Source organism: Panthera uncia, assembly GCF_023721935.1.
Source record: "Panthera uncia isolate 11264 chromosome B3 unlocalized genomic scaffold, Puncia_PCG_1.0 HiC_scaffold_1, whole genome shotgun sequence".
Classification (NCBI taxonomy): domain Eukaryota; kingdom Metazoa; phylum Chordata; class Mammalia; order Carnivora; family Felidae; genus Panthera; species Panthera uncia.
In genome coordinates, this window is record NW_026057582.1 from 81,036,839 (window position 1) to 81,096,980 (window position 60,142).

The following is a 60,142-nucleotide window of genomic DNA, read 5'->3' on the forward strand; positions in this document are numbered from 1 at the left end:
CTGAGTTGTTAATGTTAGCCATTCTGACAGGTGTCAGGTGGTATCTCCTTGTGGTTTTGATTTGTATTTCCCTGATGATGAGTGATGTTAAGCATTTTTTCATGTGTCGGTTGGCCATCTGGATGTCTTCTTTGGAGAAGTGTCCATTTCTTCACTGGATTGTTTTTTGGGTGTTGAGTTTGATAAGTTCTTGATAGATTTTGGATACTAACCCTTTATCTGATATGTCCTTTGCAAATATCATCTCCCATTCTGTCAGTTGCCTTTTAGTTTTGCTGATTGTTTCCTTTGCTGTGCAGCAGCTTTTTATTTTGATGAGGTCCCAGTAGTTCATTTTTGCCCTTGTCTCCAGAGATGTGTTGAGTAAGAAGTTGCTGCAGGCAAGATCAAAGAGGTTTTTGCCTGCTTTCTCCTTGAGGATTTTGATGGCTTCCTGTCTTACATTGAAGTCTTTCATCCATGTTGAGTTTATTTTAGTGTGTGGTGTAAGAAAGTGGTCCAGGTTCATTCTTCTGCATGTCGCTGTCCAGTGTTCCCAGCACCACTTGCTGAAGAGACTGTCTCTATTCCATTGGATATTCTTTCCTGCTTTGTCAAAGATGAGTTGGCCATACGTTTGCGGGTCCATTTCTGGATTCTGTTCCATTGATCTGAGGGTCTGTTCTTGTGCCAGTTCCATACTGTCTTGCTGATTACAGCTTTGTAATACAGCTTGAAGTCTGGGGTTGGGATGCCTGCAGCTTTGGTTTTCTTTTTCAAGATTACTTTGGTTATTTGGGGTCTTTTCTGGTTCCATACAAATTTTAGGATAGTTTTTTCTAGCTCTGTAAAGAATGCTGCTGTTATTTTGATAGGGATTGCATTGGATATGTAGATTGCTTGGGTACTTTTGACACTTTAACAATATTTGTTCTTCATATCCAGGAGCATAGAACATCTTTCCATTTTTTTTGTGTCTTCCTCAGTTTCTTTCATAAGATTTTATAGTTTTCAGTGTATAGATTTTTTACTTCTTTGGTTAGATTTATTCCTAGGTATTTTATGGTTTTTGTGCAACTGTAAATGGGATCGATTCCTTGATTTGTCTTTCTGTCACTTCATGGTTGGTGTATAGGAATGCAAGTGATTTCTGTGCATTGATTTTATATCATGCAACTTTGTTGAATTCATGAATTCTAGCAGTTTTTTGGTGGAATCTTTTGGGTTTTCCATATAGAGTATCATGTTATCTGTGAAGAGTGAAAGTTTGACCTCTTCCTGGCTGATTTGGATGCCTTTTATTTTTTTTTTTTTGTGTTGTCTGATTGCAGAGGCTAAGACTTCCAATACTATGTTGAATAATAGTGGCGAGAGTGGACATGCCTGTCTTGTTCCCTAACTTATGGGGAAAGCTCTCAGTTTTTCCCCATTGAGGATGATATTAGCATTGGGTCATTTCTATATGGCTTTTATGATCTCGAGGTATGCTCCTTCTATCCCTACTTTCTTGAGGATTTTTATCAAGAAAGGGTGCTGTATTTTGTCAAATGTTTTCTCTGCATCTATTGAGAGGATCATATGGTTCTTGTCCTTTATTTTATTGATGTGATGAATCACATTAATTGTTTTGTGGATATTGAACCAGCCCTGCATCCCAGGTATAAATCCCGCTTGGTCGTGATGAATAATTTTTTTAATGTATTGTTCGATCCGGTTGGCTAATATCTTGTTGAGGATTTTTGCCTCCATGTTCATCAGGGAAATTGGTCTATAGTTCTCCTTTTTAGTGGGGTCTCTGCCTGGTTTTGGAATCAAGGTAATGCTGGCTTCATAGATAGAGTTTGGAAGTTTTCCTTCCATTTCTATTTTTTGGAAGAGCTTCAAGAGAATAGGTGTTAACTCTTCCTCAAATGTTTGGTAGAATCCCCTGGAAAGCCATCTGGCCTTGGACTCTTGTTTTTTGGAAGATTTTTGATTACTAATTCAATTTCTTACTGGTTATGGGTCTATTCAAATTTTCTATTTCTTCCTATTTCAGTTTTGGTAGTGTATATGTTTCTAAGAATTTGTCCTTTTATTCCAGATTGCACATTTTATTGGCATATAATTGCTCATAATATTCTCTTATTATTGTTTTTATTTCAGCTGGGTTGGTTGTGATCTCTCCCCTTTCATTCTTGATTTTATTTATTTGGGTCCTTTCCTTTTTCTTTTTGATCCAACTGGCTAATGGTTTATCAATTTTGTTAATTCTTTAAAAGAACCAGCTTCTGGTTTCATTGATCTGTTCTGTTTTTGTTTTTGTTTTTTTTTTTGTTTTGATAGCATTAATTTTGGCTCTAATCTTTATTATTTCTTGTCTTCTGCTGGTTATGAGTTTTATTTGCTCTTCTTTTTCCAGCTCCTTAAGGCGTAAGGTTAGGTTGTGTATCTGAGATCTTTCTTCCTTCTTTAGGAAGGCCTGGATTGCTATATACTTTCCTCTTATGACTGCCTTTGCTGTGTCCCAGAGATTTTGGGTTGTGGTGTTACCATTTTCATTGACCTCTATATGCTGTTTAATTTGCTCTTTAACTTCTTGGTTAGCTCATTCATTCTTTAGTAGGATGTTCTTCAGTATCCAAGTATTTGTTACCTTTCCAAATTTTTTCTTGTGGTTGATTTCGAGTTTCATAGTGTTGTGGTCTGAAAATATGCACGGTATGATCTTGATCTTTTTGTACTTACTTAGGGCTGATTTGTGTCCCAGTATATGATCTATTTTGGAGAACGTTCCATGTGCACTGGAGAAGAATGTATATTCTGCTGCTTTAGGATGAAATGTTCTGAATATATCTGTTAAGTCCATCAGGTCCAGTGTGTCATTCAAAGCCATTGTTTCCTTATTGATTTTTTGATTAGATGACCTGTCCATTGCTGTGAGTGGGGTGTTTAAGTCTCCTACTATTATGGTATTACTATCGATGAGTTTCTTTATGTTTGTGATGAATTGATTTATATATTTGGGCGCTTTCACATTTGGCGCATGAATGTTTACAATTGTTAGGTCTTTTTGGTGGATAGACCCCTTGATTATGATATAATGCCCTTCTGCCTCTCTTGATATAGTCTTTATTTTAAAGTTTAGGGGGTGCCTTAGTGGCTCAGTCAGTTAAGCGTCTGACTTCAGCTCAGGTCATGATCTCAAAGTCCGTGAGTTCAAGCCCCACGTTGGGCTATGTGCTCACAGCTCAGAACCTGGAGCCTGCTTCGAATTCTCTGTCTCCCTCTCTCTCTGACCCTCCCCCGTTCATGCTCTGTCTCTCTCTGTCTCAAAACTAAATAAACATTAAAAAATAAAAAAAAAATAAAGTCTAGATTGTCTGATGTAAGTATGACTACTCTTTCTTTTGTTGACCATTAGCATGATAGATGGTTCTCCATCCCCTTATTTTCAATATGAAGGTGTCTTTAGGTCTAAAGTGGGTCTCTTGTAAACAGCAAATAGATGGATCTTGTTTTATCCATTCTGTTACCCTATATCTTTTGATTGGAGCATTGAGTCCATTGGCATTTAGAGTGAATACTGAAAGATATTAATTTATTGCCATTATGATGCTTGTAGAGTTGGAGTTTCTGGTGGTGTTCTCTGGTCCTTTCTAATCTTTGTTTCCTTTGGTATTTATATATGTATATGTGTGTGTGTGTGTGTGTGTGTGTGTGTATTTTTTTATCTTTTCTCCCCTCAGAGAGTCCCCCTTAAAATTTCTTGCAGGGCTGGTTTAGTGGTCACAAACTCCTTTAATTTTTGTTTGTCTGGGAAACTTTTTATCTCTCCTTATATTTTGAATGACAGCCTTGCTGGATAAAGAATTCTTAGCTGCATATTTTTCTGATTCAGCACACTGAATATATCCTGCCATTCCTTTCTGGCCTGCCAAGTTTCTGTGGATAGGTCTGCTGCAAATCTGATCTGTCTTCCCTTGTAGGTTCGGGACTTTTTTTCCCTTGCTGCTTTCATGATTCTCTCCTTGCCTGGGTATTTTGTGAATTTTACTATGATATTCCTTGTTGATGGTCAGTTTTTGTTGAATCTAATGGAGGTCCCCTGTGCTTCCTGGATTTTGATGTCTGCATCTTTCCCCAGGTTAGGAACATTTTCCACTATGATTTGCTCACCTAACCCTTTTACCCCTATTTCTCTCTCTTCCTCTTCTGGGACCCCTATGATTCTGATCTTGTTCCTTTTTAATGAGTCACTGATTTCTCTAATTCTTAAATCGTGCTCTTTTGCCTTAATCTCCCTCTTTTTTTCTGCCTCATTATTCTCTATAAGTTTGTCCTCTATATTGCTAATTCTCTGTTCTGCCTCATCCATCCTTGCTGCCGTGGCATCCATTAGAGATTGCAGCTTAGTTATAGCATTTTTAATTTCATTCTATTTTTTACTTCTTTTATCTCTGCATAAAGGGATTCTAATTTATTTTCAACTCCAGCTAGTATTCTTCTTATCATGATTCTAAATTCTCATTCAGACATCTTGCTTGTGTCTGTGTTGGTTAAATCCCTGGCTTTCATTTCTTCATGCTCTTTCTTTTGGGGTGAATTCCTTCATTTCGTCATTTTGAAGGGAGAAAGGGAATTAATGAGGTAGAAAAATTAAAATTAAAAAAATATTAAAATTAAAAACTTACACACACGCACACACACACACAAAATCTAATAAATGATGCTAGATCCTAGGTGTTTTTTGGTCTGGGTGTTGAAAGTGGTTTGACAGATTAGAGAAAAAAGGGAGGGGGGAGGAAATTGTTTGAGAATTTGGAAAAATGAATACACTGAAGTAGACTAAAATGAGATGATGGGAGTAAAATAGAATCTGAAAAAATTTACACAAAAGTAAAGAATATAGTAGCAAAAAAATTAATGAAAAATATTTTTAATAAAAATTAAAAATAAAAATGAATTTTTTTCTCTTTCTGTATTCAAGAAAAAGAAATGAAAAGAAGAGAAAAAATCCGAAATTGTTTGAAAATTTGAGAAAGTGAATACACTGTAGTAGACTAAATAAAATGATGGAAGTAAAATAGAATTTGAAAAAATTTACATAAAAGCAAAGAAAATGTATAGTAAAAAAAATTAAAGAAGAATATTTTTAATAGAAATTGAAAGTAAAAGTGAAGTTTTTCACTTTCTGCATTCTATAAAAAGAAAAGAAACGAAAATGAGAAAAAAAAGAAAAAAGAAAAGCAAATTGTTTGAAAATTTGAAAAGGTGAATACATTGAAGTAGACTAAGATAGAATGATGGAAGATAGAGTTTGAAAAAATTTACACAAAAGTAAAAATAGAGTAAAAAAATTAAAGAAAAATATTTTTAATAAAAATTGAAAATAAAAATGAATTTTTTCTCTTTCTGTAGTCAAGAAAAAGAATAGTGTAAAAGAGAAAAAAAAAAGAAATAAAATGGAATAGATGGACCTGCTAACAGATTGAAATAGGACTGAAATTACTTCATTTTTCCTTAGAAGTCAGACTATATAGCGCTTCATAGTTCATAAACTAGGCGGTGAGACTTGTGTTCTTGAAGAGCGAGGTTGGGCCATTTGGGCAGGGCTCAGTGTAATGGCTCCATTCTCCACTAGATGGTGCTGCTAGCCTACCGGGGTGGATTGTTGCGGGGCTCATAGGTGCGTATACGCATGCGGGGGAGCGGTGAAAATGGCGCCACCCAGCTACCCAGTCTCTAGTATGGGAACTTTGTTCTCTCTGATCAGCAATCAAACACCCATCCTCTGTCTTCAGCTTTGTCCACTCCCCGCTTTTTCACTGTCCGGGACTAAGCCCCAGGTAGTACCTCTCTCCCGCGTTTTGTCTCAGATGCGGCTGTTTTCCCTGGTCCCTAACTTCTGAGGGACTGTGGTTTTGACCTGTTCTGCTCCTCTACAGAGGGTCTCACTGAGAAATGGAGCAATGGCTGAATGCCAGCTGCACCCAGGAAAGTTCATGAGACCGTGCTGCTGCCGGTGCCCCGAGACTGCGGCCAGGTGCCAGCCTGCCCCAGAAAAAGCATTTCAGGGATTGTGGAAAATCACAACACACATCTGGCACCAGGCTTCACCCTTAATGTACTTGTTCCAGCACCAGCGAATGTGGCTGTTCTCTGGGGTCTGTTGGGACCAGGTGGCCTCAACAGTTTCTACCAAATGTCCTTCCAGCAGTGGAACCGCTTTTCCCCGTGTGGCCCGGGAGAACCTCCTGGACCCCACTCTGTCCCTGGGGGTTCGCCCTTCCCACCAGAGCATCGCCAGGTATCGAGCTGCGGAGTTGCAGACTTTGCGCTCCCCTTGTTTACAGTATTAATGGCATTTAAACCCTCTCCTTTCTCTTTTCTCCCTTTTTAGTTAGTCCCTGCGGCTGTTTCCAGTTTTCCACTTTCTCTCCAGCTTCTTTTGGGGAGGGGTGCTTTTCCCATAATCTCCCCTGCCCCCATCTCCGTCCTCTCACTGCCTGCAAAGGTTGTTCCCTGCCCACCCCCAGCTTCTCTCTCCCCAAGTTCACCTCTCCACGCCACATACCTGCTGAATTCTGTGGTTCAGGTTGTGTGGATTGTTGTGCTAATCCTCCAGTCAGCTTTCTAGGTGTGTAGGATGGTTTAGTGTTGGTCTGGCTGTATTTCATGGACGTGAGACAAAACAAAAAACTTCCATGCTGTCCCACCATCTTAGCTCCTCCCTCATATTCTTTATTCACTCATCCAACAATGGACACTTAAGATGTTTTCATGTTTTGACTATTGCTAAGTAATGCTCAACAAAAAGGGGAGTGTAGCTATCTTTTGAGTTAGTATTTTTGCTTCCTTTGGATAAATTCTTAGAATTTGACTTGCTGGGTCATATAATAGTTCTATTTTTAATTTTTTAAGGAACATCCATACTATTTTCTATAGGGACTGCATCAATTTACATTCCCATTAGCAGTGCACAAGAATTCTCTTTTCTCCACATCTTTGTCAACATTTGTTATCTCTTGTCCTTTTTCTTTTAAGTTTGTTTGTTTGTTTATTTTGAGAGAGAAACAGCACAAGTAGGGAATGGGAAGAGAGAGGGAAAGAGAGAGAATCGCAAGCAGGCTCCACACTGCCAGTGCAGAGCCTGAGGTAGGGCTCGAACCCACAAAGCCATGAAATCATGACCTAAGCCAAAACCAAGAGTCAGACACTTAATCAATTGAGCCACCTGTGTGCCCCTCTTGTCTTTTAATAAAGCCGTTCTAATAGGTCTGAGGTGTTATCTCATTGTGTTTTGCATTTGAATTTCCCTGATGATGAGTAATGTTGAATATCTTTTAATGTGCCTGTTTGCCATCTGTATGTCTTCTTTGGAAAAAAAAGTCTATTCAGTCTGTGTCCATTTTTAAATTGTTTTTTTTTTTTCATTTTTAAATTGTTTATTGGCATTGAGTTGAATGAGTTCTTTATATATTTTGGGTATGAACCCCTTATCACAAATATCATTTGCCGATATCTTCTCCTGTTCAGTACATTGCCTTTCATTTTGTTGATGATTTCCTTCACTGTGCAAAGCTTTTTAGTTTGATGTAGGCCCACTTGTTTATTTTTGTTTTTGTTGCCCTTTTCTGGGGAGACAGATCCAGAAAAAATATAGCTAAGACCAATGTCAAAGACTTTACTGCCTATGTTTCTTTTAGGCGTTTTATAATTTCAGGTCTTACATTTAGGTCTTCAATCCATTTTGGGTTTATTTTTGTATACAGTGTAAGAAAGTGGTCCAAATTCATTCTTGTGCATGTAGGTGTCCAGTTTTTCCAGAACCATTTATTAAAGAGACTGCTTCTCTCCATTTTCTTGTCTTCTTAGTCATAGGATAATTGACCGTGTATGTGTGGGTTTATTTTGGGGCTATTATGTTCTATCAATCTGTGTGCCTGTTTTTGTGCCAGTGCCATACTATTTTGATCACTATAGCATTGTGTACAGTTTAAAATAATGGAGCATGATATGTCCAGCTTTATTCTTCTTTGTCAAGATTTCTTTTGCTATTTGGGATCTTTCTTGGTTCCTTACAAATGTTAGGATTATTGCTCTATTTCTGTGAAAAAGGTCATTGGAATTTTGGTAGGGATTACATTGAATCTGTAGATTGCTTTGAGTAGTGTGGACATTTAACATTAATTCTTCCAGTTCACGAGCATGGTGTATCTTTCAATTTATTTGTGTCTTCTTCAATATCTTTCATCATTGCCTTATATTTTTCAGGGAGTAGTTGTATTTTTATTTTTCACTTCCTTGGGTAAATTTATTTCTAGGTATCTTATTCTTTTTGAGAAATTATAAATAGAATTGTTTTGTTAATATCTCTTTCTGATAGTTCATTTTTTAGTGTACAGAAACACAACCAATTTCTGTATATTAATTTGTATTCTGCAACTTTACTGAATTCATGCATTCATTCTAATAGCTTTTTGGTAGAGTCCTTGGGGCTTTATTTTTTATTTTTTATTTAAAAAAATTTTTTTTAACATTTATTCATTTTTGAGACAGAGAGAGACAGAGCATGAACGGGGGAGGGGCAGAGAGAGAGACACACACAGAATCGGAAGCAGGCTCCAGGCTCTGAGCCATCAGCCCAGAGCCTGACGCGGGCTCGAACTCACGGACCGCGAGATCGTGACCTGAGCCGAAGTCGGACGCTCAACCAACTGAGCCACCCAGGCGCCCCAAGTCCTTGGGGCTTTATATATGGCATCATGTCATCTGCACATAGTGACAGTTTTATTTCTTCCTTGCCAATTTGGATGGTTTTTATTTCTTTTTCTTCTCTGATCCCTATAGCTAGGATTTTGAATAGTCTGTTGAATAAAGGTGGCAAGAGTGGCATCCTTGTCTTATATCTGATTTTGGAAGAAAAGCTTTCAGCTTTTTATTATTGAATATGATGTTAATTGTGGGCTTGTTATCTATGGCCTTTATTATGTGGGGTTGTTCCCATTATATCCACTATGTAAGAATTTTTATCATGAATAGATGTGGAATTTTGTCAGATACTTTTATCTGCATCTGTTGAGGTGATCATATGATGAGCCTTCATTTTCTTAACATGGAGTATCAGGTTGACTGATTAGTGGTTGATTGATTGGTTACTGAACCATTCTTTCATCCTTGGAATAAATCCCACTTGATCATGGTGTGTGATTCTTTTAATGTATTGTTGAATTAGTTTTGCTAATATTTTGTTGGGGATTTTTCCATCTATGTTCTTCAGGAATATTAGCCTGTAATACTCTCTTTTTGTAGTGCCTTTGTCTGGTTTTGGTTTCAGGGTAATGCTGGCCTTGTGGAATGAGTTTGGAAGCATTTCTTCCCCTTCAGTTTTTTGGAACTGTTTAAGAGGGATAGGTATTAATTCTTTAAATGTTTGGTGGAATTCACCTGTGAAGCTGTCTGGTCTTGGACTTTTGTTGGTTGTGAGTATTTTGATTACAGATTCAATTTCATTACTACTAATTGTTCTGTTCGGATTTTCTACTGCTTCCTGATTCAGTTTTGGAAGACTGCATGTTTCTAGGAATTTATCCATTGTCCAATGTTCATTGTCCAATTTGTTGGTGTATAATTGTTAATAGTCTCTTATAATCCTTTTCATTTCTGTGGTGCTGGTTCTACTTCTCTTTCAGTTCTGATTTTATTTACTTGGGACCTCTTGCTTTTTTTGATGAGTCTGGCAAAGATTTATCGATTTTGTTTAACTTTTCAAAGAAACAACTCTTAGTTTCATTAATCTTTTGTACTTTTTTTTCCCTCTGTATTTCATTTATTTCTGCTCTGATCTTTATTTAGTCCTTCCTTCTACTAATTTTTTGTTTTGTTTTATTTTGTTCTTCTTTTTCTATTGCCTTTCATGTAAGGTTAGATAGTTTACTTGAGACTTTCCTTATTTCATGAGATAGACCTGTATTGCTATAAACTTCCCTCTTAGAACTGATTTTGCTGCATGCCATAAATTTTGGAACATTGTATTTCCATTTTCATTTGTCTCAAGGTATTTTTTGATGTCCTCTGATTTTTACATTCAACTCATTGGTTGTTTATTAGCATGATGTTTATCCTCCATGTGATTGTGTTTTTTTCCAGTTTTTTTTTTTTGTGATTGATTTCTAGTTTCATACTGTTGTAATAAGATAAAATGCTTGATATGATTTCTATCGTCTTAAATTTACGGAGACATATTTTGTGGCCTAACATGATCTATCCTGGAGAATATTTCATTTGGTTTGCTAATATTTTAATGAGTATTTTTGCATCTATGTTCATCAGGAATATTGGCCTACAATTTTGTTTTCTTGTGGTGTATTTGTCCAGTTTCAGCATCAGGCCAATGTTGGTCTCATAAAGGGAGTTTGGAAGTGTTTCCCTCCTCTTCTATTTTTTGAAATATTTTGAGAAGCATTGGTATTAACTTTCCTTCCTTCCTTCCTTCCTTCCTTCCTTCCTTCCTTCCTTCCCTCCTTCTTTCCTTCCTTCATTGTTTTTTTTATTTAAATTCAAGCTAGTTAACATATGGTGCAGTATTGGTTTCAGGAGTAGAATTTAGTGATTCATCACTTGCTTATAACACCCGTTGCTCTTCCCAATAAGCGCCCTCCTTAATGTGCATCACCCATTTAGCCCACCCCTCCAGCAACCCTTGGTTTGTTCTCTGTATCTAAGAGTCTTTTATGGTTTGCTTTCTTCTCTGTTTCTATCTTATTTTGTTTTTCTTTCCCTTCCCTATGTTAATCTGTTGTATTTCTTAAATTCCACATATCAGTGAAATCATATGGTATTTTTCTTTCTCTGACTGACTTACCTCGTTTTGCATAATAAACTCTAGAGTCATCCATGTTGTTGCAAATGGCAAGATTTCATTTTTTTTATTGCTGAGTAATAATATTCCATTGTGTATATATATATATACACACACACACACCACATCTTTAGCCATTCATCAGTTGATGGACATTTAGCCTCTTTCCATAGTTTGGCTACTGTTGATAGCACTACAATAAACATTGGGGTGCATGTGCCTTTTCAAATCAGCATTTTTGTATCCTTTGGATAAATTCCTAGTAGTGCTGAATTTTACGGTAGTTTTACTTTTAATTTTTTGAGGAACCTCCATACTGCTTTCCAGAGTGGCAGCACCAATTTGCATTCCCATCAACAGTGCAAAAGTGTTCCTATTTCTCCACATGCTTGCCAACATCTGTTGTTTCCTGAGTTGTTAATTTTAGCCATTTTGATAGGTGTGAGGTGGTATCTCATTGTGGTTTTTATTTGTATTTCCCTGAAGATTAGTGATGAGCATCTTTACATGTGTCTGTTTTCCATCTAGATGTCTTCTTTGGAAAAGTATCTATTTATGTCATCTATCCACTTCTTCACTGGATTGTTTGTTTTTTGGGTGTTGAGTTTGGTTAAGTTCTTTACAGATTTTGTCTACTAGCCCTTTATCCTATATGTCATTTGCAAATCTCTTGTCCCATTCCATCAGTTGTCTTTTAGTTTTATTGATTGTTTTCCTCACTGTGTAGAAGCTTTTCATCTTGATAAGGTCCCAATAGTTCATTTTTTCTTTTGTCTCCCTTGCCTCTGGAAACATGTCTAGTACGAAGTTGTTGCACCAAGGTCAGAGAAGTTGCTGCCTGTTTCCTCCTGTAGGATTTTGATGGTTTCCTGTTTTACATTTCGTCTTTCATACATTTTGAATTTATTTTTGTGTACAGTGTAAGAAAGTGCTCTAGTTTCATTCTTCTGCATGTTGCTGTCCAATTTTCCCTGCATAATTTGCTGAAGACACTGTCTTTTTTCCACTGGATATTCTTTCCTGCTTTGTCAAAGATTAGTTGGCCATACATTTGTTGGCCTATTTCTGGGTTCTCTATTCTGTTCCACTGATTTATTAGTGTCTGTTTTTGTGCTAGTACCATACTGTCTTGATGATAACAGTTTTGTAATACAGCTTGAAGTCCAGAATTGTGATGCCTCCAGCTTTGGTTTTCTTTTTCAACATTACTTTGGCAATTTGGTGTCTTTCCTGGTTCCATACACATTTTAGAATATTTGTTCTGCTCTGTGAAGAATGCTGATGTTATTTTGATAGGGATTGTATTGGATGTGCAAATCGCATTGGGTAGTATAGACATTTTAACAGTATTTGTTATTCTAGCCCATGAGCATAGAATGGTTTTCCACTTCTTTGTATCTTCTTCAATTTCTTTCATAAGCTTTCTATAGTTTTCAGCACACAGATCTTTTATCTCTTTGGTTAGGTTTATTCCTAGTATCTTATGCTTTTTGGTGTAATTGTAAGTGGGATCAATTCCTTGATTTCTCTTTCTGCTGCTTCATTGTTGGTGTATAGCAATGCAACCAATTTCTGTATGTTGATTTTATATCCTGAAACTTTGCTACATTTATGTATCTGTAATAGCAGTTTCTTGGTGAAGTCTTTCAGGTTTTCCACATAGAGTATCATGTTGTCTGTGAAGAATGGAAGTTTACCTTCTTCCTTGCCAATTTGTATGCCTTTTATTTCTTTTTGTTGTCTAACTGCTGAGGATAGGACTTCCAGTATGATGTTGAACAACAGTGGTGAGAGTGGACATTCCTGTGGTGTTCCTGATCTCAGGGGGAAAGCTCTCAGTTTTTCCCCATTGAGGATGATATTAGCTCTGGGTCTTTGATATATGGCCTTTATGATGTTGAGGTATGTTCCTTCTATCCTTACCCTCTTGAGGGTTTTTATCAAGAAAGGATGCTGTATTTTGTCAAATGCTTTCTGCTATGGTTAACTTTAAATGTTTGGTAGAATTCACCAGTGAAGCCATCTGATTCTTGACTTTTGTTTTTTTGAATCAGTAATTAAAAACCTCCAATCTCCTTAGTAGTAATTATTCTGTTCATATTTTTTATTTCTTCATGATTCATTTTTGGTAGATTGTATGTTTCTGGGACTGTATCCATTTCTTCTACATTGTCCAATTTGTTGGTGTGTATTTGTTCATAGTTTCTTTTATCCTTTGTATTATTGTGGAATCATTTATACCATCTTTTTTTCCGTCTTATTATTTATTTGAGTCCTGTCTTTTTTTTCTTGGTGAGTCTAGCTAAAGGTTGGTCAGTTTTGTTTTTTGTTTCAAAAACCAGCTCTTAGTTTCATTGTTATTGTTTTTTTTTGGTTTTTTGTCATTTAGTCCCTGTTTCATTTATTTTTATTTTTTGCTTAATCATTTTATTTTATTTTTTATTTTTTTAAAATTTACATTCAAATTAGTTAACATATAGTGGAACAGTGATTTCAGGAGTAGATTCCTTAGTGCCCCTTACCCAGGTAGCCCATACCCCCTCCCACAACCCCTCCAGTAATCCTCATTTTGTTCTCCATATTTATGAGTCTCTTCTGTTTTGTCCCCCCTCCCTGTTTTTATATTATTTTTGTTTCTCTTCCCTTAGGTTCATCTTTTTTGTCTCTTAAAGTCCTCATGTGCATGAAGTCATATGATTTTTGTCTTTCTCTGACTAATTTCACTTAGCATAATACCCTCTAGTTCCATCCACGTAGTTGTAAATAGCAAGATTTCATTCTTTTTGATTGCCAGGTAATACTCCACTGTATATATATACCACATCTTCTTTATCCATTCATCTATCGATGGACATTTGGGCTCTTTCCATATTTTGGCTATTGTTGATAGTGCTGCTATAAATATGCGGGTGCATGTGCCCCTTTGAAACAGCACACCTGTATCCCGTGGATAAATGCCTAGTAGTGCAATTGCTGGGTCGTAGGGTAGTTCTATTTTTAGTTTTTTGAGGAACCTCCTTACTGTTTTCCAGAGTGGCTGCACCAGCCTGCATTCCTACTGTTTCATTTATTTTTGACCTAATCTTTGTTAATTCCTTCTTTCTACTAACTTCAGGCTTTGTTTTTCTTATTTTAGTTCCTTGAAGTGTAAAGTTAGGTTATTTGAGAATTTTCTTGTTTTTTTTTTAATTTTTTTTAACGTTTATTCATTTTTGAGAGACAGAGACAGAGTGCTAGTGGGGGAGGGGCAGAGAGAGAGAGGGAGACACAGAATCTGAAGCAGGCTCCAGGCTCTGAGCTGTCAGCACAGAGTCTGACGCGGGGCTCGAACTCATGATGCGAGATCATGACCTGAGCCGAAGTTGGATGCCTAACCCACTGAGCCACCCAGGAGCCCCGAGAACTTTCTTGTTTCTTAATATAGGCATTTATTGCAATGAACTTCCCTCTTTGGACTACTTTTGCAGCATCCCATAAGTTTTGGTATGTTTCATTTCCATTTTTATTTATCTCAAGGTAGTTTTCAATTTCTAATTTGATATCTTCTTTAACCCCTTGGTTGTTCACTAGCATACTGTTCAATGCCCACATATTTGTGAGTTTTCCAGTTTTCTTCATCTAATTGGTTTCTAGTTTCATACCATTGTGGTTGGAAAAGATGCTGGATATGATTTCAGTCTTCTTAAGTTTATTAAGACTTGCTTTGTGGTCTAACATATAATCTTTCCTAAAGAATGTTCCATGTGTGCTCGAAAAGTATGTGTATTCTGTTGTTTTGGGATGAAATATTCTGTACACATCTGTAAGTTCATCTGGTCTAATGTGCCAGTTCAGGCCAATGTTTCCTTATTGATTTTTGTGTGGATGAACTATCCATTGACAAAAGTAGGGTATTAAAGTTTCCTACTATTATCATATTGCTGCCTATTTCTCCCTTTAGTTCTGTTAATATTTTTCTATACATTTAGGTGATCCTATGATAGGTTAATAAATGTTTACAAATATAATATCCTTTTATTGGCTTGACACTTCCCCTTATTTCATACTGATAAAGATTATGTCACGCTCATTCTCTCAAGGAAGATGGGGTAATATTAGACCAAATGACCCTGCTCCTGGACTGACTGTGAGACCAGTTACTTTAAAGCATGCAGAAGGCATGCATGTCTAACTTGAAGTTGTGTTAGGAAAGGTGAATGGGGAATGGATGTCAGGGTGGCACCCGAGCATTTCTAATAAATCTGATTGATCGGAGGAAGCCCAACTAGATGAAGTTCTAGTGTGAGGGATTTTTTTCCCCAATGGTTGTGGGAAGCAATTATTATTATTTTTTGCCTTTGAATATAAATGAAGAAGCATGTAGCTTTGGTTCTACTGGCCACGAGTCATCCTGAAAATGAAAGCAGCGATGGGACCAAAGCACAGGGATTCATAGAGAAATGGATAATTAGAGCTGGAACCCTGACTAATCTATGTGTGAGGCTTTATCTTGGACTTTTCAGGTACCCAAGCCAATAAATTCCCATTATTACTTAAGCTAATCTGAGTTGAGTTTTTGTTGCTGATTTATTTTTATTTTGTTGTGACTTAGTACATTTCTAAACAACAGAATTCTGAGATATAAAGGCTGATACAACATCACAGGCCAATATTACAGTCTCCAGCACTAGAAAACATTGAACTTTCAGGAAAGAGCCAGTAATAAGAGAGTTATATCTAGCCAGCAAGTGGGATAAAGGGGATTCAGTTAGGTACTTTTTGCCAGATGTTTCTAACTGGGGAGATAAGTCTTTTGAAAGAGTATTATGGTAGAAAAAAATGTTATGGCTTTACCAACAATTTATTTTTGTCTTCTAGGCACATAGGAAGACCTGTCTCTGAAGACAGGTTGGGATAATGTGTCTGTGACTGAGTTTTAATCTGTGAAGTATAGGCAGATGTGATATATTTTCTTCTAGTCCTTACCATGAAAGTCTGTGTATAATCTGTCATTCTCATTTTCATTTCTATGTAGACTTTGGTTGCCGTTTATCAAAATAGCAGAGTTTGAGAAGAATCTCAGGTTTCTGAATTACTACATAGAAAATCATTGTTTTGGTTAGCTACTGCTGCATAGTAAACTGCCTCAAAGGATATTGGCTTAAACAATAGTGTATGATTATTTGTTATGATTCTGCCATAACAAATGGGCTTACCTGGTGGTTCCCACTTGAGATCTCTCATGCAATTATAGGCAATTGTTGGCTGAGACCATGGTCATCTGATGGTCAACTGACACGGATGACCAGAAGGTACACTCACACTGACAGCTGAGGCTGGCTATCTGCTGGTTATCCCCCTGGGGCTGACAACTGAAGTGCCTATATGTGGCCACTCTGTGGCTCAAGAACCTCTTGGCCTTGTGCCTGAGTTCCAAAAGGAACCATACTGGAAGTGTACATTCTAAGAGGCAGGAAATGGAAGCAGCCGACAAGTTAAGGACTTTACCTGGAGGGGCACAGCATCATTTTCAGCATATTTTATTGATTAAAGGAGCCGCTAGCCCTGCCTCAATTCAATGGGGAAATAAACTACTTCTTGTTGTGGCAATGGCAAAGCCACTTTGCCAAAGATAATATGGTACTGGTGACATTGTCACGACCATCTCTGGGAATATGATATGTCATACCCTCCCAGCAAACACTTCATTGAACTATGACACAGGTAGACATAAACTTAATTCACTGAGATTTTGAGATGGTTACAGCAATCAGTTTATTCTATTGTACATAATATTAAAAATGTTTTTGAGTATAGTTGACACATAATGTTACATTAGTTTCAGGTATACAACATAGTGATTCATCATCTCTATACTTTATGCGGTACTCACCACAAATGTTGCTACCATCTGTCACCATGCAACACTACTACATTATCATTAACTATATTCCCTATTGCTGTATCTCTTATTCATATCACTTATTCACTCTGTAACTGGAAGCCTGTACCATACATAATATTGCATTAAATGGGGACTACACCTTTTTTCTCTGGGGTTCACAATAATGCCTCTTCCCAGCTTGAGCCTTCTCCTACACATGAAGATAGTATAATTCAAACAGAATATTTAGTCCTAGGTGCAAGGAGGTACCTGCTGTATCCACTTAAAAAGCCATTTGGTGCACTAAGTTCCAGCTGCCAACTTGAAGGTCTGGCTTGAATTGCACTGGAAAATAGTCATATTACAGGTGGTGCCATGCATGGAACTAGTATAACTTCCCACCTCCAGACCTTTGGTCAGTTCAAGTCCGACATCCATCTCAAATCCTGGGTTCTATTATGCAAATTGAAGGATCTTATTTCAAACGCCAGTGTGTTTTCCAAATGTGCTCCCCTCCTAATTTCAAGGATAGTAAACGTTCAAATAAATTTTATACATTGCATTACTTATAAACATCCCTCAAGAGATTCTTAGAGCCCTTGCTGTATATTTCTTTGTATATACCACAAAGTATGTATATTAGTTCTGTTAATATTTTTTAATACATTTAGGTGATCCTATGATGGATTCATATATGTTTACAAATATAATATCCTTTTATTGGCTTGACACTTCCCCCTTATTTCATACTGATAAAGATTATGTCACGCTCATTCTCACAAGGAAGATGGGATAATATTAGACCAAATGACCCTGCTCCTGGACTGACAGTGAGACCAGTTACTTTAAAGCATGGAGAAGGTATGCATGTCTAACTTGAAATTGTTAGGAAAGGTGAATGGGGAGCCCTTGCTGTATATTTCTTTGTGTATACCGCTTCAAATCCTTTGCATGGTAACTATATATTGGTCAAGGGTACAGTCTCACATTTCTACCCCCTTAGAGTCCTTTTTCTGTTGTTGAGGAATCCACAGAGCTGGTACCAAGAAGAGTGTATGGCTACTGTTGTTTTCTCTAGTTTGTATGATGCTCAATAGAAGCTCTGACTTTCTGCACATACAGTCTAGGAGGGCCCACGCATTCTTGGCAACTAGTAAGGTAGAGGTAGTTTCCTTGGTCCAGAAGATAAGTTTGAATACAGAATATTTTTTTCTGAATATATCAGTCTGTATTGAGATCAGTGAGATAGGTTCCTGGGTTGTTGTAAAAAAGTAGTTTTTGCTGTAGAGCCTCCAGTGGTTCAGTGTTGGAATTCATAAACTCCTCTTTGCCTTTGGGTGGTACAAGAAGGACCAACTTAATGGGCATGTGACCTGTGCAGTTGCACCAAACCTGCCCTTACCAGAGTTCTACTCTGGGTTTAATGCTCTGCTTTTGCTATCTTGAGATTCTTTTTTTTTTTTAATTTTTAAAAAAATTTTAATATTTATTTTTGAGAGACAGGACAGAGAGAGAGAGAGAGAGAGAGAGAGAGCGAGCAGAGGAGGGGCAGAGAGGGAGGGAGACACAGCTTCTGAAGCAGGCTCCAGGCTCTGAGCTGTCAACACAGAGCCTGATGTGGGGTCGAACTTAGAAACTGTGACCATGACCTGAGCCGACTGAGCCACCGACTGAGCCACCAGGTACCCTGCTATCTGGGTGCACAACATTATATAATCAGTCCTGAGTTCAAGGACTAGCATTTCCTCTCTCTAATCAAACCAATCAGTAGTTGTCTAATCATGTCCCTAAACTACTACTGATGTCATTAGCATAAAACTAAACTGAATGAAATTTAGGAATTTCCCAGAAGTTAATAGTTTCTGATAGGTGATATTTGGGCCAGAAATTATAGAATATTCACAGCATCAAATAACAACGTGTCTCTGAATACTGTGGTTCTGTTCTATTATGGTCCATTCCATTCATTCCACAAATAGTTACTGAACACTCTCTAGAAAGGAGGACACTGTTCAACAGAGAAACTGATCAGAAGCCAGTGTAGGAATTTGTCTGAAGTGTTCTTCCTCAGTGATTTTAATTAGTAGCTTGATTTCTTTAATAGACATGGAACTATTCATATTTAAGTTCTTCCTTATATTATTTCTTTTAAATTGTTTCTCAAAGAATGTATCAATTTCATCTAAATTTTCAAATTTGTCTGCATAAAGTTGTTCCTGAAATCTTATTAACTGTCTATTGTCTGATGAATAGTAAGGATGTTCCCTTTTTCATTTTGGATATTGGTTATTTGTGTCATCATCTTTTATTTTCTTGATCAACTTGGCTAAAGATTTGTCAGTATTATTGGTTTTTGCAAAAAAAGATGCAAATTTGGCTTAATTTTCCCTATTTTCTCCCATTTTGATGATGTCTGTCATTGATGTCTCTTATCTTTATTATTTCTTTTTGTTTTTGAGGATTTAATTTCCTTTGTTTTTCAGCTTCTTGAGATTCACACTTAGATAATTAATTTTTAATCTTTTTTCATTAATAATATTTACAGGTAATGTGATCTAAGAATGAGTCTAGACTCTCTTCTTGCATCCCTTTTACTTTTTCCATATATCTGTCACATCTTTTTTCTTGTATTTTTAATCTTTTTTTCAGTGCCTCACTTTAAAGAAAAAATAGCAGAACATTCAAGATCAACATTAATAAAGAACAGTTACCTCATTTCTATATGACATTAATAGCCACTTTTTTTGGCCAAGATTACTAAAAACAGTACTTTGTATGACTCTGCAACTTTTTGAGGGAGGCAATAACTCCTCAGAATATACATTCTCTCTCTCTGATTTAGAGATGAATTCCAATACATTCAACTGCAAGTAATTTTATATTTAAGCCTGGGTTATATGGTAGATCAGTCATTATTGAAATTGATTCAAATTTATAGTTAAGTGACCGTCAGAGAGTTTTACAGTTTTATTGGTAAGCTTTTTATCTGTAGCAATAACAGAGAGGTAAGAGCATTACTCTTAGTGGACTGGGGCAAGCGACGCTATGCAAGGCAGCGATATTACCTCACAAGGGCCAATAGTTAATGTGTCTCGCACAACTTTCCATAGTCCCGCTGGATATTCGTGTAGGTGATATAACTGTTAATAATGATTTTACCCTATATCCGACTCTATTTTACATATGAACCCTAAAATGTTTTTTGCGTGGTTTACATAGAGACTGAATTCTCCATGAATAGTACATAGAAGGAATAGTGTTTTGTTTTTTTGGGACTTTATGGAGAATTAGTCACAATTTTAGAAGATCGCATCATCTACCCTACTTTGCCTTTGGTATTTTTGTTTCTTACACAACACATGCTCCGTATGTGTGTTTAAGAGGTTTCTACAGATAGAAACAAGCACCTGATTACTTGATTGACCTACCTTTCACAGTGTATGTATTGTCATACATTACTTTCCCTTTATTTCTTCTTTAAAGTTGGAGCATTGCAGTGCATACTGATTTAAATATAGGTGTAGATACGTAATATTATATACCAGTTTTACTCCAGATAATGATTTCATTTCAGGACTTTTGTTACTAAAAGGTCCGGAGTCTGATAGGTTGAGAACAACTTGGGTAGAATCACGATGTTTCCTAAGATTGATGTCAACACAGAAAAGAGCCAGCACAAAGAAATCTTTTTATTATTATAATTTATCGTAATTAAAAAAACTTCGCACTGTTACGTAAAGCGGTTTCAGGCACAGAGCTCCGATTGCCTCCGGCCGGAACGGTTACGCCCCAACTCAGCGGCGCTCCTAAGCAGTCCTGGCGGAGACTCCACCCGGAACTTTGGCGCCGTGACGCAGGTTTCCGGCGGGCTTCTTAGAGCGCCGAACAGTGTTGGGCCCAAGGACCATGAGAGGGCCGGAGTCGGGTCCCGAACCTACTATGGAAGGGGACGTGTTGGACACCCTGGAGGCGCTGGGGTGAGTATTCCCAGGGACGCCCTCCCCTGAAAACGTAAAGCTCTCCCTCCGTTTGGCCGCTGGGGTCTCCTCCCTGTGGGCCTCTGCTGGGCGCGGGCAGCTGGGTGGAGGCCTTCCCAGCCTCGCTCCCGCCGGCGCCGACGGAGTTAAGAGGGAGGCGGGAGAGAAATCCGTTTGAGGGGTGGAGCGGGGCCGGCGAGCTGGGGCGCGTGGCCCCCTCTTCCAAACTCTTGGCCCCGAAACTCCGCAGCCGGGCCCCGCGGCGTTGGCGCGGAGCAGCCAGGTTAGCGCCAGCCTCGCCGAGGAGCGTGTCCCTGCGCCGCGGCTGGTATTTTTGTTGACGTAGTGGTCGCGCACTGGGGCGATGGGTGCTGGAACCCCAACTGCGGCTGGGGACTGTTGTCCCTGCGATGTACAACCTGTGGCTTAATTAGGGTTCGGGAGCGAATCTCCTGCTTCCTTGACCGGAGAAAGTGTCTTTAAGTTGGTGTGGGTCCATTCATTCTACCGTTTCATCCGTTCGTTTAACATACGGCCGTGGTGTTAATACGTATTAATTAACGCATGTTTGTGTGCTAAGGCAGAGGAAAAAGACCGTTTTCAGATTACTAGTAGCTCACATAGTTGGGGCTACGAAGAGTCTACTGGAATTTACAATTCAGGATGCTAAGTGCCATGAGAACTCCTAGAATGATGTTAATGCTTTGAAGCACGGGGATCATGAGGTGCAAAGTCTCCCTCAGCCTCATCCTGTTTTTACTCCCAGCTGTTGTCCGTATCTCAAACTACCTTGTCCCGTGTATTTATCCTCTCTCGCAGTGCCCCCACCTCCTCCCGCTCCAGGAAGTCAGGCGCCTTACCTGTCTTGTTCCCAGCAACGTCCTACAGTGACGGCCTGTACAATAAATTATGGTTCGATGAATGGGTAAATGAAAAAAAGTTCAAGGAAGAGAATGCACACAGATAGAGATAGGGCCAGATAGTTGGGAGTCAAAAAATACTCCTTACTTAAATTTAGAGATTGGAACCATCTGCGCGTTGTTTGCCCTGCCACGTGCTGGAGTTTCTTGAATGGGATAGGCTGTGTCTTTGCAGTTCTATTGTGAAGCTTGAAACCCCCACCCACTTTATTATTATTTTTTTTTCCTAAAACTGCACTTGCTCTTCTGTCAGTTGCTTCATTTGGACCCCAATAATACCTACTTGACAATGTTACAGAGCCTTGCACTTCGTAGATCGGAATAAATGTTTGTCAAATGAAAGAACTGAGTCAGATTATTTAAGGGGTATTTTTACTTTGTGAAATCTCTTGGAAATTTTCACTTAATTTGGTTACAGAAGTAGCCAAAACAAGAAGTTAAAATACTTACTAGAAGTGTGTAGGCCCCAAATAGTTTGAGATCCTGAGTACTCCAGATAAAAATAGTATGATTATGTAAATAGTTTATGAAAAAGAGAAAGTCAGTGCTTTTTTTCTCTTCCTTCATTCCTTTAATTGTGCCTATTATAGGTGTTTTGAAAAATGAAGTTTGCTATAACCTTGACTTTTATCAAGGAAAACTAGTTTCAGATTATTCAGTATGGAAAATAAAACAGTTTACGTATGTTAGAACTGATTTTTCCTGGAATATGTGAGGAAATGATTTTGAAGTTTGAGTTTTCTTACAATGATAATGAAATACAGAAAGCAGTTTTTACTTAAAATATGTGTTGTAATTGAGCACTAGGTTTTAAAATATCCATGTAGTTTGTGAATAATGCATTTTCTGTTGTGATTAAAACACTGAGGGTATCAGTGAAAGTACTTTATCAAGTAAAATTAGAAATTAAAGGGAGGAATTAAAAGGGAAAATATGTGAAAGAACAGTTCGGTGATATACTGAAAACTGGGTAGGAATAACTGTTTCCTCTTGAGTTCAAGCTCATGATTTCAGAGTTCTTTTTTAGTTTTGACAGTCTGATTTTGTAGAGTAGATCTCAGCCCTGGTTGTACATCAGAATCATGTACGGAGCTTGTGAAATAAAATGTTCCATGCTGTTATGTACCAGACTGACTGGATCATGATCTTCCAGGGTGCATACAGGCATGCATATTTTGAAAAAGCTTCACAGCTTATTTGAGAATCACCATTATGGAAGGGGGTTTATTTCGAATATTTACTGATCACAACTCTGTGTTGCACCTTGTTCTGAGAAGTCGGTGGTGAGCAAAATAGAATTGAGCCCTGTCTGGATGGACAGTCCAGTGGAGACACAGACGTGATCACACAAACATGATAAACTGTATTAAATGCTTTAAAGGAAAAAAAGGGTGGCATAACATGACAGGAGGACCTATGTAAGGGCAGGACAGGAGCAGGACAGGAGTAAGCTAGGTGAAGTTGGATGGGAAAGGAGGACAAGGGTGTCCTTAAAGTGAGAACAAAATAATGGAAGACCCTGAAGTGGAAAGAAGCTTGCTGTATTGTTTGGAGGGCAGAGAGCAAGGGCCAAGATAGTGGAAAATTGGATTGAAGAGTTAGGTGAGGACCAAGGCATGCAACACTTTTTAGGCTGTGTTCTGGATTTTGTTCTTTGTCATAACAGCAGTGGGGCATGATTGAAGGATTTTAAATAAAAAGGGGAAAGAACAGATGTCCAGTTTCAAGAGTTACCTCAGTAAGGTAGAGAATGGATGGGAGAATTTAGTTAATAGTCAAGACAAGAAGTGATGGGTGCTTTGTGGAAGTGGATATGGAAAGAAGTGCACTGCAGAACTTAGTGGTTGCTTGGATATTGGAGCTGAAGAACATGATGGGATCAATGACTCATTTCTTCAGTAAGTATTTATTGAACCAAAATGAAAGGATGCACCTTGGAATCTAAATTGGATAGGGAAGAAAATGAAGACAGCAGAGAGAGCTAGTCAATACAGAGATTATGGAGGGACCAATAGAATGGAGGTAGAGATGAGATCCAAGAATAGTTGTCAGTGAGTGGTCAAAAGGGCAAGCCCAAGGATAGGTAGTAGGTTGTGGTTGAATTAATGATTTTGCAGGTGGAGTAGTTCCCAGTAATGGTAAGGTCTAAGGGGTGGCTCACTGACATGAAGTGGCAAAGGTCGGAAAAGAGAAAGTTCAGGAATTAGAGCTGAGGTTATTGTATAGGGTATACATACAGGTCAATGGCAGAAATAGGGATGGAGAGGAAAACTGAGAGCAGGGAATTTTGGAGAGTGTCCAAACAATAGGTGAAAACCACAAGAGAAAGAAGGTGGCAAATCTGACTGGCCTGAACCTAGAGAGACCAGGAATATTTATAAGATGATGGGGGAGCAGTGATATGGATGCTGTTTGGGGAAGCAAAAAGGGCAGAAACCTTACCATCTGCTCCTGAAGAACTTCAGAGAGTAAAATCACCAAAGCTAGAGGTGGCAGGGATAATCTTTCTGAGAAGAGAGGGACAATCTAGGAGAGTTGTTCATGGATGAAACCTACGTGTAAGAGTCTGGGATGCAGGAAGTGGAGAGCTGGATTAGAGGCAAGCCAGTAGGGTATGTAAATGATAGTGGGAAGGAAAGGGTCTCATACTGTGTATGTTGGCTGATGGAAAAGAGAAAGTAAATTAGGCAGTGGCTGTGTATTTGTGGAGGTTTGCCAATGGCCTTAATGGACTTGAAGATTTGGATCACCCAGATTGAAGCAGGGCCAGACCAGCAACTGTGGGGAAGTCTAGGCTTAGGGGAGGTGTCCCCAGTATTTGGAATAATAGCACTTTCTTAATTACATAAAAATACATAGAACAAACTAAGAGCATATAATAATCCCTATCTTATAGGATATTGTGGCAATTAAATGAGGTAATTAAATTAAATACATAAAGCACACAGCACTGGCCTACCATAAGAGCAGTTTGTGGTATTACTACTAAAACTATGATTATTATTAGTCAGTTTGGTTAAATGCACTTTTTCTTGTTTTTATTTTTATTTATTTATTTATTTTTTTAAGTACCAGACAGGAGTTCTTTTTTAACATTTTATTTATTTTTGAGACAGAGAGAGACAGAGCATGAACAGGGGGAGGGTCAGAGAGAGAGGGAGACACAGAATCTGAAACAGGCTCCAGGCTCTGAGCTATCAGCACACAGCCCGACACGGGGCTCAAACTCACAGACCGCGAGATCATGACCTGAGCCGAAGTCAGACACTTAACCGACTGAGCCACCCAGGCGCCCCTCTTGTTTTTATTTTTTACCTCATGTGATGAGCTGAGGCATTGAGATTTGTGGGTTTTTTTCTCTTCTGAATTATTTTTGATGATTTAAAAAGTTTAATTGAATTTTATAAGTGGCATATCAGTTAAAAATAATTTATCACCAATGATATGAATTAATTAAATTTATTTAGGAGTTTATGATTATTTCTTTACTGCAGAAGTGAAAGCAAGTAGGGGGAAAGAAGATGTTTACTATTCAATCTCACTAAGAGGCACTGTAAGATCTGGAGGAAAGGTAACATATGGAGGAACCAGTCTTGCCTATAGGAACAGGGGCAGTGGTCTAGTCCTAGCTCTGCCTTTACTTGGCTGCATCACCTGGCCAGGTTATTTGCTTAGTTTCCTTATTAGTATAGACAGAAGTGTGACTTCATGTGGAGTGTGTGGGTTCAAATCTGGATTTAAATCCTAGAGTCATCACCTAGTTACTTCTGATCCTATAGAATTGAGATAATGCTGACTCCAAAGCATTGCTGTAAAGGCTAAATGATTTATAAATAAATATAATCATCAATATCTGTTCTGTATATCTATCTATGTTTGCCCATTACTGTGCCTAGCCTGCTACTTAAGGCAGGTACCTTAACCTCATTAGGCCTTAATTTTTTAATTTTTATTTTGGGTGGGGAGGGGCAGAGAGAAGAGAGAGAGAGAGAGTCTGTGCACATTGTGGAACCTGATGCAGGGCTTGATCCCATGACCCTGAGATCTTGACCTGAGCCGAAATCAAGAGTGAGATGCCCAACGGACTGAGCCACCCAGGTGTCCAAAGCCTTAATTTCTTACCTGCAAAATGGGGATTTGAAAATACCTTCATGAGCTCTGACCAGAGAATTCAGAGAAAAAGATGCGCAAATGGCCTTTAAACATATGAAAAGATGTACAGCCTTGCTTTTAAGAGAAATGTAAATTAAAACTATATTGAGATACCAGATGGTCAAAAATCTGAATGTTTGACAACTTTGGTGAGTTGTGTGGGAATGGGTACTCTTACACCTTGATGGTACAGCCCCTGTAGAGGAATATTTAATAATATCTAGCAAAGTTAGATATCCATTTACCCTTTGACCCAACAGTCTGACCTCTAGAAATCTATCGCAGGTAAAAACTGACAAAAATTTGCTAAATTTTTCTTCTCTCTCTCTTTTTTTTTTTAATGTTTATTTTTGAGAGAGAGAGAGAGAGAGAGAGAGAGCGCGCGCGCTAGAGAGCCAGTGCAAGTGGGGGAGAGGCAGACAGAGCAGGACACAGGATTCCAAGTGGGCTCTGCGCATTAACAGCAGCGAGCCCTATGTGAGGCTTGAACTCATGAACTGTGAAATTATGACCTGAGCTGAAGTCAGATGCTCAACCGACTGAGCCACCCAGATGCACCCCAAATTTTTTCTGATAGCACACAATACTACAAATAACCCAAATGTCCTTAACTGGGGGCCTAGTACTCCCGACAGTGGAGTACTATATAACTGTAAAATAATTGGGCAGTGTCTCTGCTGATCTCCAGTACAGTTGACCCTTTAGCAACATGGATTTGAACTGTATGGGTCCACGTGTACATGGACTTTTTTCAAAAAAATATATGTATAATACTGTAAAACTCCTATGATTTTTTTTTAGCTTGCTTTATTGTAAGAATATGTATGTGATACATAATAACATACCAAGTACGTGTTAGTTGGTTTTTTATATTATTAGTAAAGCTTCCAGTTAGCAGTAGGCTATTAGTAGTTATGTTTTTCAGGAGTCCAAAGTTATATGCAGGGTTAGGATTGGCACCCCTTACCCCTTGTTTTTGGGTCTGCTATATATGTAAATGTATGTGTATGAGTGTGTATATGTTTAAAGCAAGGAATAGGACAGTGTGTAGTAGACTGCCTTTACCTAAAAAAGTATACATGCGTTTATATTTTAAAACATTATGGAATGACCACCCCTAATAAACATGCACGGGAAGGAAGGAACAGAGTAGAGGGAACGAGATTAAGATTGCAAGCTAAGTTTGTTGAATATTCCTGGTTTTCTAAATTAGACTTTGAAATAATGTACATGTTTTACATAATTATAAAGCAAAATTAAATAAAATGAAATCAAAGCAAGAAAAATTGCTGAAAATTGAAAGCAAAATGAAACAAATGTTTACCAGTATATGGAGTAGGTGGTTTCATCCCATGGAAAGGGATTGTTTTTTCCTACATCCTTCCTGGAATATATTCTTTTTTTTTAAGCTTATTTATTTATTTTTAATTTTTTTTATTTATTATTTTTGAGAGAGTGAGCAGGGAAGGAGCAGAGAGAGAGAGAGAGAGAATCCGAAGCTGGCTCTGTGCTGACAGCAGAGAGTCTGATGGGGGCTGTAACTCATGAACCATGAGATCATGACCTGAGCCAAAGCCAGCCGCTTAACTTACTGAGCCACCCAAGTGCCCTTAGTTTATTTATTTATTTATTTTGAGGTGGACAGAGAGAGAGCATGCGTGAGTGTGAGAGGGCGAGAGAGAGAATCCCAAGCAGACTCTGTACCAGCAGCACTGAGCCTGATGTGGGGCTTGAACTCACTGAGATCATGACCTGAGCCAGAACCAAGAGTTGGACGCTTAACTGACTGAGCCACTCAGGTGCCCCTTAATAGAATATATTCTAAAGATTAAAAAAATTGTTTTCAGTAATTTTATTGTTAGTTATTTGATTTTCCCATTCTGAAGCTATCTGTAAATCTATTTTTATGTGTAGTAGGATTCTGTAAATGTCATTACAAACCAGAATTTCATTCTGATAGATAATAGAAATGTAAAACAGAATAAGTAAATATCCTACAATTCTAAGTTTGAATTAGAAATAGCAATGTGAACTCCTGATGTAATTTCTCTTAAAAAGATATATGTACAATGACTTACCTTTAGTATCAGATTATGTACTCTTAAGTATGATTAAAAAGAATCAGGGCTTTTTGGAGAAATGGCCAATTACAGGTATAGGGCAGGAACATCTTGTCATAGAAAGCAAGGAAAGAATTCAGAGAATACAGGGAATAAAAGGATTCCGTGGCCAATATGAATGGGCTCCCACTAAGCAGAGGTAGGACAATTTAAGTATCCATACATGCATACATACATACATACATACATAAGTGGCACTGGATTAAATTTAAATATGTTAAAATCTAAAAGTTTATAATGTAAAAAAAAATAGTTGCAGGAAGAACAATAAAAGTAGAAAACTGGTATATAATTCAATGAAGTTAATATATAAAATTAGAAAATTTTAGGTTTATTCAAATACATTTTGTAGCAGTGTTTAAAAGTACAAAATTATAAAATAAATGGTTTAGGTTAAAATGATCTCATACGTAGGTCCTTTTCAGTTTTAATTTTTTAATTTAAAATTTGCATCTGGGTGTCTGGGTGATTCAGTCAGTTAAATTTCTGACTTCTGCTCAGGTCATGGTGTCAAGGTTAGTGAGTTCGAGTCCTGCCTTGGATGAGCCCCGCTTCTCTCTCTCCCCCTCCCCCTCCCCCTCCCTGTCTCCATCTCTCTGCGCTTTGTGGTATTCTGTGTTTCTGCCCCTCGCTCACTTGGGCTGTCTCAAAAAATAAAATAAAATTTGTGTCTGTTCTTTTTTTGCTAAATTTTTTTTGCTTATTTTGTAACTAGTATATGGTTATTAGAGTGCTCTATTTGACTTTGTGTTAGTTGTAATATTTATCTTAAAATTGGTTAATAATGTTACTAAAACATGATAAAATGTTAACAAAAAGCCAAATGCCAATTAAATAGGGCAGAAATTGGCAAACCATGTCTATAACAGACCTAATAGTAATTTTAGGCTTTGCTGACCATACTATCAACTCTGCAGTTGCAACATGAAAGCAGCCAGAGATAGTTTGTAAATGGATACATTTATTGGCTATGTTCCAGTAAAACTTTATTTATAAAAATAGGCCCCAGGCCTTGATATATAGACTACTACCAGTTTGGTGTTTTTTTTTTTTTTTTTTTTTACACCTTTTACATCTTTCTTTCTAGGTACAAGGGACCACTGTTAGAAGAGCAAGCCCTTACCAAGGCAGCAGAGGGTGGACTGTCTTCGCCTGAATTTTCAGAGCTCTGTGTTTGGTTAGGCTCTCAGATAAAATCATTGTGCAACTTGGAAGAAAGTATCACTTCAGCTGGTATTGCCATTGTATTTTGTTTTTCTGTAGTAGTAAAATGAAATGATGGCTTATGATTTATAGTTTTACCTGCAATGTGCCTGCAAAGAAAAATCAGTAACATTATGAAGAACTGCAGTATGTGAAACTGAATACCTTTGGGTTAAATTTTACAGTAATTCAAAATTGGTTCTTAAATTTATATAAGATTATAAACAACAACTGTTTACGATCTTAACCTTAGTATCATTCTTCAGAGAAAGTAGAGTCTGAATTTGATTATTTAAAAGGTTAAATTTTTGAATATTGCTTACTTTGAATTTAGGTTTTGTTTTTGTTGTTAAGGTACATGTAATTCCTAATTTAAATTGAATTACCATGCCTGTAATTCAGGACATGGATTCACGTAGAAATACTTCTCTAAAAAACTCCTGTGCTAGATCAGAAATGTTTGTTTAATTTGTTACTGTCTTGGTAACTGGAGTCCTTGTGGCTCTTTGGTGGAATTTCAGATAGCAAATTAAAATGAAAAATAAAAAATTGAGCACTTGATAGGGTACAAAGTAACCTTCTCTTCTGGAGCTGTCCTTTTAAATTGTTTTCCTTTCTTGACAAATCCAGTAGAATTCCCTTGAAGCAAAGTAAAATTAGCTGAATTGAAAACATGTGGCACAAATTCATACATCATTAGATTATGAAAGATAAGCAGTGAAGCTCAAATGATTGCATTTTTTATCTGAATACGTAGAAATACAATAGAAATACATCATTTGCTGTGAAGCCACTTATAGTCACAGTAACACTTTCGGTATTTCATTTACTGACGTAAAATAGTTGCAGTTTATCTGCTTTTGTGGAAAGTCCATTGGAAAACAGGGATTGAAATATAAAAATACTTATGTCATGATTAGATACTTAAGTTCTTAAATTTAAGTGTTCCTTTTTTTATGTAGAAATTGATTATCTATACCTTAGCATGGGGGTGTCACACATGTAAGGATTTTACGTCAAATTGAAAATTTTTAATTAAGTATAAAATTGAAATCAACTAGCGGTAGATTTTATAGTTTCAGATTATATGGTAAAGTGTTCGGTAAGTGTTTTATGGTTTTTCTTTTTTAAAGGGAGAGATGATCTAGAAAGCTTCCAGCTTGAGATAAGTGGGTTTTTAAAAGAAATGGCATGTCCGTATTCTGTACTCATATCAGGAGATATTAAGGACCGTTTAAAAAAGAAGGATGACTGTTTGAAGCTTCTATGTAAGTTATCTTTCTTTGAACATTTAAACTCATGTGTTGGATGTGGTTTTTGTTATGTTCAAGATTTAGAAATTTGATTAATGAAGTTTTGGACATTTTGTATGTTAAACAGATTTTAATATTTGACTTAAAATATGAAGCTGACTTAGCAATACTTATATAAATGTATAAATTCTAATGTGCTGAGATTTCTAACACTTAAGATTTATTTGGCCATTGTAGAATGCTGTGTTTGTGATTTATATACTGTTTTAGTAGTTTTTTTTTTCATGTAATTCATCACTCAGCATTTATACCTAAATGAATAGGTTGGTCATTTAGAGCCCTGTTTATTCTTAAAACTCTGAAACTAGGCAGTTAAGTGCATTATTAGATCTTGTTTTTAGTGCTAGGCATTGAATGAGAGTTGGTTCAAAAATATTTACTGATCTATTATTAAACTGAAAACTGCTCTAGGCACTAGGGTTATATCAGTTTTTAAAACGATTGTGCCCTCTGGCCATTTGAATTCTAGTGAGTGTGACCTGTTTTTGTCAGGGGTGAGTTTGGAATATAGATTACCCTATATCCAAACAATTACCACAACTAATCCATTTATTTGTATTGGGGTCCTTTAAACATTTTTAAAATTCAGTTAATTTCATGCTGTTTTCAAAGTTCTACAGACAATGGTCATTTGAAAGAATTTTTCTAGCATCTGTTATTGAAGATTTCTGTTATTTTAGGTTGTACCGTTTATAAAAAACTCCATTTGATATATTCCTCATAGGCTGTAGTGTTTGTTTAATTGGCGCAGAAATCATAAGTGTTAAGTGGTGGTGATAGAAGTGTTGACATTTGAATTGTCTTGTGTGGGTTGCAGGGGATAAAAATTATGCTTCCCCCCCCCCCCCGCCTCCCAACACCCTTTTCTTATACTGTTTCCCCATCTTCCTCCCATTCAGTAGGAGTCACTGATTTAAGGAACCATTGTTAGTGATGGGAGAGCACAGTAACCCTTGGGGACAGAAAGGAAGCTGAGAAGCCTTGGCCCAGAGGAACATGGGCGCTCTGTTAGTGAGAACTGTGTGCTCCATTGTGTTTCCCTTTTTGCCTTATCTGCTGAAAATCTGAACGATAATAGCAATACAGGTTTCTGGTACAAGTAAAAATAAGGAGGTAAAAGAGAAATTGGTATAATTTTTTCTGATGATGAAAATGTATGCCTGGAAGATGGGGCAAAACAGAATTAGTGTTAAACAGGTACAGTATCAGTTAGGGAAGATAAAAATGTTTTTGAGTTGGGTGATGGTTGCCTACCAGTGCAAATATACTTAATGCTGTTGTATGTTTATAAATGGAATGGTAAATTTTATGTTATGTGTTTAAAATTATATGTTCATAGAATTCTTATAAAGTACAGAGAATTGTTAAGAAGAAAATCATTGATAATCTCACTCCTCAGAATCATCAATTGTTTTTGGTGTTATTTTCTTTTCCTTCTCTTTTTCCTTTGTACACACACATGTAAGTAAGATTAAGAGCCTATCGTAGATGCAGCTCCTTGTCTTCCTCCTTCTCATTTAATGTATTGTGAGCATTTCCCCATCACTTAATATTTTTTTGGAAAGAATAATTTAAATGGCTACAGAGCATTCTATGCTATGGACATAACATTTTTGTACAATGGGTGTTTAGATTCTTTTCTATTTTTAATTGTTCATGTTTTTGGCTACTTTTACTTAAAGATTATAAACATTTAAAAATAAACTCTAGGTATATATTACCATATTTTGTTCCAGAGTTGTTACACCAGTTCCCAGTCTTACTGCCATCTCTTCTGTCTTTGTCTTGACTCTGTGTTTAAAACGTAATGAAGCAGTAAGTCTCTTCATACTTTTCTTGCAGTGTTTGCAACATGTATAAAACAAAAAGGGCCAAAGTCCTTAGTATGTGAAGAGCTTTCATAAATCCAGAAGAAAAAGATAAAAACTCAGTGGAAAAATGCGTAAAGTGCGAAAGAAATGAACTGGCACTCCACAGAAAAAAGTTTTTAAAAAATTGCTTCTAATCATGAAAAGATGTATCACTCAAAGTTAAAGAGTTACAAAAATAAAATGACAGGATACCATTTTTCACTTAACAGACAAGTAAATAACAAAAATTAAAAAAAATGTGATGATACAAGTTTGGGGGAATATGCATCCTCATATACTGATAGGCATTAAAATGTGAGAGAATAACTGTTAGAACAGTTTTTTATTTTATTTATTTTATATATTTTATTTCACTTAATTATTTGAGGGCAAATTCTCAATATCACAATTAAAATTCACCTACCTTTTAACTCGGAAATCCCGTAACTAGGAATACATATTTATTTCCCTAAGTGTACACAGATATATGAAAAGGGTGTTCATTATGGCATTATTCATAGTAGTTAAATAGAAATGGTATATCTTTGCAGTGATGCCACTATATAGCCATTAGATTGAAAATAGATCAAATGTGATGGTATGGAATGATTTCTGAGATGTATTGGTAAGTTTTAAAAATATATACAGATATGTGCAGTACACTCGTTTATATAAAAGAAACAAAAGCATGTAGATGGTAGATATGCATTCTCAATATACATACACATATGCCTAAAATGATATCCCAGACATTAATGTTGATTGCCTTTGGAGAAGGGGAATCTGAAGATCTGTGGTGGGAAGAAGACTTTTCACTGTATTGTTTACCATCTGCATGGATTAGCCTTTTAAATACTAGACTGAACTCTTGTTTGTAGTATTACATAGAGCACGTTCCCACAGAACAAAGGCAGACCAGCTTGGATTCTGTCCAGAGTACACATTTTTGAAGAACTGGTGATCTGTTTGAATGAAGTTTTGAAATCAGAGGGACCTTGGCATAGTCTTCATAAGTACAGTTTGATACATACTGTCTTCACTTTTTGTGAGCTCCTTAGACTATCATGTGTAGATCGCAGGGAAAAGTCTTTAAATCAGTGGCTCTCAATCCTGCCTGCCCATGAGAATCACCTTGGGTCTAACATCATACACATACTTAACTCCTACTGGTTCAGAATCTGCTGGTTCAGAATCTTTGAGGGTCGGAGATGTTGTGTATTCATTTCCAGACCACTGCAGTAAAGTGAATATCACAGTAAAGCGAATCAAATTAATTTTTTGGTTTCCCAGTAATATATATTGGGTTACCCCAGTAAATATAAAAGTTACATTTACAGTATACTGCAGTTTTTTTAAGTGTGCAGTAGCATTATGTCTGAAAAAAACCCAATGTACATTAATTAAAAAATGCTTTATTCCAAAAAAATGCCAGCTATCATTCAACTTTCAGTAAGTTGTAATCTTTTGCTGCCAGAGGGTCTTGACTCTATATGCGAATGGCCTCTGATCGATCATGTTGGTGGTTGCTCAGGGTTGGGGTGGCTGTGGCACTTGCTTAAAACAAGGCGACAGCGAAGTGTGCTGCATGAGTGGACTCTTTTACAAACATTTTCTCTATAAAATGCGATGCTGTTTGACAGCATTTTACCCACAGTAGAACTTCTTTCAAAATTGGAGTCCATCTTCTCAAACCCTGCTGCTTTATCAATTAAATTTATGGAATATTCTAAATCTCATGTTGTCATTTCAACAATCTTCACAGTATTTCACCATGGGAAGATTCCATCTCAAGTTACCATTTTCTTATCCATCTCGTCATCTGTTACGGTTTGTCATGAGATTGTAGCAGTTCAGTCACATCTTCAGTTCTGCTTCTAGTTCCCTTGCTGTTCCCACGACATCTGCAGTCTTCAGCCTTCAAAGCCATCCATGAGGTTCAGAGTCACCTTTTTCCAGACTCCCGTTAATGTTGGTATTTTGATCTCTTTCCTTGAATCATAAATGTTCTTAATGACATCTAGAGTAACGAATCCTTTCCAGAAGGTTTTCAATTTACTTTGCCTGGATCATCAGAGGAATCACTATGGCAGCTGTAGCCTTAAGGATTATATTTCATAAATAGTAAGACTTAAAAGTCACAATTACTTCTTGATCTGTGGGCTGCAGAATGGATATTGTGTCAGCAGACATGAAAACAGCATTAATCTCATTGTACATTTCTACGAGAGCCCTTGGGTGCATTGTCCATGAGCAGTCGTATTTTGAAGGAAATCTTTTCTTTTGAATAGTAGGTCTCAACAGTGGGCTTAAAATAGTCAATAAACCATGCTGTAAATGGATGTGCTTTCACCCAGGTTTTGTTGTTCTATTCATACAGCACGGGCACAGTAGGTGTAGCATAGTTCGTAAGGGTCCTACGATTTTTACAGTGGTAAATGAGCATTGGCTTCAAGTCCCCAACTGCATTAGCCCCTAACAAGAGGATCAGCCTGTCCTTTGAAGCCAGGTATTGATTTCTCTCTAACTACGAAAAATCCTACATAGCATCTTTCAATAGAAGGCTGTTTCATCTGCACTGAAAATCTGTTGTTTAGTGTAGCCACCTTCATTAATTGTCTTAGCTACGTCTTCTGGATAGATATCCAGGGTAGCTTCCTGCAACTTCTATATCACACTTGTTGCTTCACCTTGTACTTCATGCTGTGGAGATACCTTTTTTCCTTAAACTTCATGAATCAACCTCTGCTAGCTTCAAATTCAAACTTCTTTTCTGCAGATTCTTCACCTTTGTTAGCCTTCATAGAATTGAAGGGCATTAGGGCCTTGCTCTGGATTAGATTGGCTTAAGGAATGTTGTAGCTGGGTTTGATCTTGTATTCACACCACTAAAATTTTCTCCATATCAGCAGTCAGGCTGTTGCACCTTCTTATTCGTGTGTTCACTGGAGTAGCACTTTTTTAATCTCCTTCAAAAATTACCAAAATGAGGGGGGACGGACGCCTTGGTAGCTCAGTTAAACGTCCAACTCTTAATTTTGGCTCAGGTCATGATCTCACAGTTCAGTTCATGAGAGTAAGCTCCGCGCTGTCAGTGCCAAGCCCGCTTGGGATTCTTTTTCTCCTTCCCTCTCTGGCCCCTCCTGTGCCCATGCCCCCTCCTTCTCTCCCTCCCTCCCTCTGTCTTTCCCTTCACCCCCCACCCAAATAAATAATAAGCTTAAAAAAAAAAAAGTACCAAAATGTGACGCAGGGATACAAAGTGAGCAATGTTGGAAAAATGGCAATGGCACTGATAGACTTGTTCAGCACAGGGTTGCCACAAACCCTCCATTTGTAAAAACGCAATCATTTGTGAAGTGTAGTAAAGTGCAGTAAAACTACTTTTAAACAGTTTCTCAGATATTTCTCAGGTGAAGTTGAAACGACTGTCTTGTGGGGTGTGTAGGTAGTATGTGTGCATAACTTTATTTATTTAAAAAAATTTTTAGCATTTATTTTTGAGAGACAGAGACAGAACCAGAACGTGAGTGGGGGAGGGGCAGAGAAAGAGGGAGACAGAATCCGAAGCAGGCTTGGATGTCAGCTGTGCTGACAGCTCAGAGCCTGATGCGGGGCTCAAACCCACAGACGTGAGATCATGACCTGAGCTGAAGTCAGATGCTTCACTGACTGAGCCACCTATGTACCCCTGTGTGTGCATGACTTTAAACAAAAACAAAATTCAGTATTTTAAACACTATAGAATTTAAAACAAAACTGTAATCATGTAAGAGTTTTAAGTAATTTGCTTAAATATGGCTATTGAAAGGATTAAATGACATGGCAGTGAAGGGACTTGTGAACAGCCGGGGGTGGTCTATTCTAAAGGCCAGTGGTTATTCAAACCACTCTGTCAGCTTATAGGTTGGTTAGAGCTAACATTCTCCCCTGGGTTGAGCACTCTGTTCATATGAGAAAATATTTTCACTTTTACACTTATACGTTCTTAAATTGTTGATTTACTACTGGTAGGTCTCTCCTACTAGACTTTAAACTCTGCAGTAGGTACTATCCCATTTTTTAAAAGTTTCCTCCTGCCCTCTTTAATTTGTCTTTGTGATAAGAATACTTAACATAATGGTCTACCCTCTTAGCAAATTAAAAAAAATATATTTTTTTTAATGTTTATTTTTGAGAGACAGAGCATGAGCAGGGGAAGGGCAGAGAGAGAGACACACAGAATCTGAAGCAGGCTTCAGGCTCTGAGCTGTCAGTGCAGGATCCGATGCAGGGCTTGAACTCCAGAACTGTGAGATCATGACTTGAGCTGAAGTTAGAAGCTTAACCGACTAAGCCACCCAGCAAATTTTTAAGTATATGATACAGTATTATTGTTAACTAGTCACTTTCCTATAAAGTTGGTCTCTGGGACTAAATCATCTTGTATAATTGACCAAAATTTATCAGACTTTGCTTGTGATGACTCTGCCAAGTCCTTCTGATTTGAAAGCTTCATTAAAACAGATAACCTGTTTTTCAGAAATTTATATTTGATAACTTCCAGTTTTCCCCCTCCCCCAGCCCCTGGCCACCACCATTCTACTCTCTGCTTTATGAATTTGACTGTGTTAGATTGCTCAGAAAAGTGATATTGCATAGTATTTGTCCTTCTGTGTTTGGCTTATTTCCCTTTGCCTAGTGTCCTTCAGTTTCATCTGTGTGGTTGCAAATGGCTGGATTTCCTTTTTTTTTTTTTTTTTTTTTTTTTTTAAGGCTGAGTAATATTCCATTGTATGTATATACCACATTTTCTTTATTCATCTGTTGAAGGGCACTTAAATTGTTACCATATCTTGGCTATGGTGAACAGTACTGCAGAGAACAGGGCAGTGCAAATCTCTTTGAGATCCTGATTTCAGTTCCTTTGGATATATACCTAAAAGTGGGATTTTTAAGAAGTTCTTGCATGTTTTAACATTATTCATTTTTCCTTTTTTCATTATAGTGTTTTTAAGTACAGAGCTTCAAGCTTTACAGATACTACAGAATAAGAAACGTAAAAATTCTCAATTAGATAAAAACAGTGAAATTTATCAAGAAGTTGAAGCTATCTGTGATACTCTTGGTGTACCCAAGTCAGCAACTTCTGACATTCCGCTTATGCTAAACCAAGTGGAATCAAAGGTATCGTATTTATTTTTCATTTCCCAAAAATGGAACTAAATGCTAACATGTAAATGTACTGAAAATGAAAATATTTCCTTTAAGATGCATTCCATTTCAAGAGAAGTTTATCTTCCTGTAAAGTAAATTTTGGATTCTGAGTTCATATGCGTATGTGACTTAATTTGCCAATAGCTAATATTCAGGAATCAGATCTTAATGAGTGAGGGCCTTTAGGCTTTGCAAGAGTATTCTGTGATAGAAATCACTTTGCAAGTTAAAGGATCCCTTTCCTAAGTAAAGTTAGAATGTAGTATGATGAAGTAGAGTAATCCAAAGTTGAAGGCAAACTACATTTTTAAAAAAATGGGTATTGTTAATAGAATTGTAATGTGGTTGTCTTTGGCAGTGAGCAGTCACAGTTTCTGGTGGATAGGTGTTTAGGAAATGTTTCTTGTATAGAAAATAAATGAATGAATAAGTATCCTGATGTAGTTAAAAACAACCACAAGCTGTGTACCTCAAACTTTGTGAAATTTTCTCTTCAATTATTAAACTACTCTTCTTCCCTGTTGAGCCACATATTAGAGAGAATGCTACCCTTGCAGTCCAAATTCCAGCCTGTTTCCTAGGATTCCTCTAGGGGAATAACACAGGATTCATTTTAAAGGAAAAGAATGTTCTTACTCTCAAGAACAGGTTAAAGCTCCATTTTTATACATGCTGTGTTATACTAAATTCTTGGATAAAATATTCCTGCATTGATAATTTAGGAACTGAAAAGATAAAAAGATTTGTCTTAATTGAACATAACAGAATTTTGCTGTCATTAAGATGAAAACACAATTTTAAAAACATTTTTTCTTTTTGTGGAACCTGCAGACCAAAGAATAACTCTTTTTGAATCACTCAAAAGCGTTATGGAGTTAACAAGTTACTCTTCAATGCTTTTCTCTTTTCCTCTGGATTAAGAATGATCTAGGGTTGGCTAAAATGTCTGGGATAATTTCACCTTGAGACAGATATCTAGGCTTTTTCTAATCTTCCTGTGCTTCTACATATTGATCCCCAAAAGGCTTTTCTTTTTTATGGGTCTCAGTTACAATTAAAAATATCCCTGAACCTGTTGTTTCTCTACTTGCAGTAGGCTATGCATAATGCCTACGTTCAAGTGCTGGCAGGCTAATCTGAAGGTACTTGCTACTGTGGCCATGGTGGCCAAATATTTTCCTAAAAGGACTTTGTTCTCCATTCCTTATTGAATATGCTTTGTCACCATTGGGAAAGAAAATTAGTGTTTTCTAACTTGAAGCTGTTCAAGTGTGACTCTAAAGTAATTATAGTAATATTAATGGCAAACATAATACATTTACTGTTGTAAATGTTTACATATAATAATTCATTTAATTCTCACGTCACATATAATGAGGTAGTTGCTATTATCTACAACAGCCATATGAGGAAACTGAGGTGCTGAAAGATGGAATAAATTGGACAAGCAAGTTTCTAAGTAGTAGTGGCAGACCTGAAGTTTAAATACAGGCAACCTCCAGAGTCTGTGCTCTTAACTTCCTCTCTATTTGAGTTGAACTCTCAGACTTACTGAAACTGTTGTCCAATGTTGAAATCCTGGGAATGGAACTGAGCATGATTAGATGTAAGAAGTTATAAGTAAACATTCAGAATCCCTCTCGAGTGAGGAGTTACAACTCAGACTTTTAGTAACATATGAAATAATCAAAATTGGAGGTGTTTGCAAGAGTTGGTAAATCTACAGAAGTTGAGTATCTTAAGAAAATAAGTTAATTCTTTATAATAAGTAAGAATTGTATTGTTGTAGAGTAGATTTGCCATGAAGCTAATAGAGCTTAAGCTTTGGGGCCTCTCATTTGTACAAGGCTTTCTAAGCTAATTTTTTAAAAAATAGCTTTCTCAAGGTAGAGTTTACATGTCATAAACTTCACTCACTTAAAATAGGTAATTAAATGAATGTTATTTAGAAAGTACAACCATCATCAAAATCTAATTTTAGAACATTTCCATCAGCCTCCAAAGAAACCTTCTGTCCATTTACAGTCACTCCCCATCACTACCAGCAGTTTCCAAGTTAATTTTGTGTTCACGGTTTTTAACTTTTTCTTAAAGAATGCCCTTAACATTAAATAAGCTTGATATTCCTCAAAATCTGAACTGTCTTGATTGTACCTTATAACCTATATAACTAAGAAACTGTAGGTATGTCATTCTGTTTTGAAATTGTTTTTAGATAATGAAAATTTCTTCAGTTAGGGTGAGCCCAACTTAGGCTATCATTTCTCAGTCGTTTTGTTCGGGATAAATTACTGTTATTGGAATGGCTGATATTGCTAGAGCAAAAACAAATGTCTAATAACTTCTTTACTAAAACAAAAGTGTTGCAAGTAATTCAAATTAGTGGCTTTGCAAAAGTTATGAAATGTGTATGTGGTGACTATAATTTAGAGGACTTGCTCTCTTGCGTTTGGCTGAACAATGAAACCAGAATGCTTGCATTTGGCATGTATACAGAAGTATGCATAAGAGTGTGCCATTTCAAGGAGAAGCTCCCCAAATTATTTCACATAAGGCCACACAGATTCTCATAGTAAAACCTTTCAGTAGCTACTTCTTTAGTCGTCTATATACATTATTTCTTATTCTGGAAAAGAAGATACTCTGCACTGTGCTGATATTCTTTCCTAGTATGTGAAGGTATATTTCATTTATTTTACTTTAACATTTCACTTATTCAGCATTCAAAACAGCATTTTAAGGATAATGTTTTAAATTAGGGATATACTTTTTCACAATCTTTTATGTTTACTTTTAGGTGAAGGATATTCTCTCAAAAGTCCAGAAAAATCATGTGGGAAAACCACTGCTGAAAATTGATTTAAATCTGGAACAGGCGGTAAAATACCTTGCTTTATTCGCTTTATGTAATTAAATTAGTGAATATGACTTAATTTTATTAGTGGACACCTAGGTTTTACAAGGGGTAGCATACCTTTATTACTTTAGAGAATTAAAATGGATTGACATCCTAGAGTAATAGGTCCTGGCATTTCGGATTATAAATTGTCCAAGAGTATAGATAGCACCCAGTATGTTAGCATAGTTGTGATTAGAAAAAGATAGTAGCTCAAAAGCCAACAAGGTGGAAATTTTTGGCATTTTCTTTCCTTATTGGTCCAGACCACTTAGCAAGTAGATGTTTTACTTAAAACGCTTGATTGAAGATGAGGTAAAGTCTCTCAGTTGTAGAGTTTAATTCATATGTTTAGTATTTCTGAATATCATAAATGTTCTCTCAGATACTCTTTATTATTAAAAAAATTTACCATAAAGTTTCATGGGATCAGAAAATGGTTACCAGGCACAGTATCTTTCAAATCAGGAGGTATTGACCACAGTTTTCAAATTTCTGTGTATACAGAGTGTAAAGTTTATGATTTTTGTTTCTGAATTCTTTAGGAACAACTAGAAAGGATCAATGAAGCTCTTTCCTGTGAATATGAATGCCGCCGGCGGATGTTGATGAAACGATTAGATGTGACAGTGCAGTCCTTTGGTTGGTCTGATAGAGCAAAGGTAGGGCTGTTTTCCCATTTGTGTCCTGTAGGTGGTACTCTGTGACAGCTCTTCAGGCTGCACTGTTTGTCATTATGTAATTGTGCCACATTTGCACTTACCACTTACTCTGAAGCACATGCCCAGGCCAACTACTGCTCTTACATAATGATCCTAGTCTTTTGTAAATCCCTGTTTGCAGATATCTTGATTTCTTTCCAAATGTTTTCACATTGATTTTAAACTACTACATGTTGTGATTTATGCAGTGATAGGCATAAAAGAAGGGGTATCATATGAGGCAGTGAGATAGATACAGTAAACAACCGGTCAAGAAAGGAGACCATTGGAATAGGTGTAGGTAGTGCTGATGCCAGAATAAGTCTTCTGAAAGGTGTTGTAAGGCTCTGGACTGTGTTCTGGTTTAAGAGGAGGTTGGATGGTGGGGGCATTCCCAAATAATGGATTTATCACATAGCTTTCTAGGGAGCTGTCTCCCATCACTCCCATTTTATGCCTTTAAACTGTATTCAAGCTTCGTCTGGGTACCCTGCCCCACTCTGCATCATAGTCTAGAAACTCTCCAGACAGTAAGCTGGGACAGTTAATAGGGCTCGCATCCTTTGCATCCCCTGTTTCAGGGATTACTGTTCTGTGCTCCTTGATGTCCAGTGTGTGGAAATCACTAGTTCACATGGGTTGTCCACTTTTGTTTCAGGTGGGATGGTAAATCTGGTGCCTCTTACTCTCACATATCATACCATCATCATCGTCGTCATCGTTATCGTTACGTTTTTTTGTATTGACTAGGCAGTTCTACCCCATGTTGTATCAGCTGGGGCACTTGTGCAGCTTCATTCAGCTGATGCTGGGACTGGGCTGGAATATTCAAGATGGTTGTCTCATATGTGTGGGTTCTGCTGATTGTTGGTGTGCTTTGCCTGTCTTGGTTCTTAAGTGGTCTCTGTTTCTACGTGGTGTTTTGTATTGGTTTACTATGGCTGCTGTAACAAATTAGCATACACTTAGTGGCTTAAATAATGAACATTTATTCTTATAGTTCTAGAGATCAGAAGTCCTAAAATGAAGGTATTAGCAAGGTTGCATTCCTCCAGATACTATAGGGGAGAATCTCTTTCCTTTATATTTTCTAGCTTCTTAATGCTACCTGCATAGCTTGACTCGACTCGTGACGTCATCCTTTTATCTTCAAAACTAGTAGTGTAAGATCTTCCAGTCTTTCTGTTTCCATTGTCACATCACCTTTTGTGTCTCTCTTACAAGTATTCTTATGATTATACCGGGCCCACTCACATAGTACAGGATAATGTTTGTATCTGAAAATCTTTGAATTAATCACATCTACAGCTGTCAGGTAACATATTCCAGGAATTAGGATGTAGACATCTTTAGGGGAGCTGTTTTTTAATTTACCAGACACCTCATCTTCCTCACCACTATAGGAGGTGATTTTTCTGAATCCTTGCATTCTGAAAATGTATTTATTCTCTTGTCACATTTGATTGATAGTGTGGGTAAATATAAAAATCTAGGTTGAACCTGTTTTTCCCTAAAAATACTGAAGGCATTGATTCATTGTTTTCTAGTGTTTCGTGCTACTGGTGAGAAACCTGATGTAGTTCTGTGTCCTTTTGGATAACTTTTAAAATTTTTTCTTGGGAAACTTTTGGGCTTTTTCTTTAGCTTTGGAGTTCTGAAATTTCATAATAAGTATTCGTATGGGTCTTTTCCATTCATTGTGCTAAAACAGTAAATGGACCTTTGAATGTATAGACTCTTTTTTTTTAAATTTTTTTTTTCAACGTTTTTTATTTTATTTTTGGGACAGAGAGAGACAGAGCATGAACGGGGGAGGGGCAGAGAGAGAGGGAGACACAGAATCGGAAACAGGCTCCAGGCTCCGAGCCATCAGTCCAGAGCCTGACGCGGGGCTCGAACTCACGGACCGCGAGATCGTGACCTGGCTGAAGTCGGACGCTTAACCGACTGCGCCACCCAGGCGCCCCTGAATGTATAGACTCTTATCTTTTATATTTTTCTTCGTTAATCTCTTTCATTTTGTTTTATTTTCTCTTTCTGAAATTCTTATTAGTCAGATTTTGGACATCCTGTATACATCCACTTAAGTTGCTTTATTTTTTCTCCCATTTTCTATCTGTTTTCCTTTTTTGATACGTTTTCTTAGAAATGCCCTCAATTCGGGGCGCCTGGGTGGCTCGGTCGGTTAAGCATCCGACTTCGGCTCAGGTCACGATCTCGCGGTCCGTGAGTTCGGGCCCTGCGTCAGGCTCTGTGCTGACGGCTCAGAGCCTGGAGCCTGTTTCAGATTCTGTGTCTCCCTCTCTCTGACCCTCCCCCATTCATGCTCGCGCTCTCTCTGTCTCAAAAATAAATAGACGTTAAAAAAAAATTTAAAAAAAAAAAAAAAATTGAGGGCATTTTTTTTTTTTTAATTTTTTTTTTTTTAACGTTTATTTATTTTTGAGACAGAGAGAGACAGAGCATGAATGGGGGAGGGGCAGAGAGAGAGGGAGACACAGAATCCGAAGCAGGCTCCAGGCTCTGAGCCATCAGCCCAGAGCCCGACGCGGGGCTCGAACTCACAGACCGTGAGATCGTGACCTGAGCTGAAGTCGGACGTTTAACCGACTGAGCCACCCAGGCGCCCCCTCAATTTTATTTTGTATTTGGTATCGAATTTTTGTTTCTGCCATCATTTTTTAATTTCCAGGGAATCTTTTTGATCCTGTAGTTTTCCTTTTTTTCATATTTTTTTTCTTGTTTTATGGATGTATTATCATCTTAAATAAAAATGAAAAATTAAAAAAAAAGGGTCTTAAATTATCTCTGTTTCCTCCAGCGTAATTTTTTATTGGTTTTTCTTAGTCTCTTGCTTATGGTGGTTTTCCTCAAATGCAGGATGGTTCTTGGTTGCTCATATTAAGAGCAAGATATTGAAAAGCTTTGTGCTTTGCTTTTTAGATTTCACATATAAGTAAAATCGTAGGGTATTTACCTTTCTCTGTCTGGCTTATTTCACTTAGCATTAAACCCTCTAGATCCACTCATGTTGTTGCAAATGGCCAGACTTCATTCTTTATTATGTCTGAATAATATTCCATTATTTGTTTATATATATGTGTATACACACAGACAATCTCTCCACATCTTTTTTTATCCATTCATCTATCAGTGTCCCCCGATAGGTTGCTTCCTTATCTTGGTTATTATAAGTAATGCTGCAGTGAACATAGGGGTGCGTGTGTTTTTTCAAATTAGTGGGTTTTTTCCTTTGGGTAAATAGCCAGAAGTGGTATTACTGGATCATATGGTAGTTCCTATTTTTAATTTTTTGAGGACCCTTCATAATGTTTTCCACAGTTTCTGCACCAATTTATGTTTCCACCAACAGTGCATGAGGGTTCCCTTTTCTCCACATTGTTGCCAACATTTTTTATTTCTTGTCTTTTTGATAGTAGCCATTCTGACAGGTATGAGATGTTATCTCATTGTGGTTTTGATTTGTATTTCACTCATGATGAGTGATACTGAACATCTTTTCATGTGCCTGTTGGCCATCTATAGGTCTTCTTTGAAGAAATGTCTGTGTAGGTCCTCTGCCTTTTTAATATGATTTTTTTGGATACTGAGTTGAATGAGTCCTTTATGTATTTTGGATGTTAAACCCTTATTGGTAATATCCTTTCAACCATACCTTCAGTAGGTTGCTGTTTAGTTCTATTGATTTCCTTTGCTATGAAGAAGGTGTCCTCTTTGGTGTCATCTCATTTGTTTATTTTTGCTTTTGCAGTCCTTGCCTGGGAAGACAGATCGAAAAAATACTGCTGAGACTGATACCAAATAGTTTACTAATTGTTTTCTTTCAGGAATTTTATGGGTTCAGGTCTTAATTTAAGCGTTTAATCCATTTTGAGTTTATTTTTGTGTATGGTGTAAGAAGATAGTCCAGGTTCGTTTTTGTACATGTAGCTGTCCAGTTTTCCATTTATTGAAGAGACTGTCCTTTCCACATTGTATATTCTTGCCTTCTTTGTTGTAGATTAATTGACCATAAAGCATGCATTTATTTCTGGACTCCCTGTTGTGTTAAGATGATCTATGTGTCTGGTTTTTGTACTACCAAACTGTTTTGATTATTATAGTTTGTGTACAGTTTAAAATCAGGGAACATGATATGTACAGTTTTGTTCTTTTTCACAATTCCTTTTGCGAATTGGGGCCTTTTCTGATTACGTAGGAATTTTAGTACTATTTTATAGTAGTGGTATTCTGGTTCTGTGAAAAATACTGTTGGGGTTTTGATAGAGATTGCATTGAATCTGTAGATTGCTTTGGGTAGTATGGACATTTTAATAATACTAATTCTTCTGATTCATGAGCATGGTACATCTTTCCATTTATTTGTATTCAGTTGCTTTCATCAGTGTCTTGTAATTTTCACTGTACAAGTTTTTCCCCTCATTGGTAAATTTTATTCCTAAGCCTTTATTCCTAGGGTTTTGATTTGTTTTTTTATGCAGTTGTAAATAGATTTGTTTTCTTAATAACTCTTTCAGATAGTTGTTACTAATATATACAAACAACAGATTTCTTTATATTATCATACAACTTTACTGAGTTCATTTATTGGTTTTAATAGTTTTTTGGTGGAGTCTTTAGGATTTTCTGGATACAATATCAGGTCATCTACACTTAATGACAGTTTTGCTGCTGCTGCTGCTTTCCAGTTTGAATGCCACATTTTTTTCCCCTCCTTGCCTAATTGCCCTGGCTAGGACTTCCTCCATCTTAGAGGGCAGTCTTTCAGCTTTTCACTTTTGAGTGTGATGTTTGCAAAGGTTTTGTCTTATATGGCTTTTATTTTGTTGAGGTATGTTACCCACTGTGTTGAGAGTTTTTATCATTAATGGATGTTGAATTTTGTCAGATGTTTTTTTCTGCATCTATTGAGATGATCGATCATAAGATGTTTTCTTTCTTTTTTTTTTTTTTTTTTTTTTTAAGAAAGAGTGTGAGAGAGAGTATGTGTGAGAGGGGAAGGACAGAGGGAGAGGGAGAGAGCATCTTAAGCAGGCTCCAGGCTGGGCATGGACCCTGATGCGGGCTCAATCTCAGAACTGTGAGGTTATAACCTGAGCTGAAATCAAAAGTCAGATGTTTAACAAACTGAGCCACCCAGGATTCCTGCCCAATCATAAGATTTTCATCCTTCATTTTGTTAATGTGATGTATCTTGTTTGATTTACAGATGTTAAACCATCTTGTGTCTGTAGAATAAATCCCACTTGATTATGGTGTATATTCATTTTAATGTAATGTTGAATTCGTTTTGCTAATCATTTGTTGAGGAGTTTTGTATCTGTGTTTATCAGGGATATTGGCCTGTAATTTTTTTGTTAGTGCCTTTGTCTGGTTTCAGGGTAATGGTGGCTTTGTAAAATGAGTATGGAAACATTCCATCCTCTTCAGTTTTATGGAATAATTTGAGAAGGGAATCGCGATTAACTCTTTGAATGTTTGGTAGAATTTAGCTTTGAAGCTGTCTGCTCCTGAACTTTTTTTGTTGGGAGTTGTTTGATTCCTGATTAAATTTCATTGCTAATAATCAGTCTATTCAGATTTTCTCTTTCTTCATGATTCAGTCTTGGAAGATTTTATGTTTCTAGGAATTTATGAATTTCTTCTGAGTTGTCCAATTTGTTGGCATATAATTGTTCAATAATCATCTCTTAGGGTCCTTTGTATTTCAATGCTACCAATTGTAATTTCTCTTTCATTTCTTAGTTCTGTTTGGGATATTTTCTGGATGGGTCTGGCAAAAGGTTTTTTTTTTTGGATGAGTGGCAAAAGGCTTATCAATTTTGTTTATATTTTCAAATAACCAGCTCTTTGTTCCATTGATCTTTTCTGTTTTTTGGTTTTTTTTTTAATCTCTAGTGCATTTATTTCTGTTTTGATCTTTATTATTTCCTTCCTTCTGTTAACTTTGGGCTTTGTTCTCCTTTTTCTAGTTCCGTTAGGTGTAGAATATTTGAGGTTTCTCTTGTTTTTTGAGGTAAGCCTTTATTGCTGTGAACTTCTGTCTTAGAACTGCTTTTGTTTTATCCCAAGGATTTTGGAATATTGTGTTTCCATTTTCATTGTCCCAGTATTTTTTTATTTTTTTCTTTGATTTCTTTGTTGACTCATTGTTTTTTGGTTTTTTTTTTTAACACGTTTAATTCCACACGTTTATTTTTTCAGGTTTTCTTTTTTTTTTTTTTTAATATTTATTTTTGAGAGAGAGAACGAGAGAATGAGCAGGGGAGGGGCAGAGAGAGAGGGAGACACAAGATCAGAAGCAGGCTCCAGGCTCTGAGCTGTCAGCACAGAGCCCAATGCAGGGCTTGAACCCACAGACCACGAGATCATGACCTGAACCCAAGTTGGATCTTAACCAACTTAGCCACCCAGGCACACCTCCGATTTTCTTCTTGTAATTGATTTCTAGTTTCGTGCTGTTGTCGTTGGAAAAGGTGCCTTCTAGGACTTCAGTCTTCTTAAATTTATTGAGATTTCTGTGGCCTAACATGCCATCTGTCCTGGGGAATTTTTTGTGTGCATTTGAAAAGAATGTATGTTCTGCTTTTTTATGTAATGTTTTGTATATATTTATTAAGTCCATTTGGTCTAATGTATTAAGGCCAGTGTTTCCTTGTTGATTTTTCTATCTGGATGATCTATCCATAGGTGTAAGTGGGGAGTTAAAGTCCCCCACTATTATTGTGTTGCTCTCAACTTTTCCTTTTATGTCTGTTAATATTTGCTTTATATATCTAGGTACTTTCTTGTTGGGTACATAAATATTTACAAATGTTATATCCTTCTGTTGGATTGACCTCCTTTTCATTGTGCAATACCCCTGTTCATCTTCTGTTATGGTGTTTGTTTTAAAGTCTGTTTTGTCTGATAAAAGTATTGGTATCCAGTTTTCATTTCCATTTGAATGGAATACCTTTTTTTATTCCATCACTTTCATCCTTTTTTATCTTTAGATCTACAGTGTCATGTAGGCAGCATATAAATGGTCCTTGTTCTTTTATCTGTTCAAAACGGACACGTACCTTTTGATTGGAGAATTTGTTCCATTAACATTTAAAGTAACTATTGATAGGTATGTACTTAATTGCCATTTTGTTAATTGTTTTCTGGTTATTTTTATAGTTCTTCCCTGTCTTCTTCCCTTGCTCTCTTTCCCTGTAGTTTGATGCCTTTCTTCAGTGTTAGGTTTAGCTTCTCTTTGCTTTATTTTTTGTGTATCTATTAATAAGGTTTTTGGTTATGGTTACTATGAGTTTCACATATAACCTATATATATAGTGGTCTATTTTAAGTTGATGGTCACTTAGAATATGTTAATGAATGCATACTCTGCCTTGCCACCAGTGTTTTATGTTTCTGGCATCATATATTGTGTCATTTTATTTTATATATCCCTTAACTAATTATTGTAGTTATAGTTGTTTTTACTACTGTTGTCTTTTAGCTTTCATACTAGCTTTCATACTAGCATTATAAGTGGTTGATCCACTCCCTACCTTTATTATGTAATTGCTTTTACCAGTGAGATTTTTTTCTTTCATATATTTCCTTATTTCTAGTCATGGCCTTTTATTTCTACTTAAAGAATCCTTTTAATGTTTCTTTTGGGATCTGGCAAGTGTTGATGAACTCTGTTAACTTTATCTTGTCTGGGAAACTCTTACCTCCCTGTCAATCCTGAATGATAACTGTGCTGGATAGCATATTCTTGGTTGTAAGTTTTCCTTTCAGCACATTGAATATATCATGTCACTCCCTTCTGGTCTGCAGGCTTTTTGCTGAAAAATCAGCTGATAGCGTTATGAGAGTTTCCTTGTATATAACTAGTTGTTTTTCACTTCCTGTAAGTTTCTCTCTTTATCTTTAACTTTTGATATTTTAATTATCAATGTGCAATGGTATGGATCTCTTTATTTGGGTTTTTCTTTGCTTCCTGGACCTGAATGTCTGTTTCCTTCCTTAGGGAAATATTCAGCCATTATTCTTTCAAATAAGTTTTCTTGCCTGTTTTTTCTACTTTTCTCATTCTGGAACCCCTAGAATGTGAATATTAGTACATTTGATGTCTTGGAGGTCCCTTAAACTATCCTCATTTTTAAAAGTTCTTTTTTCTTTTTGTTGTTCTGATGGTGGTGATTTACAGTACCTTATCTTCCAGGTCACTTTCTGTTCTTCTTTATCATCTAATATGCTTTTTGATTCCCTCTTTTTTGTTTCATTTGTTGCATGTTTCAGCTTTGATTAGTACTGTCTTACACTTTTGAACAGTAGTACTGTCTTACACTTTATCCATTCTTCTGAGTTTGATGAGCATCTTTATGCCCATTGACTTTGAACTCTGTTTAAGATAACTTCTGTTTCATTCAGAGCTTTTGTTGAGGTTTTGTTTTGTTCTTTTTTTTAAGTTTTTTTTTTTTTTTTTTTTTTTACATTTCTTTATTTTTGAGAGACAGAGTGAGACAGTGCATGAGTCGGGAAGGGGCAGAGAGAGGAGACACAGTATCTGAAGCAGCCTCCAGGCTCTGAGCAAGCTGTCAGCACAGAGCCTGACACGGGACTTGAACCCATGAACTGTGAGATCATGACCTGAGCTGAAGTTGGGCACTCAACTGACTGAGCCACCCAGGCGCCTGTTTTGTTCTTTTATTTGGAATATATTTCTGTGTTTCCTCATTTTGTCTGACTCTGTTTCTATGTGTTGAGCAAATTGGCTACCTCTCTCCGGGTCTTAAAGGAGTGGTTTTATATAGGAGATGTCCTGTGGGGCCCAGAAGTGCACTCCCTCCTCATCACCAGAGCCACATGCTCAAGAGGCATTTTCTGTGTGAGCTACGTATACCTCCCTGTTCTAGGACTCGGCCAGTGGGTGAGGCTTTCAGTGGGGTGCCAGCAGCATTAGCATGTTAGATTGAGAGTTCCAAGATGGCACCTGCTAGCATCAGCACTAGCAAAGTAGAATGTGATCTTCAAAAGGGCCCCTGACGGTGTTTTCTGTCTCTAGAGTGTGTCTGAGCAATTGCCTGCCTGTCTGAGCAGCATGAGCCCTCTAAGAGCAGGTTCTCTGTTCCCTGTAGCTCTATGGTTTTCCTGGATGTAATCTCTGTTTTCCAAGTCTGGCTTTGGGGCTCTCTTCTCTCTTGTGCAGGATCTAGAGGTTGGAGTACCTGTGTGGACCTCCAACCCTTCACTCCTCAGGAAGAAGTTCCATGTTTTTGAAATTCTTTCCTGTCTGTGGATTGTTGTGTTGTGGTGTGGGTTTTTTCCCCCCCTCTGGGGGGGGGGAGGAGGTCTCTGCCACTTTGATTCCTCTTAGTCCCTCCTTGTGGAGGCTCTGTTCATTCAGTTTTCAGGGCTTTTTTTTGAGGGAATTATTCTATATGTAGTTTCATATTTGTTTTGACCAGGGGAGGTAGTGAGTTCAGGATCCTCCCGTGCCACCATCTGAACTGTCCTCTGAGAAACATTTGAGCATAGGAATCATAGAATAGCTATAAGGCAGAGTTGTAGAGCTGTCATTCATGTATTTTCTTTCAAAAAACATTTATTCAGCACCTCATATGTGTCAATCACTGTATGGGAGGTACCAGTTTTATAAATTTAATAGTTTGTTTATATATTGGGTCTCCAGCTTAACCTGATAGAATTTTAATGATGAAAAGGAATTTAAGAATATAAGGAAAACTATGAAATGTAGTGCACTAAAAGGATCTTAATATACTAATTTAGGATACTTTCAGTATGGACCTTAAGTTTACACAGAAATCCAAAACAAGTTTTTTTTTTTAAATTTTTTTTCATGTTTATTTTTGAGAGAAAGAGAGAGAGAGAGAGCATGAGCAGGGGAGGGGCAGAGGGAGACTGAGACACAGAATTTGAAGCAGGCTCCTGGCTCTGAGCTGTTAGCACAGATTATGACCTGAGCTGGCAGGCTCAAAAACAAGTTTTGACAGGTTGTTTTCTTTGAACATTTGGAGTGGCATGGACTCATGGGCACGTTGACTGTTTACTAGCCTTCATCTTGGGGACTTTGAGAAAATATGCCTGTAGGAAGTAACTTGATATTTATCTTCTCATCTTGGTTTTTTTTCTTCATGTTTTAGGTAAAGGAGGTTGTGTTTTTGTTCTTTATTCCTTAGTTTGGATGATTTTTAAAAATCTTTTTCTTAGGGTCAGTTTGTCTTTTCATTTGATCCTTTTCAATTGATTATATGAATACATGCATTGGACCCCAGGTTTTCTTGTTAAATTTAACACATCATTATTATTTTCCCCCTATTTCATGTGTCTGAGATTGTCGAATGACTCATAAAATACTGTTCTTTAGCATTTAAACTCTGCAGGATATTTTACCATCTAGGTATACTCTGTTGGTATTGAGGTTTTCTTTAATTTTATCTGTTTGACCCTTAATGAAATCCTTGGCAGCTGAATATTTGTTCATGTCCATGATACATTTCTAAAATGGGATTTTTTGATGAAATAATATGTATAAGTAGATTTTAATATTTTTGATGCATACTGCAGAGTTGCCCTTCAGAAAGATTATATATATTAGTATGGATAATCTGATTTCTTTTCTCTGTTATTTTGTTAGTATTGAGATAGGATTGTGAGTATAATTTTATAGTTTGCTTTTTTCACTGAACATATTGTGATCATTGTCCTGTAGCTCTAAAAGTTTTAATACTCTTTTTAAGTTAATTTTTAATTAATTTATTTTTTTTGAGATATGATTCACCATCTTAAAGTGTACGTACGGTTTAGTGGCTTTTAGTTTATTTACTATATTTTTGTTACCATTACTACTGTCTAGTTCCAGAACATTTCCATCACCCTAAAAAGAAACATGTACCCATTTTCTGGCAGCTGCCACTATGATTTGCTTTCTGTCTCTTTGGATTTACCTATTCTGACAGTTCTTATAAGTGGAATCATACACTATGTGGCATTTTATGTCTGGCTCCTTAGCATAATGCTTTCAAGATTCATCCGTTGTTTTTTAATATAACAGTACTTCCTTTCAGTATCCTTTTTATGGCTGCATTATATTTTATCATATATAGATGCCATAGTTTACTTTTTTATTTTATACGTTTTTTTCCTGTGTTAATTGCTAGGAATATTAATATATGTAATTTTTATTTGTAAATTTCAAAGTATATTCCTATGGTGGATTCCTAAGTGGAAATTTACTGTGTCAAAGGTTATGACTCTTTAAAAAAAAAAAAAAATTTTTTTTTAAGTTTATTTTTTTGAGAGAGCGAGAGTGCAGAGCCTGACACAGGGATCCAACCCACAAACTGTGAGGTCATGACCTGAGCTGAGATCAAGAGTTGGATGCTTAACCAAGTGTGCTACCCAGGTGTCCCAAAGCTTATGACTCTTGATGCTCTTGATTCACATGGCCAAATTGTTTTCTGGAAGGTTTTTATGAATTTAAACTCCGGCCAATAGAGTAAATGAAATTTTGTCCTCACTTTAGTTTGTTTAATATTTAGAATATTAACAGTTTGATTGCTAACTTGATGGTTAAAAAGACTAAATTGTTTTAAGTTGTATATTTTCATTATTAGTGAAGTTTAACTTTTTTCCATAAGCTTATTAGTCATTTGAATTTCCTCTTGTTTCGAAATTTCTTTTTGTCTTGCCTTTTTTCCCCTTTGGGTCTTCCTGTTTTCCTTTTGATTGAGCTTTTTATATATTAAGGAAGTTAGCTAGTTGATTTATTTGTGGAATATATTTACACCACTTGTTTTATGTTTTTGATGTATAGAAATTTTAATCTTTATGATATAGGTAAGTTTTTCAATTTAAATTAAAACTTGAAACACTGAACTCTTTAGTGTATTTGGAATTCTCTGTTATATGGTATGCCTTATTACTGTTCCATTGTTCAACAGTTCATTCCAACACCATTTAAAAATTAATCCATTCCTTTCTCACTGATTTTTTTTTTTACTCCCTTCCCCCATTTCTCACTGATCTTTGATGCCTCCTCTGTCATTTCTTGCATTCATGTATTTATGAGGTTCTGAATCTCATTTGCCTATTTTGTTTCATCAGTCTATTTTTACCCCAAGTCCTATTTAGGCTGAGGTAGGATAGTGTATTGTTATCTCTACCTGTGCCTGGGGTAAGGCAGGGTCAGCTGGAGCCAGGCACAGCTGGGACTCTGTGTATTTTGGGGGAACTGTTTAAGCTTTCCCGGTCTCATTTCTTTTTCCATCTGCAAAAGGGGATAATAAAAGCAACCATTTTTTAAAAGGTATTTTAAGAATTAGAAATGATTATTAAGTGGACAGTATCCTGGCATATTTAATAACTACTCAAGGAATGTGAGCTGTTAAGACTGATGATGATATATCACATATTAATATTTAGCCCTCTTTCAAAATTCTTTCAGTTGTATTTACATATATAGCTTCTGGATTAACTTTAGATTCCTTTTTTCTCCCCATCCTATCACAAACCATTCCAGTAGGATTATGATACATTTATAAGCTAATGTGGTGGGAAAATGACATTACTCGCTGTCCCTATCCAGAAACTTGGCATTTCTCTCTATTCACTCAAGTTTTCCTTTTGTTTTTATAAGCTTTACTTAATGTCTCCTTCTTAAAGGTCCTATAAGTGATTTTTGGTTAAAGTTATTTTCAGCTATTTTGTTATTAGCTATGGATGGAATCTTTTTGTGTGTGTTACTTTTTTAATGACTTGTTATTGGTAGTTATGTGTTCTTTAGGGATCTGTTGGTCTGTTTTTTTCATTCTGCATACAAATGATGAGCTATTTAATATTTTGCTCTTTTCCATTTCTTTGCTTGTGCATGATCTCTTTTTTTTTTCTTTCTGAAGATTATGATTTATTGTTCTTTCACTGAAATGTTCTTTGGTTCCTTTTCCCCCCTAACTTTGGTTATTTAGGTAAAAACAGATGACATAGCAAGAATTTACCAGCCGAAGCGTTATGCTTTATCACCGAAGACAACGATTACATTGGCACATCTACTTGCTGCTCGTGAAGATCTATCCAAGATCATTAGAACAAGTAGCGGCTCCAGCCGAGAGAAGACGGCATGTGCCATTAATAAGGTTGGTTTTTCTTTTCAGTGCAATGGAGAATGAATTTATAACATCCTCATTTGATGTTTTTACAGATTTTAATCCATTTTTGTTGTGTAGCTTGGTAAACTCCTAGGAAAGAGAGTGGTGAAAGCATTTCAGTTCATCTAGGCTTAGTTATGTTTTGTGTGTGCATGTTCATTTGAATTTCTGTATTGATAAATTAAGCCACAGTTTAATTTGCATTGGAAGAATGAAGAATTGTTTTTGTCAATAGCTTTAGCAAGAATTAATTTGCCTTCTAAGAATGTCTTTTTTTTTTTTTTTTTTGTCAGTAAAAATGTGTAGTATTTAAGTACTAACAGATTCCTTATATACTTGGGAAGGAAGGAAGAGTACTTGCTTGAGAGTCATACAGATCAGGATTCACATCCTAGCTGTATCATTTGCAGAGAGAAATCACCTTGGGCAAGTTACTGAGTGTTTTGGAGGTTCCATTTTCTGATTCAGAGTATAGATCCATTTCTCCAACACTGCTTTTAAACAAGCTCAAAGAGACCGAATCTTTTACTTTACAATAGCAGCAATAGTGATAAACTAATCTAGATTTGTCAGTTTGAGTGCCATGTATGGCAGAGTTTATTACAAAAGAGCAAAAAACCAGAAGGGATTTGGGCAATTTTAAAACATTGCTCCTCACTCGGTATAGTGAAAAAAGTATTCTCTATACAGGATGTCTTGCTAGAGGGGTGGTTTGTATGTAAAGTTAGTTATTGCTGAGTTAGTCACCAGTGTTTGTTCCTCTCTCTTCCATTTTAGATCATTCTCCTCTAGCTTCTGAAAGTATTGTCTTTAAATGTGTTACTTAGTATCTTCTATCAGGCGATGATCTAGTCTTGCCAGATTAAGAGTTCTACTTCTTAAGTGACATTGTCCATCTCTTTTCCAAGTTTGTAGTCTAATTATTTGAAGGCAGTCTTACCAGTTCTTGCAACACTGTCCCCATATAGCCATCCACGTAGCATGTTTGATAGTGAGACCAATGAAAATAACAACCAAGAAAAGCTCTTTTTCATTGGTGATTGGGACATTATTGGTGACTTTAAAAGAGTGTTTGCATTCTTCAAACTTTGGCCCATAGTAAGGGTGTTGTACTTGTTTTTTGTTTATGACATAAATTACTAAAACATGGTTTTGATTAGAGGATCAATGGAAGTAGAACCCAGTTGATTTATAGGTCATTTTGGTTGAGGCATTTACTGTTGTACCTTCTTTCCTGAAAGAAACTAGCACGAAGCTAGTTTCCTAGCTTCCTTGCTCACCACTGTCTGTTTTTCTTTATGGGCATATCAAGTAGCTCCTTTATACAGAAGGTTGGGGACTTAAACCAAACTCTTCCCTGACTTATCCTTCAAAGTATTGTCAAGCATGGTTAAGAAAGCCTAGTTAAGTCTTTTTTTTCTGTATAATAATATAGTAACTGGTATCATTGAAAGTTTGTGAGGTTAAGTTTCAAAGAAGGGAATAGTTCATTGAGAATCCTTTTATCTCTGGAATAATACCTTGGATAATAGTCATTATATTCCTCTCTGACGTCTCATTAAACCCACATGTCATTATATATACTTCATACTTTGTTAAAATAAAATGTGCTTAGAATATAGTCTTTTATTGGATAACCCATGACCAAATGAATGGCAGTGGAAAGTCCAGAGTTGTTGTATAGATAGGAAGTTAATTAATATAGGGTGAATAGTTTACGTATATTGAAAGTGTTCTGCTTAAAATATTTTAGTGTGGTGGGTACTACATTTGTTACAGAATTTGGTAAACAGAGGTGGGCAGCTCAGTCAGTTAAGTGTCTGACTCCTGATTTCAGCTTAGGTTCTGATCTCATGCTTGTGAGATTGAGCCCCACATCAGGCTCCACACTGGGCAGGGAGTCTGCTTAAGATTCTCTCTCCCTCTCCCTCTGCCCCTCCCCTGCTCATGCATGCACATGCATGGGCTCACTCTCTCTCAAAAAAAAAAAAAATTTTTTTTTTTGGTAAGCAAATTTAAATAAGGAGAAATTAAAAAAGCCTTTAAGTTTCTGAAATATTCCCCAGATTATTTAAAAATAATACCATGTTGTGAGGAATTTTTCACATATCACATATTTTCAATATTAATCTGTACTGCATGTCTGATACTTCCACGTCCTTAAATGTTTGGCTTCTGTTTCCTTATGAGAAGAGTAAGTTCAGTACCACTTAAATCCTTTATCTAAATTGTAACTTCTAAAATATTAGAAACTGAAAGACCATGTTTCTTCACACAGGTGCTGATGGGAAGGGTGCCTGACAGAGGAGGAAGGCCAAATGAAATTGAACCACCGCCCCCGGAAATGCCCCCTTGGCAAAAGAGACAAGAAGGCGGCGGAAGGGGTGGTTGGGGTGGTGGGGGTGGTCGAGGAGGTGGTGGGGGTGGAAGAGGTGGCTGGGGAGGTGGAGGAGGTTGGGGAGGTGGTGGGGGAGGAGGAGGAGGTGGCGGAGGAGGGTGGGGTGGAAGTGGGGGAGGGGGCGGTAGAGGAGGAGGTTTCCAAGGCAGGGGAGATTATGGCGGGAGGGGAGATTATGGTGGAAGAGGAGGAGGCTATGGTGGAAGAGGAGGGGGCTATGGGGGACGAGGTTATGGAGATCCATATGGGGGAGGTGGTGGTGGATATAGAAGGTATTAAAAACCACCAAAATTAGATAGCAGTGCTTACTTCTTGGTAGGGACATTAGGTGTAGTGTTCTAAGTAACATACTTGAATGTCAGCTTTCAAGTAAACCCCATGTTAGCTTCCTTGTTATCATTCTTAAATTGGGTTAATATGTAAGAGCATTGTTTTTATACTACCATTTGATCTCTTAGACAAAGTGATGATTTTTCCATATTCTGTGTACCCTTGAGCATGTCTTTTTAAAAAACAAAAAATGAACAAAAATTATTTTTAAAAATGTAAATATTTATTACCATCAAACTTGGAAAATGGAAAGTATTTTATTGTCATGATTGAATTTAGATTGTTACCCGTATTTTATTCAGGTTTGAAACATAAATTACCCCACTTGTAATGGAAAGGAATATAGACTATTGCCTCATCTGTATTCCTGTGGCTGTGTTTTGTATTTGTTAATTATTCTTTATGAAATAGGGAAAGGGACTTATCTGATAGTTGTGTTCAATAGGTAGTTGTCATGACCTGTTTGCTCTTCTTTAGGAAACAATTTCTCGCCAGGCTTCTGTTAAAGTTCCATTAATTGAAGCTCACATCTACTTTTTGCAATGCATATTTGATTTATTTTCCAAGTGGATTTGAAACCTGTGATTTTGTTTGACAAAGCAAAGTTAAAGACTGAAGTCAGAATTTATTCTGAAGGGATTAAGACAAGTAATTTTACATTACGATGTAGAAAATACTCATATAAATTGGTCTCTTCATCACTTATGCCATCGCTTTAGGTGTTTGAATATTAAAAGGCAGGCTGAGCTGCACTGCTCAGGATTAGGGCAGTTATTTCCTGTTTCAGTCCATCAGAGGCAGGATTCAAGGCATCCCTTAGAAATTCTGATTCACAGCTAGATTTGGGAAACCGGCTTAGTGAATGGTTACATGTGGTCTGGTGGTTGGAACAGGTAAAGGTTTGGAGATGAGGAGTTGTGAATTTGAATCATGGCACTAGCCCAGGGGCGCTGTGAGGTGAACCGACCACAGCTCTCAAGGACTGATTTGTCCTCATCTGTCAGATGGGGATTGTGACACTTGATCTCTTCTCAAACTGTTTCATAAAGACCTAAGTACAGTGCGATTTGTTGAGGGCTGTTGTAAATGGTTTAAGAAGTGGGCTCAGTACTGCATTCTTCTTTTAGTAAAGAGAGCTAGATAAGATAGTCACACACGTTTTTTCATGTCCACTATAAAATGTCCTGGTGTGGGCGCCTGGTTAACACCTGTGCATAACAACTTCCTCTGATCTAACAAACTCAACAGATAGAAAGTGGAGTACCAGTGGACACATGGTATTTGGCATTTGGCAGTTTCGTTGTTGTTTTGCTTCCAGTAAACCCTATAGTGAAATCTAAAATAATGTTAAAACTTTAAGGGTAAATATGCTGCAGTCTTTGCCATGTATTTTTCAAGCTAACTCTTCAAAGAAATTTGTTCAGGATAGGAAAACATAAACTTTAGGTTATTTGTAAAATAGATTTTTAAAATGTGTTTATATTTAATGAATATACTTAATTTCATTTGTGATAGTTGGAAAAAAAGGCTTTCCATAATTAAGAAAAAACTTTTTTCAATAGCTATGAACTCTGAAAAATAAATAATTTTTAAAAATATATAATCAAAGACTACTGGACTATAGTTGCTGATACAGAACGGGTTTCCAACTACTTTAACTTCTTTTATCACTAGAGGTTTATGGCAAATAATTGCAGAAACATTAATTTATCCATTTCTGTAACACCTCTGTGTACTTTCATAGGAGTGCTGTTGGGTTATCCACTGTACTCACTGTGTTATGCAAGTTTATCACTTGCTCCTGGAATTGTATTGGAGCTGGGACCACTGCTGTTTATACATTCCTATAAATGTCACTTGAGTGAAAACCAGGGTGATCTAGACCCTAATATCTTACTCTCTCCTGGAAGGTAGGATTTTCATGATACCTTTTTTCAGTAAAAATTTCATTTGTAGAAGAGTGTCCTGTGCAATATCTAGGCCAGCAATAGGCAATTTGGGGCTTTGATGTGAAGAGCCATAATGTAAAAATGTTTTATAAATTGAGGGCAATGCATATATAGAGTATGATGAATGGTACATGACTGCTTTCTGCAATCTAATACCTTTTGATGTGCCTACTCTTCTAATTTCATTTTTCCTATTCTCTCATTTATCCTCCCCTCCCACCCCCTACCTTAGTCTAGCCTTTGGTATCAAATAGCCCATGTACATATGACCTTACTGAGAGACTGCATTAAAGAAGTAACTAATCTCTTAAACATTAAAGAAAAGGTGGGTGGGGGTGGGGTGGGGAAACACCTGGGTAGCTCAGTCAGTTAAGCATCCAACTTCTGCTCAGATCATGATCTCATGGTTTGTGGGTTTGAGCCGTGTCGGGCTGTGTGCTGACCACTCAAAGGCTGGAGCCTGATTCGGATTCTGTGTTTCCCTCCCTCTCTGCCCCTCCCCTGCTCACACTGTCTCTTTCTCTCTCTAAAAAATAAACATTAAAAAAAAATAATCTCTTATCTGGACTATATAAAGAATTTGTGTTCCCATCCATTGTAGACATGAGCTCTCAGCGAAAGAAGGGATCGGGTATTTTTTTTGAACCTATTCCCTTATGTTCTGTAGATCAGGGAAACCTTGCCTCTCTAAGCAGAAAAACACATTTTAAACAAAGAACACTTAATTACCTATGTGTCAAAAGAAGGTCGGTAACCCAAAAAAGATTTGTGACCAGAGAATGTTCTGAGCAATGAGAACTCCTTATAAGGAGCACAGGGTGGAGAAATTTGGGATGGGAACTGGGGATGGAAGAGAGGAAAGAGAGGAGGCAGTTTAATCTCTTCTTCAGAGTCAGGTTGTAAATGTGACTTGAAGTGTTACGAATTGCCAAAATGATAGATACACCCACATCCAAATGTACCAGAATGCATTCCTCAGAATTTGAGTGATTGGAATTTACCCCACTCTTTATTGGTCTGGTTAAACAAAAGTTGGCTGAGGATTAAGGGAAAGCTACGGCTATCTCTTAATCACTCTAAGTAATCATGAACACAAACGAATTGCTGTGGGTGGTCTACCCTGGACTGAACCACCCTCTCTACCAGTTTCACGCACAACTTCAAAGTTCTTTACTTGCTAGTTTTCTTAGAACTGTGGGATTAAAGACAAAAGCCACAGAGAAATGGCAAGCTCAAATTTGTCTCCTTCATTGTGAAATACTCATAGGCAATATTTTGGGACCACTGTG

The 60,142-nt window shown here is 36.9% G+C and overlaps 1 protein-coding gene across 1 annotated transcript; it reads left to right on the top strand.

The window, feature by feature from the left end:
• Positions 1–20,558: 20,558 nt before the first annotated feature.
• FAM98B (family with sequence similarity 98 member B) lies at positions 20,559–58,497 on the top strand. Its single transcript, XM_049613306.1, has 8 exons — positions 20,559–20,662; positions 28,942–29,087; positions 30,191–30,325; positions 37,205–37,383; positions 40,211–40,291; positions 40,855–40,971; positions 53,997–54,164; positions 56,455–58,497. Exons 1-8 carry the CDS (start codon positions 20,592–20,594, stop codon positions 56,851–56,853), a joined length of 1,296 nt encoding a protein of 431 aa, XP_049469263.1. The 5' UTR covers positions 20,559–20,591; the 3' UTR covers positions 56,854–58,497.
• Positions 58,498–60,142: the final 1,645 nt, after the last annotated feature.

Excerpts from the sequence above, each read along its gene's own strand:
- FAM98B (XM_049613306.1), top strand. The coding sequence starts at position 20,592 with ATGAGAGGGCCGGAGTCGGGTCCCGAACCTACTATGGAAGGGGACGTG. Across the intron at positions 20,663-28,941 it reads GACACCCTGGAGGCGCTGGG|GTACAAGGGACCACTGTTAG; the intron begins GTGAGTATTCCC and ends CTTTCTTTCTAG. Across the intron at positions 40,972-53,996 it reads GTTGGTCTGATAGAGCAAAG|GTAAAAACAGATGACATAGC; the intron begins GTAGGGCTGTTT and ends TTGGTTATTTAG.